This window comes from Oryx dammah, unplaced genomic scaffold (assembly GCF_014754425.2).
Source record: "Oryx dammah isolate SB20612 unplaced genomic scaffold, SCBI_Odam_1.1 HiC_scaffold_10, whole genome shotgun sequence".
Taxonomy (NCBI): domain Eukaryota; kingdom Metazoa; phylum Chordata; class Mammalia; order Artiodactyla; family Bovidae; genus Oryx; species Oryx dammah.
The window spans coordinates 51153327-51225415 of NW_024070194.1; the positions used below are offsets into that span (position 1 = coordinate 51153327).

The 72089-nt window shown below is 39.4% G+C and overlaps 1 protein-coding gene and 2 long non-coding RNA genes across 3 annotated transcripts; all 3 read right to left on the reverse strand.

Annotated features, from left to right (window-relative positions):
* Positions 1 to 3698: 3698 nt before the first annotated feature.
* On the reverse strand, positions 3699 to 44721 carry TMEM236 (transmembrane protein 236). Its single transcript, XM_040248088.1, has 4 exons — positions 44465 to 44721; positions 33611 to 33683; positions 26813 to 26954; positions 3699 to 6947 (listed from the first exon to the last, which is right to left on the reverse strand). Exons 1-4 carry the CDS (start codon positions 44719 to 44721, stop codon positions 6367 to 6369), a joined length of 1053 nt encoding a protein of 350 aa, XP_040104022.1. The 3' UTR covers positions 3699 to 6366.
* Positions 44722 to 44992: 271 nt separating this feature from the next.
* LOC120869038 lies at positions 44993 to 46436 on the reverse strand. Its single transcript, XR_005722405.1, has 2 exons — positions 46274 to 46436; positions 44993 to 45604 (listed from the first exon to the last, which is right to left on the reverse strand). It is a non-coding gene; the product is annotated as an uncharacterized LOC120869038 (long non-coding RNA).
* Positions 46437 to 64360: 17924 nt separating this feature from the next.
* LOC120869040 lies at positions 64361 to 71454 on the reverse strand. The gene is made up of 2 exons (XR_005722406.1): positions 66934 to 71454; positions 64361 to 65521 (listed from the first exon to the last, which is right to left on the reverse strand). It is a non-coding gene; the product is annotated as an uncharacterized LOC120869040 (long non-coding RNA).
* Positions 71455 to 72089: the final 635 nt, after the last annotated feature.

Below are 72089 nucleotides of genomic sequence, written 5' to 3' on the forward strand. Positions count from 1 at the left end.
CTCTTGAGAAACCTATATGCAGGTCAGGAAGCAACAGTTAGAACTGGACATGGAACAACAGACTGGTTCCAAATAGGAAAAGGAGTACATCAAGGCTGTATATTGTCACCCTGCTTATTTAACTTCTATGCAGAGTACATCATGAGAAACACTGGGCTGGGAGAAACACAAGCTGGAATCAAGATTGCTGGGAGAAATATCAATAACCTCAGATATGCAGATGACATCACCCTTATGGCAGAAAGTGAAGAGGAACTAAAAAGCCTCTTGATGAAAATGAAAGTGGAGAGTGAAAAAGTTGGCTTAAAGCTCAACAAACAGAAAACGAAGATCATGGCAACTGGTCCCATCACTTCATGGGAAATAGATAGGGAAACAGTGGAAACAGTGTCAGATTTTATTTTGGGGGGGGCTCCAAAATCACTGCAGACAGTGACTGCAGCCATGAAATTAAAAGATGCTTACTCCTTGGAAGAAAAGTTACGATCAACCTAGATAGCATATTCAAAAGCAGAGACATTACTTTGCCAACAAAGTTATGGCTAGTCAAGGCTATGGTTTTTCCAGTGGTCATGTATGGATGTGAGAGTTGGACTGTGAAGAAGGCTGAGTGCCGAAGAATTGATGCTTTTGAACTGTGGTGTTGGAGAAGACTCTTGAGAATCCCTTGGACTGCAAGAAGATCCAACCAGTCCATTCTGAAGGAGATAACCCTGGGATTTCTTTGGAAGGAATGATGCTAAAGCTGAAACTCCAGTACTTTGGCCACCTCATGCGAAGAGTTGACTCATTGGAAAAGACTCTGATGCTGGGAGGGATTGGGGGCAGGAGGAGAAGGGGACAACAGAGGATGAGATGGCTGGATGGCATCACTGACTCGACGGACATGAGTCTGAGTGAACCCCGGAGTCGGTGATGGACAGGGAGGCCTGGCGTGCTGCAATTCATGGGGTCACAAAGAGTCGGACATGACTGAGCGACTGAACTGAACTGAATGTTTATATTAATAATGTTATAATATAATTAATATATTTATAATAAATTAATTTTAAAAGCTTGTTTGATCAATTTAATATTTGAAAAAAAGCTAAGAATAAGGCAAAAAAATGTATTTTTATGATCTGTAAATGACCCAGATTTTACAGATGGAAGTCAAGACACAAAAATAGTGGGTATCTTCTTCAAATATGCAATATTACGTATAATTGTAAGCAATTTAAAAGGTGGTTTTTTAAGTTATGTACTAAAATAGTCTGGAAAATCTATTTTCTAAGGAACCTACATCTTTAAGAAGAAGAATAATGAAATGCATTGTAGAGAAAGAAGACTTTTCTAAAAAATATCCATTAATATTCCAATTTCAAAGCAAGAGAAATTATGAGATTTTTATTGATAATTAGTTAGTCCAGTCACTCAGTTGTGTCCGACTCTTTGCGACTCCATGAACTGCAGCACGCCAGGCCTCCCTGTCCATCACCAACTCCTGGAGTTTACCCAAACTTATGTCCACCAAGTCGGTGACGCCATCCAGCCATCTCACCCTCTGACATCCCCTTCTCCTCCTGCCCCCAATCCCTCCCAGCATCAGAGTCTTTTCCAATGAGTCAACTCTTCGCATGAGGTAGCCAAAGTATTGGAGTTTCAGCTTTAGCATCATTCCTTCCAAAGAACACCCAGGGCTGATCTCCTTTAGAATGGACTGGTTGGATCTTCTTGCAGTCCAAGGGACTCTCAGCAGTTCAGTCGCTCAGTCATGTTTGACTCTTTGCGACCCCATGAATCACAGCACGCCAGGCCTCCCTGTCCATCACCAACTCCCAGAGTTCACTCATATTCACGTCCATTGAGTCGGTGATGCCATCCAGCCATCTCATCCTCTGTCATCCCCTTTTCCTCCTGCCCCCAATCCCTCCCAGCATCAGAGTCTTTTCTAATGATTTAATTATTCGCATGAGGTGGCCAAAGTACTGGAGTTTCAGCTTTAGCATCATTCCTTCCAAAGAACACCCAGGGTTGATCTCCTTTAGAATGGACTGGTTGGATCTCCTTGCAGTCCAAGGGACTCTCAAGAGTCTTCTCCAACACCACAGTTCAAAAGCATCAATTCTTCGGCGCTCAGCTTTCTTCACAGTCCAACTCTCACATAGGCACATCCTAAAAATTAAGATTTGTGTATGTATAAATGCCAGTTTACAAGCAAATATTACTTTGGAAAATATCATTCCCAAAACATATTTTTAGTTTGATGTATTTAAGACTTTTTTTTTTTTTTTTTGCTTTCGAATTATTATGCTGGAGAAGACTCTTGAGACTCCCTTGGACAGCAAGGAGATCAAACCAGTCAATCCTAAAGGAAATCAACCTTGAATATTCACTGAAGGATTGATGCTGAAGTTCCAATACTTTGGCCACCTGAGGTAAAGAGACAACTCAGTGGAAAAGACACGGATGCTGGGAAAGACTGAAGACAAAAGGAGGAGGGGGCAGCAGAGGATGAGATGTTTATCACCAACTCAATGGATATGAATTTGAGCAAATTCCAGGACATAATGGAGTATTGAGGAGTCTGGCATTTTGCAGTACATGGGGTCTCAAAGAGTTGAACATGACTTAGTGACTAAACAACAACATTACTACTTCTTTAGGAAGACATTTTTTTGTTTGAGCAATTTTAGGTTTACAATAAAATTGAGCGGAAATTACAAAGACTTCCCATCTCCTCCCCTGTTCCCACACATGCATTGGTTTTGGTTTTATTGGTTTTCCTCTATTGATTTTGTTTCAATTTCATTGATTTCTGCTGTAATTCTTATTGTTTCTTTTCTTCCCCTTATTGGCATTTGATTGCTCTTCTTTTTCTAGCTTCCCAAGGTGGAAACTTATTTTACTATAAATTTCCCTCTAAATACTGCTTATGCTTGTACATTTGTACAACTCCATACATTTGGATAAGGTTTGTTTTCATTTTTATTTACTCCAAAATATATTTTAATTTCTGGTGAGATTTCTTCTTTGACCCATGTGTTATTTAGAAATGTGCTGTTAATCTCCACGTAATTGGGAATTTTTCTATTACCTGTTATTGATTTCTAATTTAATTCCTTTACGAAAAAAGACTTTATATTGTTTCTTCTTTTAAATTTGTTGAAGTGTGTGTTATGCCCCAGAATGTGGCTTATCTTGCTAAATGTTTCTTGTGAGCTTGAGAAGCATGTGTATTCTGCTGTTGTCAGATGAAATAGACCATAGAAGTCAATTATATCCAATTAATTGATTAGTGTCATTGAATTCAACTCTGTCTTTACTGATTTTCTATCTGCTGGAACTGTCCATTTCCGAGAGATGGGTGTTGAAGTTTCCAACTATGATAGAGGCTTCATCTATTTTTTTCTGCAGTTCTATCAATTTTTGCCTTATGTGGCTCTGTCATTAGGCACATACACACTATGGATTATGTCTCCTGAAAGAATTGACTCCTTTATTATTATGTAATAATCTCTTTCCTAATCCTTGAAAAATTTTCCTTACTTTGAAGTCTGGTCTGTCTGAAGTTAATGTAAGTGCTGCTTTCTTTTGTTTAGTGTTAGCATGGTATATTTTTCTCCATCCATTTTCTTTTATCTATATGTAATGTTCATAACTTTTTATAAGGACACAAAAGCTACATGGGTCTTAATAAAAAAAAACATTAGAAACAATGAGAATTGAAATGTAATTTTAATAGCTTAACTTTAATCACAGAGTGTATAACAACCAATGTTTTATTAGCATAATTTGCTGCAATGTCTGTTAAATACCATAGACAAACTTTATAAACATGCACATACCCTTAAAACTATTAAATTAAATTAGATACTCTGTAATTTTCCTCCTACATGGAGTGTTTTGTACATGCCTTCATTATTTATACAGTGTTGTGACTCTCCAAAATATCAGGCACATTCATGTTCAAATATTAGGTGCAAAATGCATTCTAAACTCCAATAAGTAATATTTCCCAAATTATCTGAGCATTGTTTACTCTATACATTCCAATACAAAGATAAATATAAATGTACATAAAATATTTTCATATTTAGGAATATTACAATGAACTACATAGTTATATATTTTTCTTAATAAAAAATTATCAGGTATAAATTGAAAGTAATTATTTGTGTGATAATCTTGTTTTAGAGTTACAAGGATTATAAATTTCTGTGGGATTGACAGAGAAGACAAGATGCATTGTTAAACAAGATATTCTCAGGCCTTTCTTTAAGGATTTAAAGATTAATGAGGAACTCAGAAAGGTAAACACACAATGAAAGTCTTTAAAAAGTGCTATAGTTAGGGTTCTATAAGAACTCATAAGAGGACACTTTTTTGAATTAATACCTATATCACGTTTAAGTCTTTTAAAATTTTAACCTTTTCCAAAAAACATTTATTTATTTGGCTCTGCTAGGTCTTTAGTTGCAGCATGCAGGATCTAGCTCCCTGACTGGGGATCAAATCTAGTAGCCTGCACTTAGGAGCATGGAGTCTTAGCCACAGGACCACCAGGGAAGTCCGCTTACATCAGCTTTAATCTCTATCTTCAGTAGATTACTCACTTCTAAACATAATACTATTTGATGAAAAATTATAGTCTGAGGTAACCTGAAGATTTCATATATTATTTTTCACAAGTGTATGGTTTAAATTATTATTCCCAGAGGGTAAGCAAAGACACAGAAAAGAAAAAATAGGAAAATTAAAACAATGCATTAAGCTACCCGTTTCTCTGCAGGGATTTGCTCCAATTAAAAGTCTTAGCATTTATCAGTTATTATAGTTAGCCAGACAATACAATGAGAACATTTCCTATCTAGTTAATCCTCTCAGACCTATAAAGTACTATTTAACCTTATTTGTAGCTCAAACAGTAAAGAATCTGCCTGCAGTGCAGGAGACATGGGTTCGATTCCTGTGTTGAGAAAATCTCCTGGAGAAGGGAATGGCAATCCACTCCAGTATTCTTGCCTGGAGAATCCCACGGAAAGAGAAGCCTGGTGGACTACAGTGCATGGGATCGCAAAGTCACACACGATTGAGCAACTAACACTACTAACCCTATTAAAGTACTAGTAATATACTCACTTTTGGATGTTTGCCCCAAGTCATAAAACCAGAAGTTAAGCTTTTAGCAATTGTGAATAGACCTTATCTTACGGTATAAGGAAAAACCATAAAGCCTGGGGGAGAGTGAGACTGGAGGATTTGGTGGAGAGTTGGAGTGACAGTAAATTCAGTTATTCATTCTTTAAGATATTTGTTACCGCAGATCACTGAAGAGACTGCCTGCATAAAACATTACTCTGCACATGTAAGACTCTCAGAAATCTCTATAGCATTGGAAAATTTATATAGAGTGGAGAGCCCCTGCTATGCATATCTGAGGGTATCCCAACATATGAAATCAAATCACATAATTCCATATTTAATTATTTAATGTCAAGATAACTATTATATATTATCACATAAGACACTAATGCACTTGCTGTTATATTTGTAAGTTGAACTTCTAACTTTAAACAGGGCTTGCACCTTGCTTTCATGATGGTATCAAATTCCACAAATAAATATTCTTTTACTTTGAAATTTCCCTCTTCAATTAATGGCTTCCTGTTATAAAAGTTTATCTAGATCTTACCTTAACTTCATTACATTAAATTGAGTCAAATGTCTGTGAAATTAAATTGTTTTCTCTGCTGAAATCAATTACATAAAAATCTCTTGCCACAGTGGAATAAAGAACATAATTACATGTCTGAAGGAGACTCTAAAACAATTCAATTTAAAAAAAAATACATGAATTATCCATGGGTGTGCATGCATCCCCCATCCTGAACCCCCCTTCCACCTCCCTCCCCATCCCATCCCTCAGGGTCAATTTGTTAAAAGTATTGATAGAATCTAAACTTATTTAATAATAACAGGCTTATTTCCTAAAATTAATTTTAACTAATTCTTGTAATGCCCTTTCTGTCAACAATAAAAAAATCTCATTCTTGGACTTAGTAGGAAGACATTTTCTCATTTTTTAAGATGCCTTACTGAAGGGTACTTTTAGAAAAAATGCAGAATACATAACAAAATTAACTACTGACATTTTCTACAAATCTAGGGGAACCAGCTTAGAAGACTACAACTTTGCTTACATTTAGCACCATTTGCATACATTTAAAAAATTGACATGTTATAGTTTTTAAAACTAGTTTTTTCTCTAGCATCTATTTCTTCATTTCTTTCTAGAGTGCAAAGTAACATATGCCTGCCCCCCAAAAAGATCACAAATGTATGCATGTGCATAAAAAAGAGGTTTGACTATAGGACATTTTCTCTTTAAAAAGACCTCTCAAAGGTAGAGAACATCCTGAATCTGGTTAAGAAATTGAAGTAAACATAAGACAGAGTCACCAGCACATTTTTAAAAAGACCCAATACGGGTGTGATTGTTCCCAGGACAATGATTAAACTCAGTCTAACAAAGATAAAAGGTAGATCTTGGAGAAGGATGACAAGGGAATTCAGAAGCGGGTTCCGGGGAGTGAATATCATTCGAAGAAGAGAAATGTAACTGAAGATGTAGACCACGTACAGCCAGCCTGACTTGTACACCCTGGGGTGTCCGGCCACCCGCACCATTTCTATGGTGTCAGCCCACAGTAGAAAGCTCCCGAGGAAGATCTCTGCACGCACGTCCTGTTGGGACAGCGTTCTCAGGATTCCCCATTCAAAGGTGGGCTCCTGGGGTCCCTCCAGCTCAGGAGAGGAGCTCCCTGTGGCGCCTCCTAGTGGCCGCGACAAGTGGGTCCTGCTGGCTGGCTGTGGGCGAGTCGGGTTTTCTTCATTTTGCTTCGCTTCACATGTCACAGTTCTTATTTGTTGCAAATTGGTCGTATGGATGTGCCTGTCTTCGTTACCTGCAACAAATTGATTTATTTAAATTTTAAATTTTTATTAAAATGTAACTTTTCATTCAATTTTATTTAAACTTACAAGGATTTCCCTGGTGATCCAGTGGCTAAGATTCCATGTTCTGAATGCAGGGGTCTTGGGTTTGATCCCTGGCCAGGGAACTAGACCCACAGGCTGAAACCAAAAGGTCAGGCACAGCTGCAAGGAAGATGGAAGGGCCCACATGCTGCGACCCAATAAATAAGTGACTATGTGTATTACTGGCTCAGTTGTGTCTAACTCTTTGTGACCCCATGGGGTGTAGCCCACCAGGCTCCTCCATCCATGGGATTTTCCAGGTATGAATACTGCAGTGGGTTGCCATTTCCTTCTCCAATAAACAAATAAAAGAATAAATATTATAAAATAAATAAATGAATATTACCTTATTTATATTTGTTGCAGTCAAATAAATAAATATTTTTAGAAATAAATTTAAATTTTAAATGCTTTATTTAAATTTTAAAATTTTATTTCAAATTTAACTTTTCCTTCAATTTGTTTAAAATTTAAATATAAACATTTTATTTAAATTTCAAATTTTATTTAAACATAAAATTCTTAATTTTTTATTTAAAGTGAAATATTTAAATTTTTATTAAAATTTAAAATTTTATTTAAACTTGAAAATGAAATACAAGTGATCTCTTATTTGAGGTCTGTGTCACACATGGAACTTCAAGATAGCAATTGATAGCACAATGCCAAAAACTGTAGAGGCAGAGAATGCTCTTTGTGTCTTTGTATTTCCAGAGGTATGGCTCCTAAGCCATTCTTACCATTTCAAAATAACACCCATTACTGACTACTGAGCTAAGTAAGCACTTTCACATATTGACTCATTTAATCCTCAGAAAAAAATTGAGAAACAGGGATTACTATCCCAGTTGATAAATATGGAAACTGGAGTCTAAGAGATAAAATGACACCTGAATTCAAATACACAGTTAGGAATGAACGGAGCTGGAATTCACACCCAGACTTGTTTGGCCCCAATTGACAATTTCTTAACTTTATCACTTTCTAGAGGCAATGCATCAAGTGCTAATTATAAACCATACACATATCATAAAATCAAATGAATCAGAAGTTCAATGGTTCAGTCTTGTCACTTTATAAGAAGCCTACAGGAATGACTACAACCCAGATCTCCAGGTTTAGAGTTTGGTGCTAAGAGAGTCTTTTTTTGAGCATGAGAGAGTCTTAGTGAAGGGTAACATTCTGAATCTAAGATTTTTAAGCTGTTCTTTCCCCCGAAATTTTTGAACTAGTCAGCGTGATTGTTTAGACAAGTATCTCATTTGTGACCACGAAGCTGTGGCTGATCATCTGAATGAGTAGGGTGTTCCTTGTCAGCATCACAAGAGTAAGTGTGTGTGTGCATGTGTGTGTGTGAGAGAGAGAAAGTGAATGTGTGTGTCTCTCCATACACACATGGGTATTAAGATTGTGATTATGAAGGAATCTCAGATCTCAGAACTTACTGTTGATGATTATGAAAGAAAAAGAACATTATTTTCCAAACATTTAACCACTCAGGCACCAATTTCACTGCTAAGAATTTCTCAGCTCTTGACACAGTTTACTCAGCCAACAACATGCTGAGCTGTCACATTCCTTGATAAGATAAAATTTAAAGGGAGTCATTAGACAAAATAACTCTAAAGGTTAAAGACACAAAGGCAATAAAATTTGTTGAAATGTACTGAGCAGAAGTGAAAACATTTTAAAACAAATAAGTTATTATGATTAATGACTAACAAAGGGCTTGATGACTATAAGTAGGAGTTATTTAAAAAACAAACTTCAGTTTTCTTTCTATACAATTATTTTAAAACTGTAAGTGTGAATTGAGTACATTTATTAATTAAAAAATAAATTCTTCATGAGATATTATTTCCTTCTGGTATGAATTATTCATAAGTGTTAGGACTCATGACCCTTAGAAACCTCCTTATCAAACTTAAGCTGTCACAGTAGCATGAGGAAGAATCATTTTTTTATTAGAATATAGTTGACTTACAATGTTATGTTAGTTTCAGGTGCATATAGCAAAGTGATTCAGATATATATACATATATGGTGATTGAGCTACCCTGCGTCCAAGGTCAGGGGCGGCGGCTGAGAGGAGGTACCCTACATCCAAGATAAGGAGCAGTGGCTGCGCTTTGCTGGAGCAACTGTGAAGAGATACCCCACGTCCAAGGTAAAAGAAACCCAAGTAACACAGTAGGCGCTGAGAGAGGCCATCAGAGGGCAGACAGACTGAAACCACAATCACAGACAACTAGCCAATCTGATCACGCGGACCACAGCTTGTCTAACTCAATGAAATTAGGCCATGTCGTGTGGGGCCACACAAGACAGACGGATCATGGTGGAGAGGTCTGACAGAATGTGGTCCACTAGAGAAGGGAATAGCAAACCACTTCAGTATTCTTGCCTTGAGAACACCATGAACACTATGAAAAGACAAAAAGATAGGACACTGAAAGATGAACTCCCCAGCTCAGTAGGTGCCCAATATGCTACTGGAGATCAGTGGAGAAATGACTCCAGAAAGAATGAAGGGATGGAGCCAAAGCAAAAACAACACCCAGTTGTGGATATGACTGGTGATAGAAGCAAGGTCCGATGCTGTAAAGAGCAATATTGCATAGGAACCTGAAATTTTAGGTCCATGAATCAAGGCAAATTGGAAGTGGTCAAACAGGAGATGGCAAGAGTGAACCTCAACATTCCAGGAATCAGTGAACTAAGATGGACCGGAATGGGTGAATTTAACTCAGATGACCATTATATCTACTACTGTAGATAAGGATCACTTAGAAGAAATGGAGTAGCCATCATAGTCAACAAAAGAGTCCAAAATGCAGTACTTGGATGCAATCTCAAAAATGACAGAATGCTCTGTTTGTTTCTAAGGCAAACCATTCAATATCACGGCAATCCAAGTCTATGCACTGACCGGTAATGGTGAAGAAGCTGAAGATGAATGGTTCTGTGAAGACCTACAAGATCTTTTAGAACTAACACCCCAAAAAGATGTCCTTTTCATTATAGGGGACTGGAATGCAAAAGTAGGAAGTCAAGAAACACCTGGAGTAACAGGCAAATTTGGCCTTGGGGTATGGAATGAAGCAGGGCAAAGACTAATAGAGTTTTGCCAAGAAAATGCACTGGTCATAGCAAACACCCTCTTCCCACAACACAAGAGAAGACTCTACACATGGACATCACCAGATGGTCAACACTGAAATCAGACTGATTATATTCTTTGCAGCCAAAGATGGAGAAGCTCTATACAGTCAGCAAAAACAAGACCGGGAGCTGACTATGGCTCAGATGACAAACTCCTTATTGCCAAATTCAGACTTAAATTCAAGAAAGGGGGGGAACCACTAGACCATTCAGGTATGACCTAAATCAAATTCCTTATGATTATACAGTGGAAGTGAGAAATAGATTTAAGGGACTAGATCGGATAGAGTGCCTGATGAACTATGGACAGAGGTTCATGACATTGTACAGGAGACAGGGATCAAGACCATCCTAAGAAAAAGAAATGCAAAAAGGCAAAATGGCTGTCTGAGGAGGCCTTACAAATAGCTAAGAAAAGAAGAGAAGTAAAAAGCAAAGAGAAAAGGAAAGATATACCCATTTGAATGCAGAGTTCCAAAGAATAGCAAGGAGAGGTAAGAAAGCATTCCTCAGCAATCAATGCAAAGAAATAGAGGAAAACAATAGAATGGGAAAGACTAGAGATCTCTTCAAGAAAATTAGAGATACCAAGGGAACATTTCATGCAAAGATGGGCTCAATAAAGGACAGAAATGGTATGGACATAACAGAAGCAGAAGATATTAGGAAGAAGTGGCAAGAATACACAGAAGAAATGTACAAAAAAGATCTTCACGACCCAGATAATCACAATGGTGTGATCTCTCACCTAGAGCCAGACATCCTGGAATGTAAAGTCAACTGACCCTTATGAAGCATCACTATGAACAAAGCTAGTGGAGGTGATGGAATTCCAGTTGCTGCTGCTGCTGCTGCTGCTAAGTCACTTCAGTCGTGTCCAACTCTGTGCGACCCCATAGACGGCAGCCCACCAGGCTCCTCTGTCCCTGGGATTCTCCAGGCAAGAGTACTGGAGTGGGTTGCCATTTCCTTTTCCAATGCATGAAAGTGAAAAGTCAAAGTGAAGTCGCTCAGTCGTGTCTGACTCTTAGCGACCTCATGGACTGCAGCCTACCAGGCTCCTCCATCCATGGGATTTGAATTCCAGTTGAGCTATTTCAAATCCTGAAAGATGATGCTTTGAAAGTGCTGCACTCAATATGCCAGCAAATTTGGAAAACTCAGCAGTGGCCACAGGACTGGAAAAGGTCAGTTTTCATTCCAATCCCAAAGAAAGGCAATGCCAAAGATTGTTCAAACTACCACACAATTGCACTCATCTCACACACTAAGGAGATAATGCTCAAAATTCTTCAAGCCAGTCTTCAGCAATATGTGAACCGTGAACTTCCTGATGTTCAAGCTGGTTTTAGAAAAGGCAGAGGAACCAGAGATCAAATTGCCAACATCCACTGGATCATGGAAAAAGCAAGAGAGTTCCATAAAAACATCTATTTCCGCTTTATTGACTATGCCAAAGCTTTTGACTGTGTGGATCACAATACACTGTGGAAAATTCTGAAAGAAATGGGGATACCAGACCACCTGACCTGCCTCTTGAGAAATCTGTATGCAGGTCAGGAAGCAACAGTTAGAACTGGACATGGAACAACAGACTGGTTCCAAATTGAGAAGGGAGTACATCAAGGCTGTATATTGTCACCCTGCTTATTTAACTTATATGCAGAGTACATCATGAGAAACGTTGGACTGGAAGAAGCACAAGCTGGAATCAAGATTGCCAGGAGAAATATAATGATAACCTCAGATATGCAGATGACACCACCCTTATGGCAGATAGTGAAGAGGAACTAAAAAGCCTCTTGATGAAAGTGAAAGAGGACAGTGAAAAGTTGGCTTAAAGCTCAACATTCAGAAAACGAAGATCATGTCATCCGGTCCCATCACTGCATGTCAAATAGATGGGGAAACAGTGGAAACAGTGGGTGACTTTATTTTGGGGGGCTCCAAAATCACTGCAGATGGTGATTGCAGCCATGAAATTAAAAGACACTTACTCCTTGGTAGGAAAGTTATGACCATCCTAGACAGCATATTAAAAAGTAGAGACATTACTTTGTCACCAAAGTCCATCTAGTCAAGGCTATGGTCCGGTAGTCATTTATAGATGTGAGAGTTGGACTATAAAGAAAGCTGAGCACTGAAGAATTGATGCTTTGAACTGTGGTGTTGGAGAAGACTCTTGAGAGTCCCTTGGACTCAATGAGATTCAACAAGTCCATCTTAAAGGAGATCAGTCCTGGGTGTTCATTGGAAGGACTGATGTTGAAGCTGAAACTCCAATACTTTGGCCACCTGATGTGAAGAGGTGACTCATCTGAAAAGACCCTGATGCTGGGAAAGATTGAGGGCAGGAGGAGCGGGGGATGACAGAGGATGAGATGGTTGGATGGCGTCACCGACTCAATGGATGTGAGTTTGGGTAAACTCCGGGAGTTGGTGGTGGACAGGGAGGCCTGGAATGCTGCAGTTCATGGGTTCACAAAGAGTCAGACACGACTGAGCAACTGAACTGAACTGAACTGATGGTGATTGACTGAGTGCCTCATTCGTGTCTGACTCTTGTGATGCCATGGACTATGGTCTGCCAGGCTCCTCTTTTTCAGATTCTTCCCATATAAGTTATTACCAAATACTGAGTAGAGTTCCCTGTGCTGTTACAGTAGGCCCTTTTTAGTTATCTATTATATATATAGTAGTATGTACATGTAAATCGCAATTTCCTAATTTATCCCTTCCTTCTATGTTTCCCCTTTGGTAACCATAAGTCTGATTTCGAAATCTGTGAGTCTGTTTCTGTTCTGTAATAAGTTCATTTCTGTCATTTAAAAAATAATTTTATTTAATTATTTTTGGCCGTGCTGGGCCTTCGTTGCTGCACAGGCTGTCCTCTAGTTGCAGCAGGCAGGGGCTACTCTCTAGTTGTGGTGAGCGGGCTTCTCACTGCAGTGGCTTCTCTTGTTGCAGAGCACAGGCTCTAGGGTTTGCAGGCTTCAGTAGTGGGCTCAACAGTTGCAGCTCCTGGACTCTAGAGCACAGGTTTGATAGTTGTGATGCATGGGCTTAGTTGCTCTGTGGCATGTGGAACCTTTCCAGACGAGGGATTGATCCCATGTCTCCTGAATTGGCAGGCAGATTCTTTACCACTGAGCCACCAGGGAAGCCCTGTGTCATGTTTTAAAATTAGATTTCACATATAAGTGAGACCATATGACAATAGAATACTACTCAGCCATAAAAAAAAAAAAGAAACAATGACATTTGCAGCAACATGAGTGAACCTAGAGATTATCATATTTAATGAAGTCGGACAAAGTAAGGAATCATTTTGATAAATTACACTCGAGAGAGAAAAATACACTTATTTTTCTAACTTCTCTTTTTTGCAAGTTATTATTTTAATAATATTAAAATCATCTTTTAAAACTCAGATGCTTACTTACATCAGTTGTATCTCTTATTTTACCAAAAAAAAAAAAAAAAAAACTAATGTAGAAAATAGAGGGTGTGTTGTGTCTTAGAGTACACTCCTTCACCTCTCTTAGTAGATAAAAGTGTTCAAGTGAAAACTCAAATTCCTTTGTCAGTATGAAGAACACAGCATACAATTCAGGCTCTTGAGGATGACTGCAAATTCAGCATTGTTTCAAGGCCAGGAAGTGCCATCTAAGAAGTGACACATTAACAGTTTTTAAACAGTGAGAGTCATAATATCTGAGGATAAGAGCTGTTGGTTTGAACAATAAATTCTTTTATCTATTTATTTTTAATTGAAGGATAATTGCTTTATAGTATTGCATTGGTTATGAATCAGCCATAGGTTAACCCATGTCCCTTTCCACTTGAACCTCCCTCCCACTTCCCCCTCATCCCACCCCTCTAGACTGTTACCAAGACCCAGTTTGAGTTCCCCAGAGTCATACAGCAAATTCCCATTGGCTATCTATTTTATATACGGTAATGTATGTTTCCATGTTACTCTCTCCATACCTCCCACCCTCTTCTTCCCTCACCCCCAACTCCCCAGCTGTGTCCATAAGTCTTGAGCAATGAATTTTTAGGTAGGGTTCATTTTTAATGAAATGAGAAGAAGGCCTCAACCCATGCATATTTGGTAAAACCAGGCCTGGAAGTCTCCCATTTCTCCATAGTTCACTAGGGACTAGTTTAGATTTGGGGACTAGCTTAGGGGACTAGTCCTCTTCCCAAGTAAGAAACACTATAACTAAGAGCTGGAAATCTCTGCTGGCCTCTCAGAGGGGAAGGCAGAGTTGAGGATGTCAAGAAATCATCTGGTCATTAGAACAGACCAGCAAATTTATCCTCCAGTCATGTAAACCTTCATGTATTCGTTACTGTTTCCTTAGGTTCCATGATCACTTTCCCTCCAAATTAGTATTTTTTTAAATTTCCACTCACAGTTGGAATTCTTTCTATTGTTGCTGTTAATTGTCAGGGTTCTGTTTGGGGGAAACTATATTTATCTGTGCAAAATCCATAAAAAATATAAACACAAAGAGCAATCTGTTCACTTCCTTAAAGGCTCACATTCACTGTAAAAAGCACAAATAGCAGCAATTCTGTGTAGTTCCCCACAGCTAAAGCCAGTCACCAAAACTTTTTGTCCTCACTGTGCATGCTATATAATTAAAGAAATGCAATTTTGATAACAGAAAAATGTTTAAATAGGTAACATAACCCTTTTACTTCATTATTTCTTTATGGTGATGTATTTCTATCTCTAACTTTTACCTCAAAACTTTTTTGATCACTTCCAGGGAAAATGTAAGTACAATATAACAAATCAGTAGGGAGGAATTTTCTACAGTGAGCATGTATTCCTCTTGCAAAGAGAAAGAGAAAGCAAAAAAAGTTATTTTTCTCTTCATTTTCTTTATTTTCTCTACTCATGTTATTTTAGGAACTAACACAAGCTGGAATCGAGATTGCCAGAAGAAATATCAATAACCTCAGATATGCAGATGACACCACCCTTATGGCAGAAAGTGAAGAACTAAAGAGCCTCTTGATGAAAGTGAAAGAGGAGAGTGAAAAAGTTGGCTTAAAGCTCAACATTCAGAAAACGAAGATCATGGCATCCGGTCCCATCACTTCATGGCAAATAGATGGGGAAACAATGGAAATAGTGACAGACTTTACCTTTTGGGGCTCCAAAATCACTGCAGATGGTGACTGAAGCCATGAAATTAAAAGATGCTTGCTCCTTAGAAGAAAAGCTATGACCAACCTTGACAGTATATTAAAAAGCAGGAATATTACTTTGTGACAAAGGTCTGTCTAGTCAAAACTGTGGTTTTTCCAGTAGTCATGTATGGATATGAGAATGGAATATAAAGAAAGCTGAGTGCCAAAGAATTGATGCTTTTGAACTGTGGTGTTGAAGAAGACTTCAATGAATTTTCATTGGAAGGACTGATGCTGAAGCTGAAACTCCAATACTTTGGCCACCTGATGTGAAGAATCAACTCACTGGAAAAGACCCTGATGCTAGGAAAGATTGAGGGCAGGAGGAGAAGAGGGGGACAGAGGATGAGATAGTTGGATGGCATCACCAACTCAATGGATATGAGTTTGAGTAGGTTCCGGGAGTTGATGATGGACAGGGAGGCCTGGCGTGCTGCAATCCATGGGGTTGCAAAGAGTCGGACCTGACTGAGTGAACTGAACTGAAAAGTTATTTAAATAAAAAGAGAAAGAGAGAGAAGGATCACAAGAAAGGGCAGCTAAAAACAAGGCAGGAATGAAGCTGCTACTAAGACTGCACTTTTTAAAAGAAATCAATATTTTTATTCATTCCAAGATTTCATTCTGTGTAGCTTAGGGGTAAAACAGCATTTTTGAAGAAAAATGGGGGCTGGGATCAAGTGCCAACAGCAGGCAAGTGCTAGGTCATGCCACTGGCAGGGAAGAGGTGTCAATACTGCCTCTGCAAACAGCAGCTTCAGAACTGCTACTCATGGTCCAGTGGTTAAGATTCCATGCTTCCACTGCAAGGGACACAGGCTCAATCCCTGGTCAGGGAACTAAGATCGCCACATGGTGCGGCCAAAAAACCACTCCTGATATTGGTGAAGGGCTAAAGCAATTGGACAACCAAGCTGTCTGCTGTGATCAGACAAACTGTAGAGTGCTGTTTCAAGCTTAGACTGGGTTTTGAGAACAGTGCAACAGGTATCGTGCCCACCTTCATTACTCTGTCTCCTGACATCACATCAACAAGCACAGAAGAATAAACTGTGGCAGGACTCTCAAAGGAAGGTAAGTTCTGTGATGAGAGACTACCCCAGGGAGTCTGGATTAGACTGGCAGTCAAGCACAGCTCATCTCCGAAGTGACAGTTTTAAGTGAAAGTGAAGTCACTCAGTTGTGTCTGACTCTTTGTGACCCCATGGACTGTAGCCTACCAGGGTCCTCTGTCCATGGGATTTTCCAGGCAAGAATATTGGAGTAGGTTGCCATTTCCTTCTCCAGGAGATCTTCCTGACCCAGGGATTGAACCCTGGTCTCCCGCATTGTAGGCAGACGCTTTACCTTCTGAGCCACCAGGGAAGATTGACAGTTAAACACAGACCTAAAGAATGCATGGGAATAAATCATGTGAAGAATGGAGAAAGAACTTTGCAGGTGGTAGAGAGAACAGGTGCAAATATCTTTCAGCTAAAGGGACTTCCCTGAGGGTCCAATGGTTAAGAATCCGCCTTCCAATGCAGGGCACAAGGGTCACAAATTTAATTCCTAGTCGGGGAATTAAGATTGCACATGCTGCGGGACAACTAAGCCTGTGCACCACAACTAGAGAAGCCTACGCGCTGTCACGAAGACCCAGCACAGTCGCCCAAAAGAAAAAGATCCTTCAGCTAACATGAACTGAAAGGAGAGTGTGATGAGGGGGAAGCAGACAGAGAAGAGGAGAGAAGCTATGATTTATGCAGGGTTTTCTATATATGAGGAACTCTGTTAAGCCCTTTCTATGCATCCATTCACTTAATCCTTATAAAAACTGTATGATGTGGTTACCAAAGGGAAAAGTGGGGAGAGGGATAAATTAGGTATACAGGATTAACAGATACACAGTACCATATGTAAAACAGACAAACAACAAGGATTTACTGTATAACACTGAGAACTATATCCAACATTTCGTAATAACCCATAACAGAAAAGAATTTGAATATATACAGATCAGTATATTGATATATAACTGAATCACTTTGCTGTACACTTGAAACTAACACAATATTGTAAATCAACAAAGGTTCAGTAATAATAAGCCTCTATGGTATAGCTACTACTATTTTCCCATTTTATTTTTAAATTTATTTTCTTTAAAGATTTTTTTTTTTGATGTGCACCATTTTTAAAGTCTTTATTGAGTTTGTTACAATACTACTTCTGTTTTATAGTTTTTGGCCATGAGGCATGTGGGATCTTAGTGCCCCAAGCAGGGATTGAACCCACATCCCCTGTATTGGAAGGGGGAGTCTTAACCCCTGGACCACTGGGTAAGTCTCCTAGTTTCCCATTTTAAAGATAAACAAACTGAGGTAGGGAGAGACTAAGAGTTGTTTCCAGGGTCACACAGCAAGCAAGGAGAGGGATGGAGCATGAAACTCAAACATCCAACCATTAGACCACATTGCCTGTGGTGGAGCCAGCTAATGTTGAGCTTACTGACCATGATAAAGTTTGTGGACTTGATTCTAAGTTCACTGAAGATGAGGACATTGGAGGGCAGGAGAGATGACTTGGGGATTCAGTAAAGAGGCTGCTGAGGCTGTCAAGGCAGCCAATGCCCCATTGGAATGTTACTCAACTCACAGCAACCAGAAGATGAAACTAAAGACTTGGTCAGAAAAAGTATGACAGGTCTTAATGAACAGTTTCCAAAGTTAATTTTGCCGTGAGACAAAAATGGTCTAGAGAAAGCAAAATGCTAATAATTTAGATATAACATGATGAGGGGAAAAAAATCTGGAAAAGAAGAAAAGCCACAGTCTTATGGAAGATTTTTTAAAAATATATGAAACACACAAAGAATTTTTAGTCATGGTACTTTAAGAGAATAAAAAATAAAACATACAGCATCCAAAATAAACACTTTAATATGTCTAAGTGTTTAAAATACAGATTATAACCACTGTTATTTTGACCCTCTCCAAACCAGTCAATCCTAAAGGAAATCAACCCTGAATATTCATCGGAAGGACTAATGCTGAAGCTCCAATACTTTGGCCTCCTGATGTGAAGAGCTGACTCATTGGAAAACACCCTGATGCTGGGAAAGATTGAGGGCAGGAGAAGTGGGAGACAGGATGAGATGGTTGGATGACGTCATTAATTCAATGGACATGAGTTTGAGCAAACTCCAGGAGATGGTGAAGGACAGGGAAGCCTGGCATGCTGCAGTCCATGGGGGAGCAAAGAGGTGGACACGACTTAGGGACTGAACAGCAACTGACTAAACTCACTGATCTGTTTCTACACACAGTCTCCTTTGAGAAGCATGTCTGAGATTGGGAAGACAAGCACCATCACTGCCAAGTAATAAATTATGAAACCCAGCACCAACCTCCCAGCGTGATTATGACAAAGAATTGAATCAGTGTTTGTAAAGCATTTAAAGTAGCGCCTGACACAGAGAAACAGTTACTTATGTGTTAAATAAGTAACGGGTAGCCATTGCTAAAACATCTATTGTTTCAAACGAATTAGAAGAGAATAGAAAATAGAATGCAGTAAACAGTGATTACAGTTTGTTCAACTTTGGTTATAGTTACACTACAACCCAGCATCCCATATATCAGAAGAGGTCAAAAAGTTGGAGACAGAGTGTCACACTATAGAGCCTGATTCTTTAATTCTTAGATTTGCCTGTCCACATCACAAAGGAAAAAGCTACTGCATGGATATACCCTACACAGGCAGAGACAGCTTGCGCCATCTGACAAGAGCCTGCAGTATGTACTGCTTTCAATTCTGGGATCAGTGATCAGCGACACCACCTTGGTATCTGGAAGTTGGTCATGATGAGAGGACTCACACTAGAAAAGCTGGCAAATGCTATCCATAAGGACTTTTACCCCTCCTCAACCAGGAGAGACAGTTTAAATACTGACCAGCATACTACTATCTCTCTGCTCAAAACTGTATACAAGTTGTCATAAAATAATAATAATAATGAATTCAACCCATCATCAGTTCTGCAGAATCTCATGGGCATACATTCTCAGCAGTGAGACAGTGGTAACAACTTTTTTAAAAAAGGCATTGGATCCAGTAAATTCAATGCCCTCAATTCAGTTTCAGTTCCCTGCTAGACACTGCACAAATCTGAGAAGAAATATTAATAAACGTATGATTTCTTAATTTTAGGCAACGTGAAATTCTAAGAGAATTCTTTTGCCTGAGGACACAGCAGGAAGGCTTGGTAGTTTAAAGACCATCTTTCCCTCTATAGAGTCATCTAACACTGGACAAGAACTGCTAAAAACATAAAATTATTAATTTTTTTAAACCCCATTTTTTAAGATTGTGAAAACTTTCTTTATATTCTAATCTTCAGTTTTTCATTTGAGATAGTCTGGCCCTTCTCTTTGATAGGTGTTTAGATCAGAGAATGTAATTTAATTAACAATATATAAATAGAAAAATTATTTTCTACATTTAATTAATATATATTAAGTATATATTATACACTATAATATTCAATTATATTAATTATGCTAACTAACATAATAAACACATAATATATTAATATGCACTGTGCGTGTTTGTGTCTGTGTGTGCTTTCATTCATGTCCAACTCTTTGCAACCCCATTGACTGTAGCCCACCAGGCTCCTCTGTCCATGGGATTTCCCAGGCAATTCTGGCATGGATTGCGATTTCCTACTCCAGAGGATATTTCCAACCCAGGGATCCAGCCTAAGCCTCTAGCATCTCCTGCATTGGCAGGCAGATTCTTTACCACTAGCACCATTTGGGAAGCCATATAATACACATTAATATACAATAAACATTAAATGATTCTAGATTTTGAAATGGTTTGATGTTCCTCTACTAGTTAAGTGCTTAGATATAGACCAGAGCTAGAAACCCAGCCTGAGACCATTCTGGGTGACAAAAAATGGACACATGTGGGAATGAGCCTGATTCCTTGCCTTCAGAACACTTAGCTTTAACTATATGTATTTGTTAGTATAGTTTTAGAAACCTGCTATTGCACCCACTAGACTGTGCGTGCATGTTCAACCACATCTGACTTTTTGCGACCCCATGGACTAGCTAGACAGGCTCCTCTGTCCATGGAATTTTTCAGACAAGAATACTGGAGTGGGTTGCCACTCCACCAGAGGATCTTCCTGACCCAGGGCTAGAACCCCAGTCTCCTGCATTGGCAGCTGGATTCTTTACCTAATGAGCCATCGCGGCAGCCCCGCTAGATGGTGAGCTCCATGCAAAGGGGACTCTGTCTGCTTTCACCACCTCTCCCTTTCACCCGCCACTGTACCCCCAGCACCTAGTGGAGTGTCTGGTATGGACCAGATCCTCCATAAAAATTTGCTGCATAAACGGTAGGAGGAATTCCTGATACGGATTTCTATAAGCATGAGGGCACCATGGGCATTCTGGTGGGGGAAAAAAAATCTGCACTAAGGGAAAGAAGCCCAACTATCAAAGCTAGGCTGAATAATAACCCCTCCCTGGGACCCCACCTCCCCCATGCTCTCAGTCCTCTCACATCACAAGAAAACTTTCGAGTCCTGCACGTGGTCTCCCACTCAGATAGCCTTCTACCTCAGGGTCCTAAAGAGCCCTTGAAGCAAGATGAGAAGCTTTGGAAGGCATTTGGAATTCCTGGCAGTGCAGCCTGGCTACCTTCCAGCGACCGTGGCCACCACAAAACATGCACATGAGCGGAGTGAGCTCGCCCAGCCTCTAGGACCCCGCGAAGGTGGTGGGGACTCAAGGTTTTCCAAAGCCTCCCAGGCATCAGCAGCGACAGGAGTGACCGAGGACGGGCAGGCGTGCCAATGAGTGATTCCAAGGAGTTTGTGAGTTCATAGGAAGCAGCCTTTACAATAACCACTCCACCCTAAACAACAAGAGTCTGAGCAAGCTGGTGTCCCACTACTAATGTATACACGACTTAAAAGACTCTCTGGCCATCAGCTCCACAACCTGTCACTCTCTTCAATCCTATGCAAGGAAATTTACATACCCAAAATCCATGACCTATCCCTTTAATTTCTAGCTGGGACCTTAATTTTTTGTTGCTATTGTAAAGTAATGCATGCTGGACTTGTTTCCACACAGGGGGCATAGGTTCCATCCCTGGTCTGGAACTAAGATTCCGCATGCCCTGTGGCCAGAAAGATAATAAAATAAGGTCAGGTTAAAAAAAAAATAAAGTATTTCCCACTGAATTCTTTATGTTCTCTTTCTCTTACCAGACCCTGAAAAAGTTTATTTTGAAAATACCTTGCAATTCTCAAAAACTGCACTTTATATATTAAAAATGTTCATACATTTTACTTCCTTCCTAGAGAAAAAAAATAACAATTAAATACCAAATTGCTACGATCATGTAAAGCTGTCCTACTCAAAGGGGGTCAGCTCAGACCTGACAGCACCTGACGCCCCATGTCGTTTGGCACAGGGACCACGGCAGTCTAGTTTCTAGCCAGGTCTGAGCTGATCTAATCCTGACAGCTGATGCTTCATTAGAAGTTATAAATCAGAAACTCTACCCTTCTCTCACCCCCAGTCTGGTAAATGGCTACTTGTTTCTTGAGAAGGGGGGAAAAATCCTAGAGCTGATACACTTTTCTGAAACTTCCTTCTTCTAAACAGCAAAGGGAGAGTATAAAAGGAAATGCCCCCCTCCCCTTCTTGGCATGGCTGTGGACTCACTGTTCCTCTTATGTGCTCTCTAACCACATTGCAAAACACATTATGGAAACCAGTGAGCACATTGGGTTCAGACTGTGTGATAAGCTTTTTCTTAAAAAGAAGCAAAGGGGGAACTCGAGATGCCATTCATTTTATTCAGAGAAAAGCAGTGTCCCTTTTTTTTTTTTTTAATTTCTTTTCCCATCTCTAACATGCTATTTGGTTATGGAGTGATAAGTTCCATTTCAAAGAAATCTGAGAAGGAAATTCCTTTCAGAATGTGGATTTTGTCTCTTGGGTTTTAACTTGCTATTGGTCTCAGTTCCTGATACTTTCTATGGTCAAAGGCTCTCAATCAGGGTGGGCATCAGAAGTGCTTGGAGAACTTTAAATAAATTACATACGCCAGCCTTAAAACCTTGCATATCCTTTGAACGTGAAATTGCACACGGAGGCATTTCACTTGAAGAAATGATCATCTGTGCTGCTGAAGTGCCTGCAGCACTTGGTCCAAGTCTCTGGGTATTAAAGAGACTACACAGAAGGAACTGGAGCACAGCCACTGAGAGCAGATTTATTTGAAAACCTTACACTGCCAACATCATACCTGGCACCTCTTACTGATGTGGCAGTGGAAACCGCCTCCTCTGCAGGGCTATGATGTTTTCCACTCAAATAGCCTGTTGATCTCACTTCTAGCAAGTCACGTCTGACTCTGCAGACACCCCTCATGGAGCCAAACCATCTTGCCACCCCACTGGTACAATCCCCTGTGGCCCCTCTGTGTTTGTCCTCATGAGCAGCCAGTCCATAATAGTCCCTCTCTTCTGGCTAGGGCTTGTTGCCAAGGAGTCTGGGCATGTGCGATGCTCAGGGTCTTCTAAGGACAGTGTCTGTGGTCATCATACTGATATCATTCGGCTGCCGTCCAGCAGCAGTTAACTCTCTCTGTCTCCAACCTCTGCTGGGCTACACACATCACGGAGTGAGTGGCTGCTGACTCTTGTACATGGCAGAGGGTCCCCACAAAAAGAGACCCCCTGCACTATCCACACACCTGTGACCTAACTGGGCACATCTCCCCTGCCCAGTTCAAATACACAGCATCTTATTCATTTTAACCATATCCTTGTCCTTTTCTTCCTAACCCTTTCACTTTTGAAAAAGTCAGAACAATAATGTCTGTAGTAGCTAAAAACTAGGAGGGGACATCCCTGGTGGCACAGTGGATAAGAATCCGCCTGCCAATGTAGGGAACACAGGTTCAATGCCTGGTCCGGGAAGATTCCAAATGCCATGGAGCAACTAAGCCTGTGTGCCACAACTGCTAAAGGCCACACACTCCAGAGGATATTCAACAGTCTAAACCAACATATGAGACCATGGGAGATACATCTTGGGTCTAGTTTAAAAATGGGAGAGAGAATAACACGGAAGGAAGAAGAGAGATGAAGTCCAGTCACTGAGAGGTTGGGACCAAGCTAGCAAAATTCAGATGGAAATGTTAAAGTGTGCTCATTTGTACTCACATATTAGTAAGAGCCACTCCCTGGTGGCTCAAACAGTAAAGAATCTGCCTGCCCTGCAGGAGACCTGTGTTTGATCCCTGGGTCTGGAAGATCCCCTGAAGAAAGGAATGGCTACCCACTCCAGTATTCTTGCCTGGAGAATGCCATGGACAGAGGAGCCTGGTGGGCTACAGTCAATGGGGTCACAAAGAGTCAGATACGACTGAGTGACTAACATTAGTAAGAGGAGGAGACGTGCGGGCTTTATCTTGTATTCTTATTGTTTGCTCACATGACTAGGACTTCACACTATTAGGTGCTATGGGCACCTGTGACATCACATGCCTTGGAGATCTGTGTTCCAGAAAATATTCCCAACTGAGCCACAGTCTATGGGAAATGACTCACTTAGACATTATAACGTGGTAATCACTTGATACTCTGGCATTTCAACCGGTAATAGGAAGTTAGCAGAAAGGATCCCTTGGGCCATTGAAGATTGGTTTAACCATATATCAAATATAGAGCTTTAATTATTTTTTAAACTTATAAAAAGAAAAGCTAAATGATGATCAAATTTTGGTGGCTTGGAATTAAAGAGTTAAGACAGCTGGGGAGGTGGGAAGGGATAGAATGGGAGTGTGGGGTTGGCAAATGCAAACTAGTATATATAGAATGGCTAACACCAAGGTCCTACTGTATAGCACAAGGAGCTATATTCAGTATCTTGTGATAAACCATAATGGAAAAGAATATATAAAAAAAGAATGTTTATATATATACAGCTGAATCATTTTGCTGTACAGCAGAAATTAACACAATATTGTAGATCACCTATACTTCAATAAATAAATATACTGATGCAACAACAACAACCAAAGATAATTAGGCTAGTGTAAGAGTATCCATTAAGTCCAAGCTTTGTAGAATACCTTAGTTTCATCTAGCACAAGGTGAAAACTGTGACAACTGGTGTGTATGCATTTCAAACTATCTGGAGAGAGCAAAGAACAGAATATATTTTCTTTACCGACACCTCCTAAGGGAAGTCAAATTAGTCTGAACTCTGTCCCACATCCCTATCCTACCACTTCGATGCTAAGGTAGCATATGCAGTGAAACCATATTTATGCTTATGTTCAGATTGATGTTTTATAATTTATGTTTATGAATTTACATATTAATATTTCCAGAGGATAAGTGAGAATACCCCATTGATTCAAAATTCATACAATTGATTTTATTAGTAGCCTGTTAAAATGAGTATAGGAGACTATTTGAGCTCAAATTTTACACAAAAATTAAGTATACTTATAATTAATATTTATAAAAGTATTTTGAAAAAATGATAGTTTTTTAAGTGTGACTTTATTAAAGAATGGAGCTACTTAACTAGACATTAACACTCCTAAGTTTGAGCAGAGAAGAGCTCAAGAAAGAGGCTCTTCAACTAAGAAGCAGCAATTGGACAAGATGTTCTAGAGTCTTCTCCCCAGGATTGACTTCTTCCTTGGGGTTCTCTTGTTTTGATTCTTTTTTCAGCATTACTTCTGAATACAAGGAAAATTTCCCTTTAAAAAACCAGTTCATCACTTAAAATATAAAATGCCAATAACTTATGCTCAAAAATATACATGTGCATTTTAAAAAAAGAATTTTCACTAAAAACTTAGAACGATCACATTCACATGGAAAATACAGACTCATTAAAAACAGTCCAATTTCAAAATAGGCTTGTGTCATTAAGGAGTCTAGAAAAGTAGTCAAGGGTTTGACAATTCTCAAACCACCTCAGTTTAAGACAAACACTCAGCTCTGGAAGGCAGGTGTGCCTTGGGAGTACCTTTTCCTCCAGACTCATTGGCTGCCACTGTCATCTTCTCTGCCTTATCACTCATGTTATTTTAAACATAACAGCCTCTCGTCCCCCACCTAAGGACAAAGTGCAAAATACGAAGCTCAGGGTCTCAGATTTCATGGTGGCCTCCAATTCAGTTCTGCTTTTCAAACTGAGGAGCAAGAGTGGCTAGAGGGGTGGTGGCTCAGTCTTCCATAAAGAAGGGGTGGTGGCTCACCCCTCAGTCATAAGAAATGACTGTCTAGTGTTTTCCTTCCTGGTTGTAGTAGTCACCTTATTACCCCAAAGCATTCTCCTATGACTCACTCAATTTACCCTCATCCACCCCATCAGTCAGGAAGTGATGAACAAAACGTACCAATTTTAAATGCAAAATCTTTGCCATCCAATAACCACACCATGCAAATGTTGTACATCGAACACAGATACTATCACATAAAACTAAAGTGGAGGGGACTTATGACTGACCAAACAAAATGTTCAGTTAACAAAATACTTTTTAAAAAAGGCCAATTGATATTTTAGTTTCAACTGTTCCCTTTGGAAAAATGCGGCATATCTTGGTAATCTTCAGTATTTTGACCATTCACAATTATGAAGCAACTAAATTTTAAAAAAACACATAAATCTCCAGGAAATATCTGCAGTAGTCATATTAATTCCCACATGAAACTATCCAGACTAAAAAGTGTATCAGTCACTCAGTTGTGTCCAGACTAAACTTCTTATATATTCATCTAAACTTAAGGTTTTGAGAGAGTTCCTAAAATACAAATGTATAATAATTTACTTAGGTAATTTTCCTGTTAGAGTAAACATTAAAGATTTAGTAGTTAATATTTAGTAAGTCTATTCATTTATAAGTACTATCAAAATCAAAAAAAGAAAAGAACTGTATAGCTATCAAAGTAGGTTTAAATATAATGATATTTAGATATCTTCATCTGTAATCTTCTAACTACAATGTTAGCTCTTAAAAAATATCATGAAATATGTCAACAGATAACAGAATGGGAGAAAGTTGAATTATATGTTAAACTTTTAAAAAATATTTGTATTTAAAAGAATACTGATTCAAATGTAAAAAAAAAAACATTTGAATCAGTTCTAATGAGGTGGATAAAACTGGAACCTATTATACAGAGTGAAGTAAGCCTGAAAGAAAAACACAAATACAGTATACTAATGCATACATATGGAATTTAGAAAGATGGTAACGATAACCCTGTATGCGAGACAGCAAAAGAGACACAGGTGTATAGAACAGTCTTTTGGACTCTGTGGGAGAGGGAGAGGGTGGGATGATTTGGGAGAATGGCATTGAAAATAAAATTAAAAAAAAGAATACTTACTCTTTTGCCTCCCTCTAAGAGGATATATCCTGAGTTTTTCAATAATATCAACCACAATCAAGCAAGTCAGAACTAGGGAGACTGGCAGGTCAGGTAACATATCCGGTAACATATCAGTGGAACCATTAACATTCTTTTGAACCTGTTTTCAGAAGACCATTAAGAAGCATTACATTTTTGCACTTTCTTTGTTCACAGTTCTTTGAGGAGTCTGAAAGGACTAAATTAATTATACATACATTTGTTAAAAGATTAGAAGCATGGTTTTCAGCTTTTTAGGTGTTCCATCCCACAAAGTTTTGAACCATTTCTAAAGATGTCATTAGGACCCATGTTAATGGAAGACAGAACTCTATCAGTCAAAGACAGAGTTAAGTAAATATACATTAAAATTTAACAGTAGGCTCCTGGAATAGTGGAACAAGGAATCTCTCCCAACCCAACAGCTATACAGAGCCTCTGAGAGTCCTAGCTCAAAGATATAGGGAGACAAATATTAGAGCATAGGGTTTTGTAAGAAGAGAGAGCTGGGCAAACCCAGCTAGGCTTTGGAGCACTTGCTTCATCAGTTTAAGATATCCACAAAAAACCTATGGCAAATATCAAGTTAACCACAGTACATTAAGAATTTTTAATACCTCTGAGGACAAGAATAAACCACAGGTTACACCATTACCATTTCTATTCAAGACTGTACTGAAGTCCTAGCCAGTATAATGAAGCAAGAGAAAGAAACGGTGTTTAAGTATTAGGAAAAAAGAGAAGCAAAATGTCATTATTCATAGACTATATGATTATATATGGACAAATCTCCCCCAAAAGTATAAATTATTTCCTCATACCAAAAACAGAAGAGTTATAAAATAAGATTTTTAAAAAGTGATACCATTTGTTACAACCTCAATAAAATTCCAACTTTTCTGTGGAAAATAAGCTGATTCTAAAATGAACATGGAGATTCCTTCAAAATCTAGGAATAAAACCACCATATGACCCAGCAATCCCACTCCTAGGCATATACCCTGAGGAAACCAAAACTGAAAAAGATACATGTAGCCCAATGTTCATTGCAGCACTACTGACAATAGCTAGAACACGGAAGCAACCTAGATGTCCATCGACACGTGAATGGATAAAGCAACTGAGGGACATATACACAGTGGAATATTACTCAACCATAAAAAGGAATGCTTTTGAGTCAGTGCTAATGAGGTAGATGAACCTACTGCCTATTACACAGAGTGAAGTAAATCAGAAAGAGAAAGATAAATATTGTATGCTAACATATATATATATGGAATCTAGAAAGATGGTACTGATGAATTTACTTTCAGGGCAGCACTGGAGAGACATAGAGAACAGACTTATGGACATAGTGGGGAGAGGAAGGAGGAGAGAGTGGGATGTATGGAGAGAATAACACGAAAACTTACATTACCATATGTAAAACAGATAGTCAATGGGATTGCTGTATGACTCAAGGAACTCAAACAGGGACTCTGTAACAACCTAGAGGGGTGGGATGGGGAGGAAGATGGAGAGGAGGTTCAAAAGGGAGGGGACATATGTATACCTGTGGCTGATTCATGTTGATATTTGGCAGAAAACAACAAAATTCTGTAAAGAAATTATCTTTCAATTTTAAAAAGTGGAAAAAGAAAGAAAATACAAAGAGCAAGACATTCTAGAAGAAAAGGAAAACAGGAAGGTTTACTCTTCTGGATACAAAGAGCTATTATAACATGTAAGAATTAAGATATCGTAGTGTTGGCACAGGAATAGAAAAGTAGGCCAAGGAACAGAACAGAAAACTCAGAATAGACTATGGACACACACATCTGATTTATTAACTACAGAGAAATGTGACAAGGACAGACATTTTAATAAATGATGCTCAGTCTATTAGCTATTATTTGGGGGGAAAAAAAACAATTCCTTACTGCACAACACACACAAAGATTAGTTATGGGTAGATTGTGAAGTTCAAAGAGAATTTCAAAATGTTATATAGGAGACTGTCTTTAAGGTTCAGATTCACAATATGACAAAATTGTTTCAAACAAGTAACCAAAAGAAAATACAATAAATAAAGTGACACAGTGGACTATTTTAAAATTAAAAGCTTTTCTCCATCAAAATATACAATTAAGAGCATGAATCAAAGAATGAGATGTTTGCAATACATAAAATCAACAAAGAGCCTGAAATCTGAATATATAAATAATTCCTCCAAATCAATTTTTAAAAGATAAGCAACATACTAGGGGAAAAATGGAATGAAAAATATGATCAATCTCATTAATTATTGGGGAAATGAAATTGAAAACTAAAATGAAATTCAAGAATATTTTCACCAGAATGGTTAAAATAAAAAGGCTGACAACGCAAGTGCTACTGAGGATGGGGAACACAAAGACTGCTCATCCTCTGCCAGTGGAAGTCTAAATTAATGTAATCTCTTTGAAAAACTGACACTGTTAGTTATAATTAAGTAGTTGAACATCTTGTGATCCATCAATTCTACTCCTGCACATTTAACCAACCCAAATGCTTATATATGGCAACAAGACACACGTTTAATGATGTTCACAGCAGCAAAAACTGGAAACTGAAATGACCATCAAGAGTATAACTGATTGGAGTTCCCTGGTAGCCAAGTGGTTAGGATTCCAGACTTTCACTGCTACAGTGCAGGTTCAGTCCCTGGGCAGGGAACCAAGATCCCACCAGCCAGGTGGCAAGGCCAGAAAATAAAATAACATAGACTTGAACTGAAAGAGTGTGATATATTTGTAAAATGAAATACTGTACAGGAATAAAAAATGAATATGAATGAACTACATCTAAACAGAAAAACAAGAATAGCTCATATTTTGAATAAAAGATGCACAGACAGAAAGATCATAGATAGATAGACAACAATTTGATTTCCTTTTATAAAGCTTTCAAAAACAGATAAGCTAACCTGTGATATTAGAAGGAAGGCAGAAGTGACCTTTGGGATAAAGGAAAGGTAGCCAACAGAGATGGCCTTTAGGGGGCTGGCAAAGTTTTTTATTTTTGAACTGAGTAAGGAGAAAAGGAAAGATATAAGCATCTGAATGCAGAGTTCCAAAGAATAGCAAGAAGAGATAAGAAAGCCTTCTTCAGTGATCAATGCAAAGAAATAGAGGAAAACAACAGAATGGGAAAGACTAGAGATCTCTTCAAGAAAATTAGAGATACTAAGGGAACATTTCATGCAAAGATGGGCTTAATAAAGGACAGAAATGGTATGGACCTAACAGAAGCAGAAGATATTAAGAAGAGGTGGCAAGAATACACGGAAGAACTGTACAAAAAAGATCTTCACGACCCAGATAATCACGATGGTGTGATCACTCATCTAGAGCCAGACATCCTGGAATGTGAAGTCAAGTAGGCCTTAGAAAGCATCACTACGAACAAAGCTAGTGGAGGTGATGGAATTCCAGTTGAGCTACTTCAAATCCTGAAAGATGATGCTGTGAAGTGCTACACTCAATATGCCAGCAAATGTGGAAAACTCAGCAGTGGCCACAGGACTGGAAAAGGTACATTTCATCCCAATCCCAAAGAAAGGCAATGCCAAAAAATGCTCAAACTACCGCACAATTGCACTCATCTCACATGCTAGTAAAGTAATGCTCAAAATTCCCCAAGCCAGATTTCAACAATATGTGAACCGTGAACTTCCAGATGTTCAAGCTGGTTTTAGAAAAGGCAGAGGAACCAGAGATCAAATTGCCAACATCCACTGGATCATCGAAAAAGCAAGAGAGTTCCAGAAAAAACATCTATTTCTGCTTTATTGACTATGCCAAAGCCTTTGAGTGTGTGAATCACACTAAACTGTGGAAAATTCTGAGAGAGATGGGAATACCAGACCACCTGACCTGCCTCTTGAGAAATCTGTATGCAGGTCAGGAATCAACAGTTAGAACTGGACATGGAACAACAGACTGGTTCCAAATAGGAAAAGGAGTGCATCAAGGCTGTATATTGTCACCCTGCTTATTTAACTTGTATGCAGAGTACATCATGAGAAACGCTGGACTGGAAGAAACACAAGCTGGAATCAAGATTGCTGGGAGAAATATCAATAACCTCAGATATGCAGATGACACCACCCTTATGGCAGAAAGTGAAGAGGAACTAAAAAGCCTCTTGATGAAAGTGAAAGAAGAGAGTGAAAAAGTTGGCTTAAAGCTCAACATTCAGAAAACGAAGATCATGGCATCTGGTCCCATCACTTCATGGGAAACAGATAGGGAAACAGTGGGAACAGTGTCAGACTTTATTTTGGGGGGCTCTAAAATCACTGCAGATGGTGATTGCAGCCATGAAATTAAAAGACGCTTACTCCTTGGAAGAAAAGTTATGACCAACCTAGATAGCATATTCAAAAGCAGAGACATTACTTTGCAGACTAAGCTCCGTCTAGTCAAGGCTATGGTTTTTCCAGTGGTCATGTATGGATGTGAGAGTTGGACTGTGAAGAAGGCTGAGCACTGAAGAATTGATGCTTTTGAACTGTGGTGTAGGAGAAGACTCTTGAGAATCCCTTGGACTGCAAGGAGATCTAACCAGTCCATTCTGAAGGAGATCAGCCCTGGGATTTCTTTGGAAGGAATGATGCTGAAGCTGAAACTCCAGTACTTTGGCCATCTCATGTGAAGAGTTGACTCATTGGAAAAGACTCTGATGCTGGGAGGGATTGGGGGCAGGAGGAGAAGGGGACGACAAGGGTGACATGGCTGGATGGCATCACTGACTCGATGGACGTGAGTTTGAGTGAGCTCTGGGAGTTGGTGATGGACAGGGAGGCCTGGCGTGCTGCAATTCATGGGGTCGCAAAGAGTTAGACACGACTGAGCGACTAAACTGAACTGAACTGAATGTTTCCATACTACTTTGTAGTATTCCATTAATATTGTCTATATTGTGTGAATTTTTCTGTGTGTTACACCTCAGTGAAAAATAAGAAAAAAGTAAACAAAACTATGCAACAATGGGTGAAACATACTGAGAAAGTTGGCCCAAAAGAGCAAACCATAGATAGTGCATCACTGTGACAGTAGTGTTCCTTGAAAGGTCATACCCTGAATTTCTGAAGCTCATAGGAACCTCCCAAGTGCTTTACAAGGTCACTGGTGGGGAAGGAAGAGAAAATGATAAGTTAAGATTAAAATATTTATGTGTTACCATTTGATGCAAAGTCCATCTCTGTAGCCTTCTGAGGATATTCTGTGTGTTCATAAATTGTCCTAATGCTGCATCTAGGACACGTTTCAAAGTCATGTAATTTCTAATGATGTCATCCATTACCTGGTATACATCTCTCTCATAGCACTAAGCGGACCTACTCTTACTGCCTGTTTTTCTGCTCTCTACCGTCAGTTAAAAAACTACTGAGGGCTGTGCGGGTGTGCTGTCGCTTCAGTTGTGTCCAACTCTTTGTGACCCCATGGACTGTAGCCCACCAGGCTCCTCTGCCCATGGAATTCTCCAGGCAAGAATACTGGAGTGGGTTACCATTCCCTTCTCCAGGGCATCTACCTGACCCAGAGATCGAACCCACATCTCCTGAGGCTCCTGCATTGCAGACAGATTCTTTACTGCTGAGCCACCAGGGAAACTCACGGAAGGCTGCTGCTGCTGCTGCTGCTAAGTCACTTCAGTCGTGTCCAACTCTGCGCATCCCCACAGACGGCAGCCCACCAGGCTCCGCCGTCCCTGGGATTCTCCAGGCAAGAACACTGGAGTGGGTTGCTATTTCCTTGTCCAATGCATGTAAGTGAAAAGTGGAAGTGAAGTCACTGAGTCGTGTCCAACTCTCAGCAATGCCATGGACTACAGCCCACCAGGCTACTCTGTCCATGGGATTTTCCAGGCAAGAGTACTGGAGTGGAGTGCCATTGCCTTCTCTGCACTGAAGGCCAGAGACTGTCAAATTTTCTAAGTGCTCTATCCTCAGGATCTAATTTCATGTAATATGCACTTAGTGACTATCTACTCAACATGTAAATAAAAATTTTATTAATAAATTAAAAAATTATATCTTTCAAGCACCTTATAAATAATAAGATTAGCAGGGCATTCTGCTTTTTTTAAAATATAAATTTATTTATTTTAATTGGAGGCTAATTACTTTACAATATTGTATTGGTTTTGCCATACATCAATATGGATCCACCACGGGTGTACACGTGTTCCCCATCCTGAGGGCATTCCGCTTTGAATTACTATCTGGGTAATAAGAGTTCTCACAGCCTGAAAGTTGTATCTATAATATTCCTATTCTGCAGACACCCATCCATCAGAGTCTCTTGGGAGCTGCCTTTGGTTGAAACATAAATTCAAATTTCTTTTCAAATAAACATCACATGCAAATTATTTGGCAATAGATATCTTATCAAAGGTCTTATCATGTGAGTGGCTGTTCGCTGAGATACTGTTTTATTCTCTTTAGAACCAAGAACACTCATGAAAAACATCAGGTTAGAAGAAACAAAATGTGGATCTTCTCTCAAATTCCTTGCTTGTTTATTATTTTCAAGTGATATTCCTTTCTCCCCACCCCTCTACACAAACACAGTAGATTTTTAAAAATTGGCTTAGACCTTCCTCCACAATCACACAGATAAAAATGATCTAAGACTGGAGAAAATCAACTTTAAGAAACTTGTTGGGCATACCATTCTGTGAAATTTTAAAAACAGGGGGACATTCTAAAATCTCAAAATCTTACAGGCAGGAGAAGAAATCAAAATTCCGTACCTCAGTCACTGCTATAGAAAAGCTGAAGCTGGGAAGCGTGGTGAGTATTACACACATCATCATAACAGGTCTCCTAGCAAAGGAGAAAAAATAAGCAAAAGCAATAATGTACAAGATCAACAGTTCCTGTTACATTTTGCCAATTGTGCAGTTCTTGCACTCCTTTATAGTTTTTCTAAGAAGCCACTGCTTCCCTATTTCCATTTCCCAAATGTTTGAGTATGGCAAAGGGGAACACACAAAAAGCCAGGATGTTTTTTTAGAATAAGAGGGTGAAAGGTTTCCAAATAACTAACAAACCATCAATGGCTAAAAGCATCACAGTGCAAGACAAATGACGTTCAGTATTTTCATAATTCATTCATTAGAATCCTGTCCAACACGTCAGGCTCTGGTGACCAGTTGAAAATAAAAGAACAGCATGACTCTCTCTAGGGATACATCATTTTTCATATTTGTTTTTGGACCACCTTTTAAGCCTTGCCTGGAGAATTCCATGGACAGATCATGTGCTCACAAAGAGTCGGACAGAACTGAGTGACTAACACTTTCACTTTTTAAGCCTTGCGTGATCAAGCAATCAAACATTTATTGAGATATAACATATAAATATTATATGACAGAGAGAATTAACACATATATTTAGCATTATCAATTTACAGGAAGATACTGTAAAATACACTCAAATTTTTCTATAATGAACTATTTACCTCCTCTCTCCTTAGTTAAATATATACTAATTACGTTTATAGGATAGTGTCTGTTTAAGCACACAGTATTGGAGTCTTTCAGAAGACTAAGAATTTCTGCCTGCTATGTCCCTCTACTCCAGCCTCATCCTAGATTTTCTAGGTATAGACATAAGGTAGGGGTGAGATAGCCCAACTCTTATAGACAGACTCAGATCAACCTGCTAAAACCAGAGGTATGATGAAATTTTAAAATTGGTAGCTTTGCCTCTTTCTCTGAGCCCGGATGGAGATTCCTGAAGCACTCAGCTCTCTGAGGCTGGCAAGGGCATTCACAGAGTCCTCTTCTCAGCTTCACCTGTCAGAGTACCTCAGGAATTATTCCGGCACCTCTTCTTTATCTGTGTATTTGCCTTGACTATCTCGGCCAATCCCATCATCTAAACATCACCCACTCGCCCAGGACTTGCAAACAGATTCTAGAATATATACTATGGCCTCTGTCCTGAGCTCTGGAGTTGGACACCCACCTATCTATTTGGTACCTCCATTGGATGTCTAATAGACAACTCAGGCTTAACAGGCCTGAAAAGGAACCCATACTCATTCCAGTCATCATCCAATCCTGCATGATTTACTGCCAAAGTGCATTTCAAATCATTGTCCGCTAACACAGAAGCTCACTCACTGTCATCTCTTATCTGCAGTGCTTCGTAACCAGTTTCCTGTTAGTGTTTCTATTCTTGCCAAGCAATATTTTTCCCATAAAGCAAACGTCTAATTTTGTAAATGTAAAACACATCTTACTGCCCAGCTCAAAATCACCAGGGCTGGGAGGAGTGGGGAATGGGGAGTTAATGTTTAATGGCTATAGAGCTTCAGTTTTTCCAGATGAAGAAGGTTCTGCGGATGGATGGGTAGCACACAAATGTGGATGTACTTACTGCCCATGAGCTAGCTCTACATTTAAAAATCATTAAGACGGTAGGTTCTATGATAGGTGTATTTTAGCACAAAATATATTTGTGGATTTAATAAATTTTCTCAAAATCTCCAGTGGATAAGTAATTAAAATCAAATGGAAACCTAGTACCACTGTCTACATGTTCTCCATGAGCTGGTTTCTCTTATTTCTTTTACTCTCTTCACTTAGAATGATCTGCCCCTTCCCCAACATCCACTTACCTATACTAATAACTTCTAATAACATACTAATAACATTTTGTTATTCTGTGATCATACCAACCTTGCCCCACCTGCCAGATTTACACTGGTTATTCTTTTCTGACAGGGAGTCTCTGGATGATAGACCTAGTCTAGATCATAGATCTTTCATGTCTGACTCCAAGGTAAGTTCCATGGGAAAAGGTACCTTATCTGAGTTGTTCATAACTTTATCTCCAGCATTTAGAACAATATTTCCAAACCATTTTTATACAATAAACTTTCTGGCAATCTTGTGAATCCTATGGACCCTTCTCAGAATTTTTAAGCACATAAAATACATAGACTTATACAACAAAGTAATGAGGCTGAAAGACAGTTATCCACAATCTTTTAAAATTCTGATTCAGTAATTTACAGACCTCAGGGTAGGAAACGGCAACCCACTCCAGTATTCTTTTCTGGAAAATTCCATGGACAGAGGAGCCTGGCAGGCTATAGTCCATGGGGCCGCAAAGAGTCAGACACAACTAAGCAACTGAGCACACAGGCAATATATACACCCAGCTAACACTTACTCCTTGGAAGGAAAGTTATGACCAACCTAGAGAGCATATTAAAAAGCAGAGACATTACTTTGCCAACAAAGGTCCGTCTGGTCAAGGCTATGGTTTTTCCAGTGGTCATGTATTGATGTGAGAGTTGGACTGTGAAGAAAGCTGAGCGCTGAAGAACTGATGCTTTTGAAGTGTGGTGTTGGAGAAGACTCTTGAGAGTCCCATGGACTGCAAGGAGATCCAACCAGTCCATCCTAAAGGAGACTAGTCCTGGGTGTTCATTGGAAGGACTGATGCTAAGGCTGAAACTCCAATACTTTGGGTACCTCATGCGAAGAGTTGACTCATTAGAAAAGACCTTGATGCTGGGAAGGATTGGGGGCAGGAGGAGAAGGGGACGACAGAGGATGAGATGGCTGGATGCATCACCGACTCAATGCACATGAGTTTGGGTGAACCCTGGGAGTTGGTGATGGACAGGGAGGCCTGGCGTGCTGTGATTCATGGGGTCGCAAAGAGTCAGACACGACTGAGCGACTGAACTGAACTGAACTGAACTGAAGAACATATTGTCTTATTTTCTTTGACATACTCATATCCATATTGCAAAAGATGCAGAAAAGATGAGAGAGCACATTCTGGAGAAAACAATTAGGGTGTGGCTTGTGAATCCAATCAACAATCTCAGCAGAAACACTAACAGATTGCACTGAAGGGTGACAGACAGGACAAAATGAAAAAAGGCTGTGAGACTTCCAGGATACGATAGGCAGGAAATGGGCTAATACAGAGCTGTGCCGTGCCATGCATGCATGCTCAGTTCTGTTCAATTCCTCGAGACCTCATAGACTGTAGCCCACCAGGCTCCTCTGACCATGAGATTTCCCATGCAAGAATACTGGAGTGGGTTGCCGTTCCCTTCTCCAGGGGATCTTACCGACCCTAGGATTGAATCCACATCTCCTGCTTTGGCAGGTGGATTCTTTACCACTGAGCCATCTGGTAAGCCCAATACAGAGCCATTTGGCTGCAAAGATGTACCATCATTAAGAAAAGGGAAGAATGACTCTGATGATGCCACAGAGGCCAGGGAAGCTTCCACTTCTACCATGGGCCCAGGGGTTCCCTCCTCAGATGCAGAGAGCAGGCCTGTTGCCCGTGGCCCAGAGGGTGGAACCCTTACTCTGATAGGTCCAGAGGACAGAGCGTCCACACACACAGGTTGGTTGTCAAGCCTTAAACCTTAGAACTGCTGGCTAAAACCAACATACAGGCAGACCTTGTTTTGCTGTATTTCGCATTACTGTGCTCTGTAATAAATTGAAGGTTTGTGGTATCATGGAGAGTACACTCAGACATTAACAAGTCAGCTAGCATCCCAAGGAGATATCACAAAGAGTAAAGGGTCCAGAAATCACAGGACACAGAGAATAACTGATGGGACTTGGACACTGGAGAAAACTTCTTAGCAGACTAAATGGGATGTGGCTGAAATGGCTGTGATGATCCCATCTTCAAATATTTGAAAAGCTTCAGTACAGACACAGTGAGCTCAGACAGGAAGTCACCCTTAGAGACACAATGTGGAGAGCTGTCATCACACAAGTGACAGTTTATGAGAGCCGACGAGAGAGCTTGAAAAGCAATAAAAGGGGACATATGTATTCGTATAGCTGAATCACTCTGCTGTACACCTGAAAATAACAGAATACTGTAAATCAACTATACTCCAATAAATTTTTTTTTAAAAGAAGAAAAAAGTGTCATGCTACTGAGAGTGACCATTACATGTGGCTAATTAATTGCTGGTAGCCATGCCAGCATAATTTCATAACAAGGACAGTACTCTGAAATTGGTGAGTGTTGAATCACTGAAAATTGGCTGATTGATTGAAGCAAAAATTTTTTTCTTCTTTTTAAAAAATCTTTTAGCCCCACCATGCAGCATCTGGGATGTCAGTTCCCCAACCAGGGATTGAATATGAATATGGGCTCCCTGTGGTTACAGCAAGGAGTCCAAACCACTGGTCAGGGTATCCCAGAAGCCAAACTTTTCTATTCAAATTAAAATATGCAACCTCCAAATTAAAATGCTTGACATATGAAAAAGAAAAGCAATAAAAAGAGAAAATCAGGGGGCAATGGTTAGGACTCCCAGCCATGGCCAAATTCATTGGCATCTAAGGCAGGGCAGAGGATGTGACATCTACAAAGAAGATGGGATGGAAGCTACACATGGCAAAGTTAATTTCAATACAAGGAAATAAGGAAGACTAGTCTCATGATTGCTTCCCAGGTGCCACTAGTAATGGTGAAGAATATGCCTGCCAATGAAGGAGATGCAAGAGATGTGGGTTCAGTCCTTGGGTCAGGAAGATCCTCTGGAGAAGGAAATGGCAACCTACTTTAGTATTCTTGCCTAGAAAATTCCAAGGGCAGTGGAGCCTGGTGGGATACAGTCTATGGGGCCCAAAGAGTTGGATACAACTGAGCGAGTGAGCACAACACAACACATTCTCATAATTAGAGACACAAAAAGTCATGAAGCTCCTTTAAAATCAGAGGCAGACTGTATTGTGAGAAATAGTGTGATAGATGGACACTAAGGTGTCGTTAGCTTTCAGATGATTCCAACACTGAATTCTAAAAGCAAGGGGAAGAGTAGAGTTTTAGAGGTGGAACTGAAATGCAGGCAACATTTTTCAAGGTCTCTGTCAACAAGGACATGGAGGGGAGGGGATGAGAAGGACAGAGAGGCAAAAGGCAAGGACAGCTGTTGGTGAAAGTCCCCAGAGCCCCAGGAGGTTCATAAAACGCTCTCTGTGCCTCCTTGAGCAAAAGCGATCAGAACAAGGGATCTGACACTGAACGTGAATAGATCAAAAGTTGGTGAGCCATGCCAGAGACTCAAGTGCACAGTGGCCCTGGAAATCAGTGCCTGACTGGGGTGAGGAAAACAGTCATGAGAACAAGATGCTGAGTCGATAGAGATGAAAGAGGAAGAACTCATGGAATCTGGTGACTGACTGCATATGCAGGAGAGAAAAGCAAAAGTGAATCCACTCCTGCTGACTGACTGGAGGTGGTGGGACAAGCAGAGAAAGCCTGTGGTCAAGGACAAGAAAGTGATCAGTCTTGAGGTTTTCAAAAGATGACAGACAGACTGAGAGAAAGAGGGTTCTCTGGGAAGAAGTAACTGTTAAATACCACTTGTTATCTCCTAGCAATTCACCCATGACCTTCTCGGAGGTGCTGGAAAGAGTGAGCTCTGCCTCCTCGGGTGAGCTGGTCACTCGTGTGTGTTGCTGTGCACCGTTAAGGTGCTCAGACTCGAGACAAATGGGGTCGGTCTTGACTCTCTACTCACTGGCCAGGTGGTCTTTTAACCTCTGTGCCCCAATATCCTCACTCATAAAATGAACACTGTAAATGTTCTTCTTCATAAAAGAGAATTAACTAAAATAACACAGGCAGTGTGTTTACAACTCTTCTTGGTACATAGTAATTGTTCAATCAATATTTACTCCTATTTTACTATGATGACAACTAGAACTATTACTGCTATGACTCCCACTGCCACCAGAAACAAATCAACAGCAAGTTTTGCAGTGTAAGATAAGGATGTCAACAAAGGAAAATGTTCCAATTGGAGTCTTTCCAACTTGGCACTGCCCAGGATGGTCGACATGTCATGGTCTGAGGCAGGGGTCCCCAACCTCCAGGATCTAATGTCTGATGATCTGAGGTGGAGCTGATATAATAATAGAAATAAAGTGTACAATAAATGTAATGTGCTTGAGTCATCACAAAACCATACTCCACCATCCTAGTCCATGGAAAAATTGTCTTCCATGAAACCGGTCCCTGGTGCCACAAAGGTTGGGGATGGCTGACTAAAGGAATCATACATTCTGCAAGACTCAATAAATTTCTAAAATATTACCCAATCCAGTTTGGGAACCCCCAAAAGTCTTCTAGGATTATCCTTCCCCAAGGTACCCTCTCCAAGGAAATCTACTTCAGTTCCAGGTTAGTTTGCAGCTCAACGGTTTCACCCATTCACTGATTGGTCTATAGCTCAATGGTTTCACCCATTCCGTGATATCCTAGGCAAAGTTTCCTCTTATTTACTGGGATATAAAATTTGGGGTGGATATAAATAGTTTTTCTTCTTTTCCTCAAACCATGTCCCTAGTTTATTATAAATTATGACAGGCATCCCTAAAAAGAACAGTCATTCCAAAAGAATGAGGAAGTGTTTAACAAGAATAAAAGGAAGAACACTGGATTAAAGTTCAGACTTCTGTTGGTTAAGAGTGTGTCCTAAACTTTCTGACCTTGTTTCCTCCCTTATAAAATGACAATTATATCCATTCCCTCAACTTTACAACACTGAGTGCAGGCCAAATGAGAACATGAAACGTAAAATCACACTCTAGTATAGAACAGTCTGGTGGTTGCCAAGAGGGAGAGGACTGGGGGAGGACTGAATCGGGAACATGGCATTAGCAGCTGCAAACTGCCATATACAGTATACATAAACAACAAGGTCCTGCTGTATGCCACAAGGAACTGTATTCAATATCCTGAGATAGAGACTTCCCTAGTGGTCCAGTGGCTAAGACGCCACACTCTCAGTGCAGGGGGCCCAGGTTGGATCCCTGGACAGGAAACTAGATCCTGCATGCTGCAATAATTGAAGATTTCACATGCCAGAACTAAGACCTGGCACAGCCAAATTAAATAAAATATATATCCTGAAACAAACCATAATGGAAAAGAATATAAAAATATGTATATATATATATACATATAATTGAATCACTTTGCTGTACAGCAGAAATTAACACAATATTATAAATCAACCATGAATAGTGAAAATGTTAGTCACTCAGTCATGTCCAACTCTTCGCAACCCTATGGACTTTAGCCCCCCAGGCTCTTCTGTCCATGGAATTCTCCAGGCAAAATACTGGAGTGGATAGTCATTCCCTTTTCCAGGGGATCTTCCTGACCCAGAGATCGAACCCAGGTCTCCTGCATTGCAGGCAGATTCTTTACCATCTGAGCCACCGTTCTTCAATTCTAAAAAATAATTAGAATCACGCTATGTATAGAATAGAATCACAAAATATAAGATATTCATCATTTCACTCCATTGACCTTCATTACTCTCAAAGGATAAAAGAAACTGAGAAGATTCTCTGGATACACAGAGTATCACTTCTAGAATTTTCTTCAGTTTTATCATCACTTCTCAGAGTTATTCGGAGGGTTAAACCAGATCATGTTTTCAATGGATACTAAATTCAGCCTGTGATGATAACACTAACATTCACCAGGTCCTTACCATGTGCTAGGCATTGTGCTCAGAAGTTTTCATGCATAATCTTACTCAATTTCTTAAAACAACCCAATGAAGAAACTAGGTTGTCCCCATTTTGCTCATAAGAAAACTAAAACTTAAAGAATTTAAAGGGATCTCACAATCAGGGCCGATGCTGGAATTTCAATTCAGGTCTGCACCCCTCAGCCACAATGTCAGGAATTCACTAGCTGGATGACTCACTCTCTCCTGAATACCAGCCACATAGGACCCATGGCACCAGTGTGGATGTACAGAGAGATTCTCAAATAGGCCCATTAACAATGTAGCTGTGAAAGCTAAGAATCTATGAGATCTCACATAAACACCTATTTAAGTATTCTTCAAAAATAATTCATACTTTCAATTCCTACTTTCTGTAATAGCAATTATTTTTGCATCATCTTCCTCTAGAAACCAAGTTATATGACACACACTGTATTACCACATATATTAAAATATTCTATACACATTTTTGGGGATCACATATAATATCCAAATATATATCTTTAGGAAAGATGTATCCTAATGACACTAGAAAAACTGCATTTTTTTTTAAACATACTTAGCATTCAAAGTCAGAAAGAACATTTTAAAAGTCACATAAGGTGGAAGAAACAGCACAGAATCAGACCATTCTGGGCTCACAAATTCCAGCTCCACCAGTTATAAACTTTATCACTAGCCAAAGTTAATCACTTCTTCAAGTTTCCATTTCTTCATCTATACAACAAGACTATTGGTGGATACCTCATTGGGTTGTCATAAAGTCTAACAGTATGGAATGTGTAAGGTTCCTTGAATAGTACTCAGTAACAATTTCTTCTTTTCTAGGCCAATAAGTGATAACAATGGCTCATAAAAGAGGTCATGGAGGGAACAGTTTCACTGAAATCATAGATAACATGCCATCCACCTAAAACTATTTAGAATACTTATGACCAACCACACCCACAAACAGAAATAAAAGACTGGAAGAGTATTTTCCAAAAGGAATCACTGAAAGATGTAATTATTGTGACAGCCCAAGACCACTTAGCACAAGGGAAGTAGCTGGACCAGATGTACACACAAAAACAAACAAACAAAAACACAGACACTCAGGAGTAGAAAGATTGCTCCTTCTTTCCTTTCAATGGCCCCCAGAGACTGGGACCTCACCCTTCAAAGAAGCAGTTTAGGGCAGTGGTTAGAAGGACCAACCACAGAATCAGACAGACCTGGGTCCAAAGTACAGTCCTTTCACTCACTTGTCAGCTGACCATGTAAGTTTCTTAACCTCTCCAATCTTCAGTTTTCTCTTGGGAATAATAAACTCAAAAAAAGACATACTTCACAAGGTGGTATGCAATGAAATGAAACTGGTAAGTTCATTTTATAGTCCATAATAAGTAATCAGTAAAGAAGTAGTTATAGCTTAATAATAATATATATTAAATACAGTATTTTAAAATAATATTTTTTCAAGTTTTTTAGGTGGACCATTTTCAATGTCTTTATTGAATTTGTTACCATATTGCTTCTGTTTTATGTTTTGGCTTTTTGACCATGAGGCATGTGGGATCTTAGCTCCCACATAATAATAATAAGCAATATGGGAAGGTTTGCTGCCTAAATGATATTCAGACCTAAAAGGTCCTAGGGATTAAGCCAATGCAGAAAAAGATCAGAGAGCACCTTCCTGGGCTGGTGTGGCCAGCTTCCTACTGGTTTACTCCTGTTGTCATTTAGACTTTCCTTATCCCCTCAAACACTTCCTGGCCTGGTCAGGAGTCTTGAACAGTTGAAGCAACTCCTAGCAGATATGAGGGGTGGAGGGCCCAGCTCAGCTCAGTTGATCTTGAGGATTTGGGTCAAGGGTTGGAAAACACCTAAACCCCACTGATGAAAGCACTGCCAACCAATGATTTATTTTCAGAAACCACTCAGGACATCTGTCCTCCAGGAACTGAAAGTCTCCCAGTGGGTTAGGGGATGACATCAAGTACCAGGCGCTAACAAGTAGATCCTGGGCCCCACCCTCCCTGGCCATACTCTCCCTACAGTGTTTCTCACTATACAGCTGTATAGCTCTATCTATTATTTTTACATTTCTGTACTTGCTTGAATTAAAATTCCAAACTCTTTGTTTTTCAAATGTATTCTGTGTATCTCAGATGACAAGAACCAGATCTGAAGATTTAAAAGGAAAAATACATTAGGACCAGAGATTATTTGTTCTCAATACCTTTACATGGATCAGTATAGTCATTAACCTATGAGTTCAATCCTTATTAAGCCATGATTTATTTAAAATATTTCTATATTATTATTTGAATACTTATCCTTCTCACCACCAAGGTAATAGAATTTATCAACACAATCAAAGTATTATTATTTTTTAAATCTAAATAAAGGAACCAGTTTGCTTAAAAATTTTAGTTGGTTAATGATCAAAGGATGCCTTAGAGTTACAAAACATTGCAAGGTAAACATTTAGACATTACTTTCAGCTTTAGACATTACTTTCAGCTTTATACAACAGAAAAATTCTAATTTAGAATCTTATGATTATGATTTCTGTAAATTAACTATGATAACTTTGTGCACTTTAGTGTACAGAGGATTTAGTACAAAAACAATCACTACTCAGAGTATCAGAGTCTTAGGAATACATGTAAATTGCAATTATCAGTCAGCAAAAAAAATGACTCTTAAAAAAAATATGGAAGGAGACTTCCCTGGTGGTCCAAGGGTTAAGACTTTGCCTTCAAATGCAGGGGGTGTGGGTTCAATTCCTGGTCAGGGAGCTAAGATCCCATATCTCATGGCCAAAACATAAAACAGAAGCAATATTACAAAAAATTCAGAAAAGACTTTAAAAAAATATTCCACATCAAAAAAATATTTAAAAAAATACGGAAGATACTTCCATACTTTATACAACTATGAATACATTGATTGAAACAGTGGTTATTACTTCTCCTTAATCTCACATTACACACCTGTGTGTTATGCTAGCATCCTTGCCTAGAGAACATGAGACAATCTCTTTGAAAGCACCCCAGGGGGTCCCTGCGAAAGAATTCTTTTTACTCACCATCCTTTGATTTTTTGGTAAAGATGACGTTTCTTGTACAAGAGAACTTTCACAGGAACCCAAATCAAGAGAGTCACTGAAGCTACATAGGCAATTGAACAGGAAACAATCAGCCAATAACGTGTTTTGTCAGGCGGACGCCTCGTGGTGGAATAGGCAACAGCAAACTGTTCCATTATCACCAACGTGGGGACACAGAAAGCAGTAAACTCAAGCAGCTCAAACACCAGCAGCTTGATTAGTTTTCCTGAAGCCATTCTGGAAGGCCGAGCACCCGGGGGACCACACTCTCCTCCTCTGACTGTGAACAGCATATGGACACACAGATACTGAACTGGGGTCAAGTTCCTTGTACTCGAATCACTCACCAGTGACTTTATTCTTTTATTGACCCTCATATGGTTCAGTGATCTTCCAACTTAACAACGAGGTCTCTTAAAGAAACAGAGCCGTCATGGAAGTGATCACTTAATGTGTTTGCAGATCCGTTACTAGAAGTCAAATGAATTTCACAATATGCTTCGGAGCATCAGTAAAAGTGGGGTCTTTTAATGTAGTCTTTATTGTGAATTTGAGCACAAGAAAACATTTATTTAATATTTAACACTTGTTAAGTAGAACCACTGCAATAATACAATTTTAGTTAAAAAAGAAGAAAAGACATAATCCAATCCCTTATTTTTATAACTGAGCAGATCCAGGCAAAGAGACATTCTCAAAGCTTGAGTATTTGTCTAAGAGAGTGACTTCTCATTTCTCTTTAAAGTGCATGTAAAGGGAGTTTGGATTCACTTTGCCAATTTCCCAACCAGACTTCTTCCTGGTACTTGAAGTATTTATTTGTTCTTGCACATTAATTGCTATGCAACACAGATTAACGTTATTTTTATTTTGCAGGTCAGGAAACTAACGATGATATGAGAAACCTGTTATCAGGATCAATACATGAAGAGTTATCTATATCTAGTCTAAAAGGATATCCAATATTTAAAAGACAATTGTCCCCATGAATATCTTTCCTTCGCACAAGCCACTTTTGAGCAGCTGCGATCAGCATTCCACTGGGTGTGGGGTGGTTCGATATACGTGTGACAAAGGGTCCTTCCCTGCAAACCCTCACAATCCATAGAGGAAACAAACCTAACGGGCAACAAAAAATAACTGGAGTCAGAAGTATAACCTAAATGCCATGATACAACAGAGGAGAGCTTCCTCTTTGGTTTTGGGAAGGGGAGGGAAAGATAATGATGATGCGAGCAGATGGTGGGTGTTGGGGTGTCAGTGACATTTCAGAAAGAAAAAAACAACTGGGAGGGAGGCATGATGATGAAGTCTGGTGTGGCATGGCAGGAAACAGGGGAGGTGATGCTAGGAAAATCAGTTGGACTCAGAACACCCACACCCCATGAAGGATGTGTGTGCGTACACGTGTAAATGTGTGTGTGAAAAGGCATTTTCTAAATAGAAGAATCAGCTGAATACTTGGAAAGGAGGGACGGTGTTGATGTGAAGGCAGGGCTAGAGTGGTGTGGATCTAGAGATGGGGAAGCCACCTGGGAGCCACAGAGGAGCCTACGCAAGACAGAGCCTTGGCTACCACAAGTGGTTTGGGGGTGATGCACCCACACAGGCTGGTCCAATCCCTCCTGTCTGCTGGCTTCATCAGATGGCTCCCCCGCGCCTGTGTCTGAGACACGTCATATTTCTCTTGGCTTCTGTGTCTCAAGGCCCTTTTCAGAAGGGATCCCATAGTTGCCTGGTTCTTGGGATGCACCTAGGATTCTGGGGGGTGGCTCTGAGGATTCACACCTCCTGCCCTCCCACAGCAGGATAATCAGACACAAGTTTCCTTGAGCTGCCAGGTGATTCTCTTTGAGCCCGCAGCCACTGAAGTGTAGCAGAGGACTTCCCTGGCGGTCCAGTGGTTAAGATGCCACACTTCCACTCCAGGGGGCACAGGTTAGATCCCTGGTTGGGGAACTGGGATCCCACATGCTGCACAGCACCACCAACAATAATAATAATAAAGTGCAGCAGAAGTCCTCTATATGAAAAAAGACACCTGGAAGAAAGGCGGCAAGAATACAAAAGGATGGAGCAGTAAACCAGGTAAGCAGCAATTCTGTTGGCAACTGTTTCTGATAGCATAACATTGACATCAATTCTCTTGTTATCATCCCTGAAAAATGTTCTATTTAATTGATACTGGATACAGACTAGATTTTAACCACCTAACCCTGGGTCTTGGGTCATCTAGCACTACAATGTATTATAATTTCTTCCACAAATTTTGTTACTAACTGGAATTGTGATCTGAGAATTTGAAGATAGTTGTTCAATAAAAACAGTCTGGCTCTTACCTGGACTGGAATTCCATTTATTTCCATATATGGGAATTGAAAACTGACACTCACTTTATATTTCTCACCTATCATCTTCCTCCAGTTCCTATTCTCTAACTTTAGCCTCAAAGATAACACTAAGCAGTGTTACATTCATGGAATGGGACCTACTGTTCTCCACCACAGGGAATGCCCTAACTAGCTGTGCTTCTCTTGAGCAGGAGAGAGTTTTGGCTGTTGTCCTCTGTTCACAAGGAGCCCAACTCCATGTAAAGGGAAGACTGCTTGGGTTACCCTTGTAACAGACCACAGGTCATGGTAGAGGCATAGTGACTGACTGACCCCGTGATTGGGGAGATGACCAGATGTACAGGTAGGACCCAAGAAGGTGTGTGGAGTGAGCTGGACAGCCCTACCCTGCCCAGGCCTCCACCCACTCCACCAGACATGTCTGGATGAATATTCTGGCCACAAAATGTCCAGCTGTCCAAGAGTGGCAAGGCATGACCTGGGCAAATCACTTTCTCATGCTTAGGAATTTGAACTAAAACACATGTGGAGAAATTGACAAGTGGAGTTAGAGGAGGCCATGATTTTTGAGTCAGAATCAGAGTAACTCAAACTGTATATGCCAGAACCATCTCTGGCTTGTGGTTGAATTCTGCAATTTGTTGAATGAATGAACAAATGGAAGCCAAATGGTGAGGGGAGAGTGAGCAGAGCCAAATGGTGAGGGAAGAGTGAGCAGAGCAACCCAGACAGTAACAGTCAGGATAGATCTATGGGGCTATGTGCCGGGGGCCAGTGTGAGGAATCCCGCCTGTGACAAGGTCATGCGGAAGGAAGCCTGACAAAACACAAGGATGTGATCAGGCTTCAGGGGTTCCCCCTGGAATTTCCTGAGCATCCACCCCCCAAGACCAGAGTCTGCCTGCTTTTCCACTCTTCTAATATTCTCTGGAAAAAGTCAAATCAGGGCTTTAGTCTTCTGCATTTGAAAGGGATGTTTCAGTTAAACCCCTCTGATAACTCTCTAGCTTGCCTAACAGGTTCCCCCGGACCTCTTACAGCTTGTGAATTGCTTACATCCCCCCAACCGTGAGAGGCACAAAGCTTAAAGCATCTTAAGATACAGAGCCTTTTCTAAGAGCCAAAAATCATATTGGTGATGGGTTTTCACTGTTGACTCAATGATTGCCACCAGGCCTCCATATTCTTTATCTTTTAGGCACCTGGGAGGATGTTAATCAATGTAAACAGGATATGGAAAAAGATATATAATAGTTTTGATTTTAGCAACACTAGACTTTTGAGTTAATTACTTTTGTTATAAATCACTGTACTCCTTTCACTTGTTATAAATTGCTGTATCTTTGCTATGTAAAAATGTAACTTATTTACTGCTTTCTGAGAGTGGCACCAGACTTTGAGAAGAACAACACAAATAAGTCTTCTAGTTGACAAACGTTTATCAGAAAAAAGGCTGTAAAATGTTAATTGGCCCTTTTGGCCGGAAGATGATGTAAATCACCTAAGACTTGTGTATACAACTAAGTATGCAGAGAGAAAAGCCTGGTTTTGATAACAGTCTGGGCTGCTAACGCTGCATAATTTTGTATTACCCATTGATCTCTATGTACAATCAAAAAGGTATAAAAGGCCTTCCTAGACAATAGAGGCTGGGCCAGTCATTGGAAGGACTGGCTTCCCCCGTGTCTCTTTACTCTAATTTCAGGCTGAATTCCCATCTGGGGCATGGAGGCTCGCCATGTCTACTTACTTGTCCCGGCTTCTAAGGTCCATAAGAGAGAGAGCCCAGGGTGGGGCACCCCCTGCTATTCAAGAGGACACCACTGACCTAACATAGATGGTGCTAGCTCCTTGTCTGGAACTTTATTGGCTTTCCATGTAAACCAAGTTATTCAGCCAATTTTCCTACTACACTATTTCTTCCTAATCTAATCTTATATTAATAAATAAATAAGTTTTTTCCCTTGCCAACGCCATCCCTGCTTCGAATTCCCTGGATCCACCGGGGCTGGACCCCGGCAGCTATGCAAGCACACCAAGGAAGACCAGCCCCCTAGTTGCTTGACTCCCCAGCTCACCTATATTCTCATAAAATGGGGCCTTTGTTCTTTGCAACCAAAGGGCTTAAGTATAAGGGGAAAAAAAGGTGTTTATGATCAGGGGCCAAATATACAGAAACAACATGTAAAATTACTGGATGATTCAAAGGACAGGATTGAAAACATTGAAGTCAAGTTGACTAGAGAAGGTGAATTTTGGCCTGTATTCATTTATAAATTAACACATGATAATATCTCTATATTGTTACAACAATCTTCTCTTTATGGTATATCTTATTTGAAAAATAGTTCTAAGAATTTTCATGATGCAGTGAGTTGGGGAGAGGGGTGTGAGAAAAACAAGGGATTTTGGTTTTGAAATATTGTAGTTGTAGATTTAAATGTAAATTTAAAATCCAGGAAGATAGCAATCAAACTGTTAACAGCATTATCCCGGGGAATGTGTGAGGTGGGGCAGAGAGGGTTTTTGCATTTTTAAATATTTGCATAGTTGGAATATTTCACAAGCATAAAAATTAGAAATCAATCTTAGTAAATAGTCAACTGAATGAAGAAATTTAAACTTATTAAAAATGTGCTCTTTTAAAATCTTCCCTATACAATTTCCCCCCCTACTTCCAAGCAGAAGCAGAATGAACAAATTTTACTTTTGCCTACCCCCGCAGTGGCTGAACTAAGCAGGGACGTAGCTAAGAGGCAAGCAGGAGATGGGGCAGTGGAGGGAGGCTGTGAAGGATTGTTTTCTGGCTGGCAGTTGGGGTTGAATTCAGATATTTTCTCCAGATCTCACAGGAGAGTGTGAATAAGTGCCATCTTCAACCCTCAGCCCCAGATTAAGGATTTCCATCTCTCAGAAATCTTTTACTCTCCTTCTTCAAGTAGAAGCGAGTAATTCCCCTTATGTATAAAACACTTTTTGAGGTGATTTCCTTGGCTGTCCAGTGGTTAGGACTCTGCATGTCCACTGCAGGGGGCCCGGGTTCTATTCCTGGTCAGGAAACTAAGATCCTGGATGCCTCATAACTCGGCAAAAAAAAAAAAAAAAAAAGACCAACAGATTAAAGCTACATATAAAACACCTTTTGAATACTCTTACTTGTCTCCCTAAGATGTCTGCACATTGGGTTCCTATGAAACTGAAAGTTCCTTGAAGGCAGACAGCTTGTGCTCTTGTCTTTGTACCATCATCTCTTGGCACAACACTCAGTACATAATCAGCCCTTTGTGTACATTTGGGGAAGGAAGGAAGGAAGGGACAGATGACACGTAAGAGAAGTGGCGGGCAGCAGGGAGAATGTGCTGGATTGTGAAAATGGCTGCCTTGTTTTTATTTCAGGGGAATGCTGTTTCTAAACTGACTTTGCAGGGGGAGAAATCACACACTGTGAGCTCCCATACAATCTGTTCACTCAGCCCATGAAGTTCAGTGTCCTTGAGTGGCCCCAATGACAGCGGCCATGTCTCCTTCCTCACTAGCCATGGCTTCAAAGTCAAAGACCCTGGGGATTACAGAGCTTCTTAATCCCACAACGCATGTTTGGAAAAACAAAACTATGCCCCTTGCAAGCATTCACAAAGACTTTCCATATCCCAACGTTAAAATGTCTTTCCCAACATTTTCCAACACATGTGCCCTCATGAATGCATACCCCATGATGGATTTGCATTGTTAACAAAGGTGGTTGGAGAGGACTGTCTGGTAATCATCTGGGCCAAGGCATAGTCTTCAATCATTTCAGGGTCCTCAGCCCCTCTGAAGTATCATTTGTCCAAATTTTCTGTAACAGATTGAGAGGCATGGAAATCTCCTTCGTGAGGGATAGAGTAACTAGCTAGCTTGTCAAAGGAAAAATAGAAAGCTTCGATGCCAGCTTGAAGCTATGGGTAAAAAACAATGCCACACCCCTGACAAACACAAAGGGATATGAGAGGGTTTGGGATCCCTACCCCCGCTTCAGCTGGGACCAGTTTCTGTCAGTCCTAATTCTGTCCCTTCTAAGTCCCCTGGCGAGTCCGCCATGCAACTGTACTGCCAGTCACTGGAAGGACACGGAGGGGGACATTTTCAAACCACCTGAATTCTTAACTTGGAATTACCCCAGATTGATTCGAGGAATTCTGCCCCTGAGTCTGTTCTTGAATGCTGGATTTAACAACTTCCTGGTAGGAAACAGATTTGGTTTTCTGAAGCGGGGTCTGTGGTGGAAAGACTGAGTCTTGTGGTTAGCACTCACTTCCATGTAGGAGTGTTGATGCAGGGGTTTTTATTTTAGTAAGCAGAAGATATCATGCTGTCCAGGGTGACACCTGTTCTCCACACTTCCAACTGTCATTTCCTTCCTGCAGGCAGGAAGTCAAAAATTGAAAGTTTCTTAAATTGTTAGCAAGATCATTTGTAATCTCAAGGTTTTCTCATTGTTTTCGGCGTTTTGTTCCGTGAAACAAAATATAAAAGCTGCCAGGAATGTTCTGGCATGTCCATGGCTGGTTTCCTGTGATCTGTGGTGTTGATATGCAGCAAGGCAGGCTCTGGTGGCAGTGAGACTGCTCTGGGATCAAGTGGGATCTGCGAGGAGCCCAGACAAGAGGCAAAAGGGTGTCCCCGCCCAATTTACTGATTATTTATCATTTCCAAAGAGTATTTCCAAAATACATTACTGATCCTAACAAGAAGAGGTCACCGAATAAATAACTTGAAGTAAACTCACTAAGATTATGCCCCACGTGATATAAACTCCTTTTTACTAATGTTATGGTATCATAGTCCAGACTATACTGAATTCATATTATAGGGAAAGGATTGATTTCAGCCCTCTGGCTATTTATAAACAAGCAACTTTGTCAGAGTAAAGACCACAGCATATCCACTCTTGTAACCCTTTGAATATCTATCTGGTATCTAGTGACTCTGTTTTTCAAAGTAACAAAATGTATAGAATGTCCTTACTTTTTAAAAGTAATGGTACCAGATCTCAAAAAAAAGCAGGAAAGAAAGGAAGAAAGAAAACTTCCCACTCCAGGACTTACCTGGCAGTCCAGTGCTTTAGACTCCATGCTTCCAAGGTAGCGGGCTTGGGTTCAATCCCTGGTCAGGGAACTAAGATCTCACATGCTACGTGGCACTGCAAAAACAAACATACCAACCAACAAACAAAAAACCTTCCCACTCCACTGGGCTTCCCTTGTGGCTCAGCTGGTAAAGAATCCACCTGCAATGCAGGAGACCAGGGTTCGATCCCTGGATTGGGAAGATCCCCTGGAGAAGGGAAAGGCTACCCACTCCAGTATTCTGGTCTGGAGAATTCCATGGACTGTATAGTCCATGAGGTTGCAAAGAGTCGGACACGACTGAGTGAATTTCACTTTCACTTTTCCACTCCACTATATAATCATCACACAAATGTGCATAGTGATATATAAATGGGAGTTAAGAATTAGAACATTAAAGAAAACAGAAAGTCACTTCTTTCTTTACAGTAATTCTCAGATTTTACTTTTTAAGGGACTGCAATAATCTAGTTAGCCTTTCAGCATTCCAAAGTGACAAATTTAAGCAAAGAAATAAAATCCATTTAAGTGAAGATGCAGCCCTAATTCATTACAGTACATCCCCAAATTCATAAGAATAATTTAACCTATATTCTTAAGGATAGAAGTTTGAGTTTTCCAACTGTTCCTTACTTTAAAAAAAAAAAAAACTTGAAAATGATGTTAGTAGACACACTCATATCTTCAGAAAGTGAAGGAATGATTGTCCAGTTATTTTGTTCAATGTATTAATAGTTAGACCAAAATCTCCAAGCAGTTTGCCTTAATGCAGTATTCCCTAACTCCACTGCATGGTGCAGGTTTGATTTGGTTTAAGTGGGTATTTTTAAAGATATTGTGCGTTTGGAATCTTCTGACCTAAATTACCACTTAGACTATAGAGTTACATAACTAATATGTCTTCTTGAACTGTATACATTTGGTCAATTCAGTTTGATAAGCATTTAATGAAAGAAATCAGTTGATCTCTTCTCTGTCAGAAACCTTTCCTGGGACTTCCCTGGGGTCCAGTGGTTAGGTCTCTGCACTTCCACTGCAGGGGCATGGGTTTCAATCTCTGTTTGGGGAACTAAGATCTTGCATGACCTGTGTCATGGTCAAAACAAACCAAAAAAAAGGCCCTCATTGGCTTCCCATCTAATTTAGAGTAAAAGTCCACAGCTTTACCAGAATTTTCAAGGTGGCTACCACCCAGCACATTTCTCTCTGAATTAATTTCCTATTTCTTTCTCATCCTCCTCCTCAATCTTCTTCAAACATATTAGGCATCAAGACTTACCCAGGCTGCTCCCTTCCTGCTCTCACCTGAAGATGCCCCAAAAGTCAACTACCTCACTCTCTTTAGGTCTTACATAAATGACACTTTGTCCATGAGACTGCTTGCCCAAAATTCCAATGGTCTCCCCTCTAAATGTCCTGTTCATCTCCCTACTTTTTCTTTTTACTTACTAATAGCATAATGTTTGCCTGACTTATTCATTGCATTAATTGCCTGCTCTTCCAATTGCTGTGTTGTGCTCAGTCACTCAGTTGTGTCCAACTCTTTATGACCCTATGGACTGTAGCCCGCCAGTCTCCTCTGTCCATGGGGATTCTCCAGGCAAGAATACAGGAGTGAGTTGCTACGCCCTCCTCCAGGGGATCTCCCCAACCCAGGGATCAAACCCAGGTCTCCCGCATTCCAGGTGGATTCTTTACTGCTGAACCACCAGGGTAAGTTTCTCTAGGGGATTCCCAGGTGGCACAGTAGTAAAGAATCTGCCTGCCAATGCAGGAGATTCAGGCTCAATCCCTGGGTCAGGAAGATCCCCTAGAGGAGGAAATGGTAACCCATTCCAATATTCTTGCCTGGAAAATCCTGTGGACAGAGGAGTCTGGTGGGCTGCAGTCCATGGGATTGCAAAAGAGTCAGACATGACTGAGCAACTGAGCACGCATGCATGCAAGTTTCTTTAGGATAGGAATTTTTACCAATTTTGATCTGCTATATACTCATACTTAGTGTTTAGCACATAGTAAGATCTTAGTAATTATTTGTTGAATGAGTAAATGTCAGAATGGACAAATAAACAGAGTGGACTCTCTTTGCAAACTATGACACTGATGCAGAAGTACAAAGATGACAAGCTCTCTGCCCTTACAGGTTATGATCTGGTTGAAGAGACAGATGGAGCCATGGGTCATTTCAGTACAAGTGCAATGAGAAATGTGTGTCCAAGTCATCATGGGTGCAGAGAGGAGAGGTACATGGTCAACCGAGAAGTTCAGGTGAAGTTTCCTGAATAAAAACAGGCACTTTCTTGAGTTGAAGAATCTACTCTAGCTAGAGAAATAGAATACTGTTTCAAAGTTGTTGTTGTTTTTTTCTTTAATATTTATTTTTATTCATTTGGTGGCACTGGGTTTTAGTTGCAGCACATGAGATCTTTAGTTGCAGCATGTGAACTCTTAGTTGCAACATGTGGGATCTAGTTCCCTGACCAGGGGTCAAACTTGGATCCCTTACATTGTGATCGTATTGTCTTAACTACTGGACCACCAAGGAAGTTCCTCTTCCAAAGGTCTTAATAGAATAGTCTTTTAAGTTTTGCTCCAAGGTGTGACATCAGCAAGATGGTGGAATGGGAAGTCCCCAGCCCTGGTCTCCCAACGGAAATGCCAATTTAGTAACCATCCACGGACAAGAATGCCTTTGTGAGAATTCCAGAACCCAGGGAGAAGACTACAGCACCCTGATAGAGTGTGAAAACTAAAGTCAGAAAATCACATTTAAAAGGACAAGAACAGCTTTACTTTGTTTGCAGTGCCCTCACCACCCCCCACCCCAAGCCAGCACATCAGCACAGAGAAGGAGCCCCTGGGCCCGTGATTTCTCTAGCAGAGAAAAGGAGACCAAGGTACAGATTCAACTTTCACAGCATTTCAAGGCACTGCTCAAGAGGCCCACTTCTGTCTCACCTCATGCAGAAAACTGAAGACACTTGCACAGCTCAACCACCTAGGGATTGTAAGAAAGTAAGAAAGGATGGCTAGTGCATACAGATCTCAGAGATGGTCCCATAGCCCACCACCAACCCTACCTGACCATGAGCTCCACCAGCCAGCCCCACCCAGCTATAGATCCTGCTTGCCAATCCTGTCCAACCACAAACCCCACAGCCACTGTTGAATTACATAACCCAAGGACCCTGGAATTGAAAGCCCCTTCCTGTGGATGATCCCAGGATTGGCTGGCTGACAGTGATGAAGTCCTTTCCCTGTTGAAACTCTCTTGAAATGCACATACACCAGTACAAGGATACAAAGACCACACAGAATCAGGGAAACAAGACACAACCAAGGGAAACATAAAACTTCTAGTGCACACACGCTCAGTCACTAAGCCACGTCCCACTCTTTGCGACTCCATGGACTGTAGCCCACCAGGCTGTCCATGGGATTCTCCAGGTAAGAAAAGTGGAGGGGATTGCCATTTCTCTTCTAGAGGATCTTCCCAACCCAGGAATCGAATCCACATTGTCTCCTGCATTGGCAGGTAGATTCTTTACCACTGAGTCACCTGGGAAAATCATAAACTTCTAGTAATTGACCCTGAAGAAACGGAGTTCCACAAACAGACAAAGACTTTAAATCAATCATCTTAAAAAACTCAGTGGGCTACAAGAGAATACAGATAAACAACTAAATAAAATCAGGAAAAGATAGGAATGAAATGGGATGGAATAACATCAGCAAGATGGCAGTATTAGAATTCCCAGTGCCTATCCTTTCCCAGAAACATCCATTGGAACAACTATCCACATGAATTTATAAAAATACCTTCAGAAGACCTAAGCATTCCAGGTGAGGGATGACAGCCCCTGGGCAGAGCACAGAAAAGAGAAAAGAGGCATTGAAGATGGTGAGAAAGGTAACTTCACATTATGTCTACGATCCTCTTCTAAACCCAGGAAGCCCATCAGGGAAACAGACATCCTCCCTGTGGGAGAGAACTGAAGTGAGCACCCAGCTCCACTACAGACCCCAGCATGGCCCCGCAGCACCACCATCTCATGGTGGCTATTGTGGTGCAAGGTTTCTGGTGGGCTCTTGTAAACCCAAGATCCCACCCATCCCAGCATTGGGTTGGAATCTGCAGCTCTAGGCACCAAACTGGCCTCTGTGAACCTCGTCTCCAGGCAGGCTCCTATTAATCCAGGCTCCCAGCCAGGCCCAATGCTATGTCAGCTATCATAGACCCAGGCTCCCAACCCACCCCAGCACCATGTTAGCTCCATGAAGCCAGGTGCCCAGCCCAAAACCCGGCTAGGACTTGCAGACCCAGACACTGGGCTCATCCCAGGTCCACAGCATTTAACTGGCTCTGTGGAACCAAGATCCAGGCCTGATCCCACGAACTCAGGCACTGGAACTGCCAGCCCAAGGATTTCATCAGAAAGGTCAACCACAGTTACCACCCTGTATGGCTCACCCATAATATCTCACTGGTAAAGGGCTTTCCTTGCTGAAGTCACCCTGTAAAGACTAGAAGAGGTGTCTACTTCTTCAAATGTACAGAAACCAACACAAAGCCAGAGGGTCATTAATAATCAAGGAAATATGATTAGCTCCAATGACTGACCCTAAAGAAAGGGAGAGATCTATGAACTGTTTCACAGTGAAATCCTTCAGTCAGAGTAGCCAAAGAAAAGTAAATTAAGAAAAGAGTGAACAAAGCCTCCAAAAACTGTGGGATACCATTGACAGAAGCAATCTATACATTACTGGAGTCAAAGAAGAAAAGAGGGAGAAATGACAGAAAGCTTATTAAAAGAAATAATGACTGGGAACTTTTCAAACCTGGAGAGAGATCTGGATACCCAGGTTCATGAAGCTAATAGGCAATCCTCAAATTTCAATTCAAAAAATTTTCTCCAAGATACATTATAATAAAACAGTCTAAAATTGAAGATAGAGACAATTTTAAAAACAGAAAAAGAAAGATTAAGTTCTCACATATAACAAAATCTACACAAGTCAACCAGTGAATTTCTCAACTGAAACCTTGCTGACCAAGAGAGTGAGATGGTATATTCAATGTGTTGGGAAAGAAAACACAAAAAGAAAACCGACCAAACAAGAATTCTTTACCCAACAAAATTCTCCTTCAGAAATGAAGGAGAGATAGAGACTTTCCTCAAAAAACAAAATCTGAAGGAGTTCATCACCATTAGACCTGCCCAATGAGATATTAAAAGTAGTTCCTCAAGTTTTTTTTCAGTGATAATAGGAGACTATCATACTTCATGTTCAACAATGGATGTATCTTTCAGATGGAAAATCAACAACGGAACACTGGACTTGCACACTATAAACCAACTTTGACTTAACAGCATACACAGACTATTCCAAACCAAGAGCAGTGGAATATATACTCTTTTAAGCATGCATGGAACATTTTCTGGGATAGATCACATGCTAAGTCAGAAAACAAGTCTCTATAAATTTAAGAAGGCTAAAATCTTTTTTACTTTATTTTATTGCACTTTTCAATGAAATAAAACTAGAAAGCAATAACAAAAGGAAATACTTGGAAATTAATCCATTCTTGACCAACCACTGAGTCAAAGGAGAAGTCAAAGGGAAATTTTAAAATATTTTGAGACAAATGAAAACAATAATAAATTATACCAAAGCTTAGGGGCTATAGCAAAAGCAGTATTGAGAAGGAAGTTTTTAGTGATAAACACATTTAAAAAGATCTCATACAACCTACCTTTACACCTCAAGTAAACAGAAAAAGAACAAACTAAGCTCAAAATTAGCATAAAGAAGCAGATAATAAGGACTAGAGCAGAAATTAATGAAATAAAGAATAGACAATACAAAAAACAGAGAAAACTAAGAGTTATTTTTAAAAGATAAACATAATCAATAAACCATTAGCTGAACTAACTGTAAAAGAGAAAAGACCAAAAATCAGAAATGAAAGAGGAGATGCTACACCTTATGTCACAGAAATTTTTAAAAAATCACAAGGGATCACAAGGGACTATTATGAACAATTACTTATTAACAAGTAGGATAACTTAGAAGAAACATTTGAAGAAACCACCAAGACTGAGTCAAGAAGTAGAAAGACTGAACAGATCAATAACAAATAATGAGACTGAACCTCCTAACAAGGCCCAGGACCAGAAGCTTTCACAGGTAAATTTATCATCAAATACTTAAGAAAAATTAGTACCAATCCTTCAAACTCTCCTAGAAAATAGAAAAGAGAACATTTCTAAACTCCTTTTATTAGGCCAGCACCATCCTGATAGCAGAGCCAGACAAAAAACAAGAAAAAAAAAAAAAAGCCAAAAAACCATCTAGGCTAATAGTCCTGATTAACATGGATATAAAAAATTCTCAACAAAATATTAGCAAACTTAATTCAATAGCACATTGAAAGGTTCATAATGACCAGGTAGGACTTATCCCTGGAATGTAAGGGTAGTTCAACACAAGCAAGTCAGTGTGACAACATCACGTCGAGAGAATGAAGGACAAAAATCACATGATTATTTCAGTACATGCAGAAAAACAGTATCTGACAACATTCAACACTTTTTCATCAGACTCAAAAAAAAAAATACATTAAGTATAGAACTTACCTCAACACAACAAAGGCCCTATATGAAAAACCCACAACTAACATCATACTCAACGGTGGAAAAATAAAATTTTCTCTCTCAAATCTGGAACAAGACAACACCTGTCAAGATAGCTATTATAAAGGGAAAAAAATATATAGTTGGTGAGGATGGATATGGAGAAACTGGAATCTTTGTTGTACACTGTTGGTGGGAATGTAAAATGGTTTAGCTGCTATGGAAAATTGTATGGAGCATCCTCCAAATATTAAAAGTAGATCTACCACATGACTATGACTTCTGGGGCTGAACTGAAATCAGGATCTTAAAGAAGAATCTGCACTCCCACATTCACCACAGCCTTATTCACAACAGCCAAGAAATGGAAACAACCCAAATGTGCACTAGCCAATGAATGAATATGGAATGTATACACCATGCAATATTATTCTGCCTTTAAAAAGGAAATCCTACTCTCTGCAACAACACTGAAGACATGGTGAATGAAATAAGTCAGTCACAGAAAGACAAGTATTGAGTGATTCCTCTTATATGAGGCATGTAATATAGTCAGAGGTAGAGAAGTAGACAATATAATGGGGGTACCTGGAGATGGAGGAAGCAGAGCTAGTTATACAAGATGGTAAGTTCCACAAATGTGCTCTAAAACATTGTGACAGTAGTTAATGATAAAGTATCATGCATTTAAAAATTTGTTAAGGTGAATCTCATGTCTAGTGTTTTTATCACCAAAAAAAAAAAAAAAAAAAACAAAGGGACACACAAGAAAATTTGGAGCTGATGGATATGTTCATCACCTTGACTGTGGGGATGGTAACACGAGTATATACATGTCCAAACTCATAAAAGGGTAATTTTAATTATATGGGTTTTTTTGTGTTTATTACTGCAATGAAGTTGAAGGAAAAAATTTTGTTTCCAACACTGAAATGACTATAGCCTGTATCTAACACCTCAGTTGCAATATTAGCACTTATCTCCTCTTGTAGTACTGAACACCTTACTAAATTCTACCTTGTGCTATAGCTTTAAATGTATGTGTTTTCTTTCCTTACACATTTGTGAACTTCCAAAAGGCAGTGACAGGACCTTGCTGTGTTGAAGGGACCCCAATGCCACCCGTGGTTTTGATGATCCACTAGGATGACTCTCAGGGCTCAGTATACTGCACTCATGGCTGTAATTTATTGCACCAAAAGGACTTCAAGCAAAGCCAGGAAAGAAAAAAGGTGCACGGGGGGCTGTCAAGGGAAACCAAGTACGAGCTTCTACAAGTCCTCGAACCAAAGTCACACAGGATGAGTTTAATTCCCCCAGCAACAAGGCGTGACAACACGGGTATAATGTTGTCAACCAGGAAAGCTCACTACCCTCGGCGCCTGGAGCTCTTACTGGGGCTGATCATGTTCCCAGATTCCAGCCTCCCAGAAGGAAGCAGGTGATCAGCATAAAACACATCATTTGTGCAAATAGTTTGGGCCCAATGTGCCGCTCTTCTCCATTCTGAGAATGGTGGGAACCCTCCCCAAATCCAAGCTCCCAAAGCCAGTCAAGGCAAACCTCGGAAACGGGACCCTCACAACACGGCAGTCGGGCCCGCTATGCCAGCTTTTTTTCTGTCCACTTAGTCACTGTTAGATTTCCCTGTACTCAAACATCTGCTGAATTCCATTTTCCACGTCACATTTTTGCTAAAGCGAGATGATGGGAAATAAATGATCGTTTCATGTATACAAAGAACTGTTTTATATTTTAGAACTGGTCTACATGTGTTTTTAAAAACTTTGTCTTGCCATTCAACATAGTTTTCTTTCACCCTTTAATACATAAGCTTGGATAAACCAATTTCACATAAACAGCTAGTTAATCACTATAATAAATATAAAAGTAAACACAAAGTAGTGGTTAAATCACCGCCACAGAGGTAATGGCCTGGATATGATTTCTATTTTTAATATCTGTTTGGGATCTGACCTAAGGTATTTAGTCTACAGACCTTCTTCTGTAATGATAACACTTTGAACTTATGTTAACAGTCAGCAGCAGACTGCTAAGTTGATTCTGACTAGTAACAAACTTATTAGTCTCAGTAATAAAGAACTTTGAGTGACTTGGCAGCTCTGCTGGCAGAATCCAGGCCTGGTGATGTCAAAGGATGCTTTGGTAAAAAACTGGAGAATTCTGTCACAAGTCCTCATGTTTCACCACCAGGCTGGCAGGACAACTTTTCCAGTGGGACACCATGGCCCTAAAATTATGCTCGAAATAAGATGCTTGTCTTTGAGAATAGAAAAAAGGTGGCTTGACAGGTCAACACAATCTCCTTTTCTTTTTCGTTCCTGGACAATGCCAATGATTGCAAAATATGAAAGCCTGCCTAGATGATTACTTCAATTGACTCTCTTGTGTGTTTTGAAGAATTCCTATGGATTGTAAAGAAAGCATACAGGTTCTGTGAATTTAGCTTTTCCATGTGTTCAGGAACACAACATCTGAAATCTGCTCATCTTCACAGCTCTCGACTCTGATGGCAATACTGGGGCAAAATGGTCCATCAGTGGGATGGACCAAGCTTGGGGCAACCCTTGACTGAAAAGTTTTAAACAGATTTTACAGCACAGGGGTTCACAGACAGGATTTATAGATGGGTTTTAAGTATCTCTGAAACACCTGAAATTATATGCAGCACTCTAGGTGGGGGCATTTTTCTGGGGAGAAGATCCAAAGCTTTCTTTACCTTTTCAAATGTGACTGTGACCTCAGAATGTTTGTGGAAACTCAGGCCAACTGGATAAGGAAACTTAAGCCAAAAGAAGGTTGCATATCATCAGCACTTTCCAAACCAGTGTTACCAGGAGGATGGTCTGGGACACTTGTTAAATGGCATCTAATTCTCTTCTCCAGGAAATTAAAATTGAATCACTTAAAAAATCTTGAAGGACTCCCCTGGTGGTCCAGTGGTTAGGACTTTACCTTCTAATGCAGGGGGTACGGGTTTGATCCCTGGTCAGGGAGCTAAGATTCCCATATATGCCTCACAGCCCCAAAGCCAAAAAACAGAAATAATACTGCAAAAAAATCAATAAAGACTTTAAATTTTTTTAATTAAAAAAATCTTGATAGGCATTATGATTGCTTCTATCTCAAAAAGTAAATTAAAACAAGAAGGCAAGTGGTAAACCCCAGTACAGCACGTCAGAAAATTATCAGTGATTATGTTCTATAGCATGCTCATCCTTCAGATTCTGTAGAGACACATCCACTGCTGCCCCTATGTTGGGCAAATCCAGAATATTTCACATATTAAGTAAATCAAAACCCTAAAAACCAATGTTTTTCAGATGTCATGAAAAACAATAAATCACAAATTGATGGTTCTGTAACATTCTTTCCCAAATAACCTGCCTGAAATCCTAATCATCAAGAAATGTCTACTATAGATTTTTCTAGATTCAATCTCAGCAGCACCACCTACTGATAATTTGAATTCAGTACTTTATATAAACTCAGCAATAGGAAGATTAACCAACTAATTGGAAATCACCTAGAACATGCTTGGCTTTTCATAAAATATGTATAATTTGACAGAGGAAAAATTTAAAAAATTTTTGCAAGTGGTAGATCAAACTGCATTCAATGACAAAGGTTGCTTCAAACACGCAACAGACTGAATATTTATGTTCCCTGCAAAATTTGTTGGAATTCTAAGCCCCAGGGTGATGGTGTTTGGAGGTAGGGCCTTTGAGAAGTGATTGGGTCATAAGGGCAGAGCTCTTCTGAATGGGATTAGTATCTTCCAAGAGAGACCCCAAGGAGCCATCTCCCCCCTTTCTTCTGCCATGAGAAGTTATCACGAGAAGACAGCTATTAACCAGGAAGCAGGCCCTCACAAACTGAATCTCCTAGCATCTTGACCTTGGACTCTACAGCTTCTAGAACTGAGAAATAAATGTTACTTATGTAATTTCCATCTCTCCTCTGCTACAGTTTTTTTTTTTTTTGCTTTGCCATGCAGCATGTGGAATCTTAGTTCCCTGAACAGGGATTGAATCCATGAACCCTTCAGTGGAAGCATGGAATCCTAACCACTGGATCACCAGGCAAGTCCCCCAGCTATGGTACTGTTATAGCAGCCTGAAGGGACAAACACATACCCAGGTATGTTTCTACTCTGTTGGCTATTCTCCATCCATCCCCTCACCTGTGCCCCCATCATTCTGTATTCCAGTTGGGTTCGGCCAATGAGATGATTAGCAAGAAATCAGAGGGCAGTGGGAGACACTAGGGTATTTATTCCTCTCATCCCTCTCTCCTGACCACTGTGCCATTCATAGCTCTGTCCGTCTGTCCCTCCTCCACTAGTCCAGCTCTCACCTTGTGTTGCCGTGTGTAACACTTACCCCTCTTGACTCAGAGGTCCTGACAGTAAAGGATGCCTCCACGTCCCTTGCTGGCTCCTTCAGTCTTCAGTTAAGGAGTTGTTTTGCAAAAGCCTGTTTAGTTGACCTCCTGTGTGTAATCTGACTTTCTGGCAGGCCCCTGACAGGGACACGGAGCTCTCTGGAGACTCATCGTGCTTACTGTAAAACTAAAGTGATCACTTACTCAATATTTAGGTGAGTACAGTGGGAAAGATATTGCTCTAGGTACAATACACATAAAAATATGAAAAAGATTCCATTATTAGGAATCTCCCATTAACAAGAAGTTCATATTAATATACATACAAGGGGTTTGGGTTGACTGAAAACTTCAATGATTCCACATAACTATTCTAATTTCTATACATAGTTATCATTAATCTTAGGTATCAAATAAGTCAGCCTTTTAGCTATCACATTTAGCTATCACATTTCCACAGTGCCCTAAAAGAGTTTCACTGAGTTTATCACCATCAGACTGGAACCTTGTGGTTTATTTAAATAATCTTAAATAAGCCAGCTGGAAACCTGGAACCAATTACTTAACCTGAAAATGTGTATTTTTACATTCTAATGAGGTAGTCTCACCAACAAATGTTTAGAGTTCTTCTGTGGGACACACACACACAGAGTACAAAATTCTCCCTTTATGTGAAGATTCTGCAGAGAAGGGGCTGCCTCATTCTCCCCTGTAGCTTCTGGAGTTCCCATACGTTAGAAAGTGAATCATCGTTTTAATGACAAGCTGATGAATAAGAGCACAAACTTTACTCAGCTTTGAGCCCCAGCCTTGCCCCCATCTGGCTGGACAACCTTGAGTAAATTACCAAACTCTGTGCCTTAGTTTCCTCTCTCCATCAGCCCACTTTAAATGAGATTTGAAAAGCACTTAAGAGTGGTACCCATCCCACAGTAAGAACAATGCAAGTGCTTGTTTAATAAATAAAATTAAGGTGATGCTGTTTTTTCACATCACTGCAGGAACAGCAGCTGGAACAGAACTTAAGAAGACATAACTGTCTCATTTTATAGATGATAAAGCTGAGGACCAGGAAAAGATAATGCAATAAGCCAGGGTGGAAAATGTGATTGACAGATATCACCCCTAGGAGGCTCACTCACCAACACAGCATCCTTTAGAAAGAAATGGAGCAATTTTGTCCAAGAAAACTAAACTCTGATGTCAAAATGAACCTATAAATGACCTGCATTTGCATCTCCTGATTTATAAAAGTATTTAAATAAGTATCTACTAAGTGCTATGAAATATAAAAATTTAGAATGCAGTAAACCTGGAAAACCTGGTACATTACTCAAAAGTCAGCCAACGGAAGGTCAAATCAATAGTTAATTTTTAAAAAATCAGTGGAAATAATGGCACGATGGCCTTGCCCATTTAACTCAGAAAATGATGGTTTTCTTTAATTTTCCTCTTTTCTTTCCCTTTTTTTGGAGAGAGATGGCAGAGTTGTCAGTCATATAATCTCACAGATTGTACTTCGGCAAAACACAATTCTTTGAATCTGAACGTGCTCACATGTTCTACTGGGATCCTTTCGACCTTGTAAAGAGGAAAAAACATTTTATATCCTAGATATACCTGATTCTTTTCCATCACTTAAAAACATATTTTTTTAAGTTAGAAATAAATGGTGACGAGCCACTCACCATCCATCTCTAAATGACTTTTGAGAGTCAGTATGGATATAACTGCTCTTTGGAAAACAAAAACTTGTTGAAGGAGGTGATACAATTAAGGAACAATGTGAGCAAAACGCAAATTTCCAAGAGAAACAGTAGGTGAAATGCAGGCTTTGTGGCTTTTGAAATGTGGCTTTGTCCAGGAGAAACAGTAGGTGAAATGCAGAAGATGCACCCAGATAAACTGAGTCACGCAGGTACATGCAAAACACCTGCAGAAACAGGCAAAACCCACATGCGGGCATGCCTCACCCCACCACCAGCAAGCAGCCTCAGCTCACCCAGGGCTGAGTCACACATAGCCAGATCTGGTGTCACAACCTGCTCTCCTCCTCTAGCAGTCCCTATGCCCATCTGCATGTTAATTCACAAATAAATCCTGCCCATACCCACTCCCAAAGGCTCACGTCAGGTCTTTGTCAGGGTAAAGAGTCATTCACTGTAACGTTCATGTCTCCATAAACCATTTAACACACGAAACAGTGCTACTATTTATATTAGGTTCCTATTTTTATTCTTAAGTATGTTATTGCAGATGCTTTGCAATGTTGTGCCTCTAATGGGTTTTTCCCATAAACTCTAAGGCTTTTTTTATCGTGTAGTAATGCATGCTGCATAGTGATTTTTAGGACACATAAATGCCTGACAGCAGAATTCCCTGTATTCTGAGCTCCAGGTCATCAAAGTTACAACATTTTAAATTCAATAAACAGGAATTATCTGTGAGAACCACAACCAGTCTTCAGGTTTCTCTTCAGTTGATTTCATTCTGCATAGAATTTTACATTTCTCAAACCACAGCTCTTGGAATAAATATCTAGAAAAAAAATGAATTATACACAGCATTTTACTAATAAACATGTGAATTACTAGATATAAAAAAGTTTAGAAATATGACTTTCAAAAGATACTATACATAGTAATTTATTCTACTCAATTTTAATAATGCTCACCTCTTGGTCAAAAATGAAAAATACTTCAGAGTTTTTCATCTCAAAATATGTTTGACAAAACTGTTAAAACATATTACTTAAACTCAGCTCCTTCAGCTACTAATCTATCCTCCTTTGCTTAATTTTTGAGACCAATTTCCCTGACCACTGTGAATTACAACATACATAAAACAAACATTTGGTATAAACTGAAGTGCTCCCACTGAAAGCATAAATAGAATCATGCTCCAGTAAGTATTCTTTAGCAAGTAAAAACTGGAGGATATATTTTTTTTTGGAAGACATTTTTTGCTTTTCAAACAGACAAATCAGCACAGTTAGACACAAATGCTGAATAAGAGTTAAAATAAAAAACAGAACTTTGCTCCCTTCATACTGAAAACCTGAAGGAAATGATTCTCTTTCAAGTCCATGAAAGGCATGCAGAGGAGAGATACCCCTGTTTTGCGGAGCGAAGCAAAAGCACAACACTTTACCGTACAGCCTAATAAAGTTCCATTCCAGACACTACAAGTCTTCCTGTTTCAAATGCATATTTAATTTAACCCGAAGGAAACCCACTGGCCTACCAGCTCCCCCTCCAAATAAATTAAATTTGGCAACCATGTCAATGAAATAAAAGTATCCTGATGTTTTGATATCAAATTATTTCACTAAGACCAATTAGAATGTAAGTAATCTTTTAAAAATAAAAGACACATTGCCTATACAAATACAAAATTTATTTTCACTATGACGTAAAATAAAGAACTTTGTCATTTTTGTTTGTTTGCTTGTTTTGGTAAAACCTAACCAGTATTCACTCTTGAAATTACTCTTAAAAAAATCAGCGTGAGACAGCAAAAAAGATTCTAAAAAGGAACGGACTATTCCTGCTGGGAATATAACACAACTAGTGGTAACAACTGGAAATTCTGTCTTTCCCCCTCTATAAAAAGCTTATTTACTTTATGTAATATTGACAAAAGCCTTTTAATGAGATTCCATGAAATATCATAAACTTAGGAAATAATTTTTAATGCCAGCAGAATATCTAATTTCCTGAAGTCCAAATAAGAACACTATAAAAAATATTCATTTTATTTTTGAAATTGTTCTATATAACTATGTAAAATACTGTACACATGTAACTGATATTGACACATAAGAAAAAGTTGGTTAGAAAAAACTAACCTTTAAAAGCTAATGTTTATGTGTATTAATAACTTATAATCACACATTTTTCTAGGTCAAATATTTGTGATGCAAAAAAATAATGCCATTGCTGATTATGTACCTTATTTGGAATATTAGAAAAAGACTCTCTCAGCCTGTCTCAAAGATGGAAGCTCCTAGTTTCCATAGTTCTCCAGCATTTCAGGTAATCTGCTTATTTGGTAAATAAAACAGAAAAAGTATACACTGGTTTTGTCACCATTCTCACCTTGGTGAGTCCAAGGGTACTATTCTGCTTACAAGAACATCAAAAGCAATAAAATTTCATAATAGGCTTAGTCTGTTGTTGCCTCTCCTTTAGCTTGAAACAAGATATGAAAACAGTATATGCTTCAGAGCCATAATTATTTAATTTTTCCTCCAAATCGGCACCAGTGAAAGTGAAAGTACTATCAAGTGAACGTGCTTCTACTCAAAGTGCAGATATTCCTCATGGGGTCACGCAAACATCAACAAAAGGCTCAGGAGTTGACTAATGCAGGGGTCCCCAACCTCCAGGATCTAATGCTTGATGATCTGAGGCGGAACTGATGTAATAATAGAGTGCACAATAAATGTAAAGCGCTTGAATCATCCTGAAACCATCCCCCTGACCCTGGTCTGTGGAAAAATAGTCTTCCACGCAACCGGTCCCTAGTGCCAAAAAGGCTGGGGACCGCTGGACTAACAGACATCAAGTATCCCAGATTACACACAGGGACTGTTATGACCATATGCTGGGAACATGTTCCCAAATTTCTGTACCTTGTCTGCTTCTGAGCTGTAAGGTAACAGCAGTGGCACAGATGAGCTGTCCAGGCTGAATGGCGAGAAGGCTGAGGCTCTGAAGCACAGAATTTCTGCAAGCTTCAAAGGATCATGTAACAGTTATACTAAAGTGACAATTTATAAATAAGTAGAAGGCTGTGGAGAGATTCATGGAACTGCTAAGGATCACATATCTAGCAAGATAATTCTTTTGACAAAAGACATATCTGGGTTAAAATCTGAATTCCTAAGGGTCATGAACTAAAATGTCCACATCGTAGTAGAATAGAACCCCAATAAACTTGTGAAACATAATTTAGTTCTTATTCTTTTTTTCAACCAGAAGTATCACCACATCCTTTACAAAAAAACCCCATGTGGTCAAAATGGATACAATTTACAGTGCAAATACTAAAACCATGTGTTTTATCCTGTGCCATCTACCATGTATAGAAATGGGCTTGTTATAATGAAGCTTCTTTGGTAAATATTTAGTGAATTTACCTGTATTCTTCACTACAACTTCGTTAGTCATGTTTCACAACTCTTTTAGGGTTACCGTATTTTAAAACTACACAATATCAAACATATTAAATTGAAACATTTTTTTTCCCCTCTGAGGGAAGAGGAACAAAATTCAAAACCAGTACACAAGTATTTTAATCATACCATATGGACGTTTCATATTTGGCATCTTAAATACCTTCCAGATAGTATCACACACAATTAATCAAAAACATTCTCAATTGTTTACATACTTGATCTCTTTTTTGAAGTATTAAGATGTGTAATTATCCTGCACTTAAGAAATTTCATATAGCCTGACACAGAAACAATGGATTACAAATACTGGGGTTTTTTTTTAAAAGCCATTAACCAACTGAAATAATATGAGGGTTTAAACCAGCTACTTAACAACCTGATAGTGTATATTATTGTAACTTGCATGTGTTTCTAACTTTACTCTGGGTGTAAATTTTACTCAGCCTGATTCCAATTTGGCAACCAATCTCAGGAGAATAAGTAAAAACTAGATTTTTTTAAAAAGGAAGTACTTCCCTTCCCTTAAAGTGATTTCAGTATCTTAATAGAATATATGAATAAAAGGTAATGAGTCTTTTAAAACAAACATACCAAAATGTACACACCCTAAAACAAAGTTCTATACTTGTTGATGCCATTTCTAAAATACTTAAAAGCCACTGTGAGTGCATCAGGTACCTACAAGCTTGAGAAAAGCTGATTTGGGTTTGAATGGGGATAGTTTTTAAGGGTTCAGATTTTCTTCACTGACTCTAATTGCAATTCGATAAGAAGGACACAAAACTGTACTAAGCATTAGTGGACTGAGCACACAACCTCTATTTATGAAGAATAACCACATCTGAAGGCTCAAAATGTTCACTTATATATACACTTTTCTGATATGAGATTGAAAAATTTAGAATCACCATCTTTAACCATAAATCACATAATTCTGACTAACTTTTGAAGGGTTAAGAAAAAAGAGGACTATAATGAGAACAGAGCATCAAATAATAAATAATTAACATAAAAAAAGAGAGATAAATTCAGAATGTGGGACACACTAAAAGACAACAGGTTTGATCTTTAAAAAGGCAAAAAAAAAAAAGAATAGATTAATCCAGACTCATAAAGGGACATTAAAAATGTGATCTATTTCCTGGAATTAAAAAAAACTGTACCTATAAAACAGGGATAATTAGGGGTGTTTGATAACAATTATATTATAGAATTACTACTGTTAATTTTCTTAGATGTGATAAAGGCTTAGGTTATGAAGGAAGAAGTATTTATCTTTAACAAAATACATGATGAAATGCTTAGGTATATAGTTTAGTGCAAAGTCTAACTTTTCCTATTCACACAATAAAGTATATGTGGATATGCACATAGGGACACACCTATATACAAGCATGAATACACACACACACACACATATAAACATAAAAAGATAAAGTAAATGTAACAAAATGTTAATGATTCATGAATCAAGGTGAAGAGTACTCAGGTACTCAATGTATTACTTCAATCTTTTTATAACTGAAAATTCTCAACATACAGAGTGGCTGGCAGAAGCATCACTGGTAGTATCAGATGCTGACTTCCAAGGGCTAACCTAGTAACACAGTACGTCCCCTCTGTCTAATCGTAACCTCTAAATCAGTGGTCCCCAAATCGGGCAGATACATTCTAGGGTACCGACTAACAAACCAGAGATAAGCGAACAAATATTAGAATTTCTATTAATAAATTTTCCTCTTATCCTTGTAAGATTTCTTGAGTTTCATAATGTACTACATGTATTACTACAGTAGAACTTGTACCATTTGTAAATACACATATTTTGAGGCCATAAACTCAAAAATACTTGTTACTGATGGCATAAGATTAAAAAAATCTGAATATACTTTTCTAAAATACACATAACTTTCTTAAGTCTATGAACACCAAAAGATATTAGAACCAGTTCCTTTCATGTTTATGCAGGAGCTTACTGATACTCAATATGTAATCCTTACCAGAAACCCTGACTCGAAAAGAAACAGGAAATGGAGAATAATGGCATTGGCAAGTATTAACATAAAGCTAGGAGTAGGAAAATCAGCAAAGAACACTATGACCACAAGTTATCACCAATAAAGAGTTAGGCTTTGTTCAATAAGGAAATCTGTATGGAAAAAATATTTCTGAAGCTAGAAAAATCAGGGGGGGAAATAATCTCAAAAGAAGACCATATTAAAAAAAAAAAGTGCATAAAATTCAAAGCAGTTTTGATTAGAAACAGGGGCTGTAACCATAAATAGCACAGAAAATAATCCAGGGACTTCCCTGGTGGTCCAGTGGTTAAGACTTCAACTTTCAAAGCAGGGGGTGCAGGTTTGATCCCTGGTCAAGGAGCTAAGATTCCACATGCCTCATGCTCATAAAAAACAAAATCTAAAATAGAAACAATATTGTAACAAACTCATTAAAGACTTTAAAAATGGTTCACATCAAAAAAAATCTTTAAAAAAAGAAAGAAAATAATCTAGGTATTGACAAAAACACTTAATCGTGATTCTAAAATAAAAAGATAACTGAACATAAGGTCTTTGAGAAATAGCTAAGTAAGTTTTTTCTTTATGTTTATTCTAAAGGGTACAAAGATTCATTGACAATGAAAAACTTTTTAAATTAGAAAATGATATGATTTTGTTATTAAATAAATAATGATACAACAGGACTCTATAATTGCTAACTGGTAAGATGAGAAAAAGAAAACAGTGATTTTAATGTCTTAAATGAAAATTTGACCAATTATACCAATGGACCTCAATTTAGAAAATAATTGTATAGCTTTTGCAGTTGCAGAGTTTATCATATAGGACACATTTATCTTTTATAAACCTGAAGCCTGGGACTAAAGATAAGTTTCATGCTGAATTATACATGTGTCATTTCTGAAAACTATGAGAAAAGAACGCTAGGGTCTACTAAGCACTTTAATTACAAAAATTAAGAGGTATAGAGACAAACTTTCAGAATTTTTAATACAGTGAAGAAAATCTCTGGCACAGAAAAAGGTTCCTCATGAGTAGGAGAGACAGTAACAGCAAAGCAGGACCACAGAATTAGGGGAAACGAGGGGAAGGACACACTATGCATTATTACTAGTAGGCAGGTTTAGGACACTGATGTATTAGCCATCCGACTGACCATGGGGTTTGTTGGCTACTCTTGCTAGGCAGTAACTGGGCAGAATTTTTCCATTCAGATGTGACTGGCTTATAGATACATAAACTTCATAAAACTTTATAAAAGTAAAAAAAAATTTTTACTTTTACTTTATAAAAGTAAAAAAAAAATTTACTGAGAAGTAAAATTTGCTTCCCAGAAATTCATATTATAGCTAATTTATTTTATAAATAAATTCCCTTTAAAAAGGGACAGCTACCTGTTAAAGAAAAATTTTACCTAAGTGTAGCACATACTCCGGTTGCAGAACAAAATCACTGTGCTCCTAATTGGTCCTTTGCTATTTCTATCCTTGCCATGTCACCTGAAAGATGGAAAATCCAGTGCTTCCTTTTCAGTGGAATTTCTTCCATCTGGTATTTTCATACCTAGTAAGTGAAAGCTGTTTAGTTGCTAAGTCATATACAGCTCTTTTGTGACCCCATGGACCATAACCCGCCAGGATCCTCTATCCATGGGATTTCTCAGGCAAGAAAACTGGAGTGAGTTGCCATTTCCTTCTCCAGGGGATCTTCTCAACTCAGGGATCAAACCAGCATCTCCTGCTCTGCAGGCAGATTCTTTACCGCTGAGCCACTGGGAAAGCCTAGTAAAAGAAAACTGCAAGCTTATAATATAGTATTAGTTTTAAGTATTTTTAAGTATTCATCATTTAAATCTTTATAAAAGCCTAGTAATATGACTAGGCAAAGAAACTTACACATGCCTTGT

Coding starts and splice junctions, on each gene's coding strand:
- TMEM236 (XM_040248088.1), bottom strand. CDS start 44,721: ATGGCTTCAGGAAAACTAATCAAGCTGCTGGTGTTTGAGCTGCTTGAG. Junction 26,955..33,610: donor TTTCTATAGCAGTGACTGAG/GTACGGAATTTT, acceptor TTCTGAAAACAG/GTTCAAAAGAATGTTAATGG. Junction 6,948..26,812: donor TCTTAGAGGGAGGCAAAAGA/GTAAGTATTCTT, acceptor AATTTGTTGCAG/GTAACGAAGACAGGCACATC.